This window comes from Lichenostomus cassidix, chromosome 4A (genome assembly GCF_008360975.1).
Source record: "Lichenostomus cassidix isolate B80296 chromosome 4A, HeHo_3.0, whole genome shotgun sequence".
NCBI lineage: Eukaryota > Metazoa > Chordata > Aves > Passeriformes > Meliphagidae > Lichenostomus > Lichenostomus cassidix.
The window spans coordinates 13,761,230-13,830,081 of record NC_139485.1 but is presented as its reverse complement, the minus strand read 5'-3'; the positions used below and the strand labels follow the sequence as shown (position 1 = coordinate 13,830,081).

The 68,852-nt window shown below is 55.0% G+C and overlaps 1 protein-coding gene and 1 long non-coding RNA gene across 3 annotated transcripts; one reads left to right on the top strand and one right to left on the bottom strand.

Moving 5' to 3' along the window:
* Nucleotides 1-15,552: 15,552 nt before the first annotated feature.
* Nucleotides 15,553-60,063, top strand: EFNB1 (ephrin B1). The gene is made up of 5 exons (XM_085060621.1): nt 15,553-15,787; nt 44,119-44,396; nt 56,986-57,078; nt 58,003-58,131; nt 59,096-60,063. Exons 1-5 carry the CDS (start codon nt 15,672-15,674, stop codon nt 59,482-59,484), a joined length of 1,005 nt encoding a protein of 334 aa, XP_084916747.1. The 5' UTR covers nt 15,553-15,671; the 3' UTR covers nt 59,485-60,063.
* Nucleotides 35,534-37,932, bottom strand: LOC146437530 (uncharacterized). 2 transcript variants are annotated; one of them, XR_014852272.1, is made up of 4 exons: nt 37,729-37,932; nt 37,064-37,122; nt 35,991-36,688; nt 35,534-35,733 (listed from the first exon to the last, which is right to left on the bottom strand). It is a non-coding gene; the product is annotated as an uncharacterized LOC146437530 (long non-coding RNA). The 2 variants fall into 2 exon arrangements; XR_014852271.1 differs by having other exon boundaries at nt 35,991-37,122.
* Nucleotides 60,064-68,852: the final 8,789 nt, after the last annotated feature.

Sequence of the window (68,852 nt, the reverse complement as noted above, 5' to 3'; positions counted from 1 at the left end):
GGGATTTATCCTGCCTTGCTCCCAACTTTACCTTTTCCTTCTCTCCTCACATCTGGCCACATGTGGCTGTGTCAGCTGCCACACCCTGAGACTGCAGACCACGAGAATTTAGTATTCCATAGGCAGGCAACAAAAATCAAAGCACTTGGGAAAATTCCCACAAAACAGGGGTGAAATCCTAGAAAAAATAATTTGGGAAATTCCTCGAAGTATCATGAAGTGCAAAGGAAAAAGTCCTGCAAAACACAAAGAAAATTTCTTTAAATCACCAGGAAAATTCCTAGAATTCCTCGTCTGAGGAATTTCTAGAAAACAGTGGAGGAGTCTGAGAAAAGTCCTTGGCTGAGGTTTCCTGGATGGAGAAGTTTCTCAAAAGTATTTGGAAAATTTCATACCAACATCCTAGACTGAGGAATTTCTTGAGAGCCCTTGTGGGAGTCTTGGAATTCATTGGGATGCTCCTAGAGAGGTTGCTGATAATGAAATGCCAGGAAACATCCGAAAGAGAGAAAAAACTCATTGGAAAAATGGAAAATTCTGGGGAAGTTCCTAAGTGGAGGAAAGTCAGGGAAGCTCTAGGGCATTCCTTGAAATTTTTCAGATTGGAGAAGTCTTATGAAGCCCTTGAACAATCCTGGAAATGTTCTAGACACAAGTCATGGGAAATTCCTAGGAAGCCTTGGTGTGGCAAGAAAGGCTGAAGGATTTAAGAGGAACACGCCCTCCCCAGATTCATAGGAGAAAACCTTATGGGAACTGTGGTGTTGTGGATCCCTAGAAAGCTCCAGGAATTTCCCAGGACTTTCCAGGTGAAGGACTCAAACGTGGTGCCCACTCTGATCCTCTTTGCTCTCCAGCCTGAGTCCGGCAGGGTTTGCCTGGAGCTGATCCTGTTTTTCTCAGGATGCAGAGCTGACCCTGCAGATCTGATATCAGGGTGGTGAGAAGTCTGCACTGGTGACAATTCCCACAGGTCCATGGAGCTGCTTGGTGGGAGAAGCATAAAATTCATTATTTTATGAATGGATCCAAGGATCAAGGATCAACAGCGTTGCCATTTTCCCATTCCTAACCTCTATAATTTAAAGTTATTTGTCTCTTTATCCCCCTTTTCCTGGTCCATTTTAACTCCCTCCATGCAGGTGTTATCCCAAACCTTGGATCAATGGGATGCTTTCCCCCACCATCTCCTGATTCCACAGCACAGATCCGCCGGAGCCAAGCAGCCGCAGATGAAGGGAAAAAAAGGACATTTTTTTCCTTTTGTTCTCTTTCCTGGCTCCAAAGGTTCTTAATATTCCACTTGCCTTTTTTGACTCTTGCTAATCATTGAAAGGAGGCCTTCAAAGGGGCTCGGCAGCGTCTCCAAGATCTCGTTAAATCCCAGTAATTGCTGATATGGAGCCGCCGCGCGTGTCCGGATGGGGGTAAAAGCTTTTCATGTTCATTACTCTGCAATTATGAGCAGGAAAGTTCATCTGCCATTTTATTGCTCTGTTCCATAAGATCATTCCATTCCCCTGCAATTCCTCAGTGCCAGGAGTAATTTGGAGCTGCTCTGAAGTGCTTGGCTGTGCTCTTCCCTCTCCTGGATCGTTTTGGGGGCACCAGAGGAGGTTTCTGGCCAAACTCCTGTGGGACCTTGTTGAAAGTCCTCTCTCCTGCACAAACAGTCTGTTCCCCAAATCCTGCCATTCTTAACCAGGGATTAGCGTTCCCATTTAACCCGGGGCTGCTCTTGCCTCACCAGCCTCGGCTGAGTGACCTTGCAGAGACCTTCTAGAAACCCCAAATATTGCAACTTCTCTGCTCCAAGCCTCAATTACTCTAATTAAGGTCATGTTACAGCACGGCCAGTGTGGACAGACCGGCCCCAGGACTGCCAGGGTGCTCATCCCACTTTTCTCCTGGAGCACCTGAAGCTGAGTCCCCTCCTGTCAGGGAGCTGTGCAGAGCCACAAGATTCCCCCTGAGCCTCTTTTTCTCCAGGCTGAGCCCTCTCAGCTGCTCCTGGTGCTCCAGCCCCTTCCCCAGCTCAGTTTCCTTCTCTGGACATGCTCCAGCCCCTCAATACAGCAGCACAAGGTGGAAAAAGGTAGAGAGGGATTTGGGAAAATCTCCTTGGGCTTGACAAAAGCTCTTGAGGTGCTGTGGATTGTCCTGGCTCCTTCGGCCAACACCCACCGAGGTCAGACAGCTGGGAGGAAGGGAACAGCCAAAGGGCTTCATTTGATCCAATTTTTCTCCATTTTTGAGTGAGGAGTTTGATGGGAATTGGTTTAAAGTAAACAGAGGAGTCCTTGGGGCAGCTCTGCAGGGCTGGCAGCATCCGCCGGGGTTGGCGCTGCCCTGGTCAGGGAGGATGAGGCGTGGGATAATTCCCAGCATCCATAGGATGTTAGTTTTCAGACTTCATCAATAAGACCCTTCTCCTGCGGCTCCCCAAAATGTTTATGGAAGAGATACAGGAAGGGAGGAAGATCAAACCTGCTCTGGCGAGGCCTTGCTGGCTTTATCTGTGGTTTATGAGGTGACCAGACCTTGGCGGCTCCGTTTTAACTTGTTTTGATCTGGCTGTGCTTTATGACGATTATTCTGAAATGTTTTGACAGGCACGAGCCTCACCCGTCTGGGCTGCCTTGCTGCTGTCCCAGGGCAGCACTCCCACAGCCTGGCTTTGCCATAAAATCCCAAAAATTGAGAGGGGGAGATGATGCCCTTCCTGAGGATGCTGCACTCAAGTCCACTTGGGAAGACCTGATTTGCTCATGGCCCTTTCCTCTGCTTGCAGCCTCTGTGGTGTTTGCTGGTAGTGCCTTTCAGAACTTTGGGAATGGTTTTCCAGCAGATGTTTGGGCTCTCAAGTTGCATTTTTTGATTTTTCTCCCTAAACTCTCTCTCGTTTGCACACATTTTGTACTTTTAGTTAAAAAATTCCCAGCTGCAAACCACATTTCTGGGAGGATCATTCCTTTGTTTCCAGTGAAAATGGGAGTGTTTCAATAAATCATTCTTGGGTTCTTTTAAAGTTTTTTCTCTTTATGGACAATACTTGGAGCTGCTGGCTGGATTTGAGGACAAGTCTGGAGGGGTGGTGGAGTGAGCTGGGCTCCCAAGGCCGAGGGAGATGTGGGAAGATGCCGGTGATTCCCCGGGATCAGCAAGATTACATCAGAGGCTGCACCTTTCCCACCTCCTGTTTACAGTCCTTCCAACCAGGTCTCCATCTCGGAGCCACACGGGAAATAATCATGGAATCACTGAATGGCCTGTGTTGGAAGGGACCTTAAATTCCATCTTGTCCCACCCCCTGCCATGGGCGGGGACACCTTCCACAGTCCCAGGTTGCTCCTCTTGCTGGAAGCCTGGCGCTGGTTTATCCCGGTCAGTTCTCTGGGAATTAGGGATGTGTTGCCCACAGCGCGATCTCTCTCCCCTCTTCTCACCTCTGATGGACTCAACCCGCCCCTCTTTGCCATTTGGCGATTAGCAGACGAGGGTAAAATTGCCTCCTGCTAATTTATGCAGATTCCCTGCCCTCCTCCCGGGCTCTGCTGCCCGTTCCCCTCCGGGCTGTGCCACCCTTGGCAGTGCCCTGTTCCCTGAGCATCCCGTGCCGCGGGATTTGGGATGCCTTTTCCGGGCAACCCACCTCAGGATGCTGCGACGGAGGCAGTTTGGTTCACCGCATCCCTGCCCGATCCCTGACGGAAGGAGGATGAGCAGGCAGCGAGCTGTGGCTGCGTTTGCATCTCCGTGGGTGTTTGCTTCATTAAAATGCTGTGGGAAGAGGTTACATTGCCTGCCTCCGTGTTTGTTGCTCCTGAGCTGGAGGCTGCAGCTCTTTGTCAGGGAGGATGGGAAGGAGTTTTGGCTGGAAGGGCTTTCCGTGGGCTGCCGAGGGCGGGTGGGCACTGGCCGTGGCTGTGGCCGCTGCCCACGGAGGTACCGAGGCTTTGGCAGGGGGAGGATGCGGCAGGGGACTTTTGGACAGCTTTGGGCCACCCAGACAGCACAGCTCGATGTCCCTTCTAATGACCAAAGCCCTCTCTGTGTCTGCCACCTGCATTTCTGAGCTCATCTCTCGGAGGAACCCCTCCATCCCCCCTGTCTCCTGTGGGTGGTTACTGCCAGGAATTATCAACTGCCTCAGAATTGCTTTGATCTGTTGCTCCTGGAAAAGGAAAACACGCGTTTTTCTCTCTATTTTAAGCATCATTTATCAGCAGAGCAGCGCCTTCAGGTGAAGGGGCGTGCGGGCAGGGGCTCCAAACCATCCACCCTCTGAGGAAAAGGTTTGGGAGCACCTGGAAGGATGGGAGGGCTGGGGATGGGGGCGGCAGGGACCCTCTTTGCCCCCACGGCGGGAGGTTTCACACAGCTGGGCATCCATCGAGCTCCCGATGCTTTCCCGATGCTCTCCCAATGCTCTCCCAATGCTCCCCGTGCCTCCAGGCAGGGCTTATCGGGGCTGGACATGCCTTGGAGGCAGCGCTGAAATGGATGCTGCTCACTGAGCTCCTTAATTGCTTTTAGTTGTAGACTTATTAAAGAACAAGATTTAAATAACGTCAGGGGGAGGAAGAGAAAAACACCTCAATAAAAACAAGCCGAAGGAGGGAGCTGAGAAGCTTCCCGTGGTGCCGAGCGGAGTTACTGCGAGGAGTCGTCAGCAAAGGCTTCCAGCTTTCCTATTTTTCCTCCAAATCTGCTTTGAGTTTAAGCAAATCCCCGAAGATTGCCCATGAATAGTCATGCGGGAGCTGCCCGTGCCTGTGCTCCAGCCGCTACCCCAAAAAACCAGATTCCTGGCAAAAAGGAGATGAGAAAAAGCACCGAGTTTTCCTTGAATATTCCTTATTATTCGGGGAAGGCTTGTAGGCACTTGCGCTGAGATCTGATAGGAAAAGGTTTGCCCAATTATGGAATGGAAACGGTCCCGGGGGTCGCAGCCAAGGGAGGGAGCGGCTGCCGAGGCTCAGCCCGGGCACGACCCCCCTGCCAGGCAGGGAGAGCTGCCCCTGCCCCTCCTGGCACAGCCCCGCCCGTGTGGGTGTCGAACTCGGAGCAAAAAAATAATCTCGAGCACCTTGGGGGAAATCCAACAGCTAAAAGGAGCCAAAGCACTGCGGGAAAACTTCCCTTGATCGCCCCTTGTTGTGCTCGGGGGTCGGGGAATGGGAGATGAAGCCCGGGTTCGCCCTGAGTGATGGAGGGAGATCATAGGATTCATCCCAAGAAAATACCCTGGAAAGGGCGATAGGGGAAGGACTCGTTGTGTCTCCATGGAGCTAGTTTGGATCACGGCGGGAGGTGGGAAGAGGGTGCTGAGGAACCCAGAACGAGCCAGTTGCTCTTGGGGGCTCTAGGTGGGATGAAGGATTCACCCAGAGATTGGAATTATCCCCACATTGCCTCTTTTCTGGGTAGAAAAGACCTTTCCCCCAACGAGGTTTCTAGAAGTTGCTCTGGGCTTGGATGTTGGGATTTCAAATATCAAAGGAACAAAAAGCCCTGAGTCACGTGTTTCTTTCCACTGTATCTGATAATCCTACCAGGCATCCCCTTTCCCTGGAACTCAGGCTTTTCGGTGGAAATGCAGGAGGAAAATGGCAAAATAATTGTGAGAAGAATGGCTTGGTGGATGAGAAGGAAATGGGAGAATGGGATGCTGGTAGGGCAGGAGCTCCTGAGCCTCTGGAACCAAATGCTTTGGGTTTGGGATCTCTTTCCTCTGTGCTGAACCCAAAACTGCCTGGTCTGACCCCAGAAATGCTGAAGCTGGGAAAAAAACGACAGCAGGGATGTCCCTCGGCTCTCAGGGGTGTCCCTTGGCCAGAGAGGGGTCCCTGGGCTCTCGGAGGTGTCCCTGCGGAGCCGGGAATGGCTGTGGAGTTGGGAATGACTGCGGGAGCGGGCGGGGAAGGGGCTCGGCCGCACGGGGCCGGTCCCTGCCGTAGCTGCAGCTCGTTAAAGTCTGGCTGGAGGCGAGAGAGATCCCTCGATAAAGATGTGAAGCGAAATCGAGGGTAAGTACAGTAATCTCCCAACTTCCCACCGGGGTGTGAGCGCCCAGGTTGTAAATAGGCTGGAATCAAAGACTCATAAACCATGCAAATTGCTCCGTGTGTGTTTGTCTGTCTCCTTCCCATGTCTTTGCCCCTCACCTCCTTCCTCTGAGTCTCTATCTCTCTATCTCTCCCCTTTCCATGAGCTCTGCTCTGCTCCCGACGAGCCTGTTCGGGCGAGGGAGGGAGGCTTTAAAAGGCATTTTTGTGGTTCTGGGCAGCAAGTCAAAAAAAAATTTGCTTTTTTTCCCCTGCCACCCTGCCCCCCTTTCCGTTCCAGACTCAGGGACACGTCACCCCAAACCTACACAGCCATCAAAATAAACATTAATTAAGATATTTCCAGTGATCTTCACTGTCACAAATTACCAGCCCCACAAAAGCAACGCTGCAACTGCTCAGGATGTTCAGTTTATCCCTTTTTGCGATTGCTGAGATAAAGCTGAATTTCTCCACTTTCCTCTTCTGCCTTTCAGCCCATCCTGCTCCGCACAGGGAGCCAGTGGGGCTGGAAAAGCAATGGCACAGGGGCTGCATCCCCAAAACCTTCAGTGGGGCACGGAGCAGGGTCCAAGCGGGAATCATAGAGCCATGACCCACCTAAATTAGAGGATTATGGAGCCTTGTGCTCTGTGGGAAACTGGGATCCCTCCTGGGTCCTGGAGGGAGTTGAGAATGGGGTGTGGGGTGCAGGGATTCAGGGATGCAGTGGGATTGGGATGCGGGGATGGCAGGGAATGTGGAGGTGTAGGATGAGGGGATGCAGGGGATTACAGGATTCTGGGAGGCAGGAATGCAAGGGCACAGGGATGATGGGAAGTACGAGTGCAGGGGTGCAGATGTGTGAGGATGCAGGGGATTAGAGGGGAGACAGGATTCAGGGATGCAAGGATGCAGGGATGCAGGGGCACAGAAATGTAGCGATTCAGGGACATGTGGACACAGGGATGCAGTGGCACAGCCCTACAGGATTGCAGGGGTGCAGGAGTACAGTTGTGAGGGGTGCAGGACTGTGAGGATGCAGAAATGTAGGGATGCAGGGCCATGCGGATTCAGGGCCACAGTGCCACAGGAGTGCAGGGCCACAGGATTGCAGGGTACGGGGGCACAGGGGAGCAGCAGTGAGGGGTCCAAGGGGGCTGGATGTCCCTGTCCCGGCTCCCGCAGCCGCCCGGGAAGCAGCGTGGGCAGCCCGGAGCAGGCCGGCTGCCAGGAGCAGGAGCTGGCAGGGCAGGGTGGGGAAGCAGGAAAGGGAGCCCCGCTCCTCCTCCCCTCGGGGAGAGCTGTGGCTCTCGGCGGGAGGCTTGTGAGTACACACAGACTCTCTGGAGCCTCCCATGTAAATCCTGGCAGGACGCAGCCAGCTCTGAGCTCATTCACGTGAGATCACCGGCTGGTTCGGGGCACACGGGTGGGGACGTGCTGGGAGCTCCGCGGGACCCTGCCCCGGGGGGCTGCCCGCCGCTTGGGAGCTGCCAGAAGTGCTCAGCCCATCCAACCCCTCTCCCTCCAGGTGCCTCTTGCAGCAGCACCGTGCCCATGTGGCTACACGCAGCATGCCCCAGGATGGAGCCTGTTGTCGTGCCAGGATACGGGCTCTGATCCTGGGGATGGCACGGATGGCAGGAGGGACACTGGGGATCAGCTCTGGCAGTGGGGATGGAAGGTCTGACCATGGGGACTGCAGGTGTGACACTGGGGATGGAAGGTGTGACACTGGGAATAGAAGGTCTGACACTGGGGATCAGGTGTGACCCTTGGGATGGAAGATGGGACACAGGACGTGGCAGGTGGGACACTGCGAATGACAGGTTTGGCGTTGGAGATGGAAAGTTTGATCCTGGAGATGGAAGGTTTGGTACTGGGGATCAGGTTGGGCATTTGGGATGGAAGTTGTGACCCTTGGAATGGCCGGTTGAATCCTGGGGATGATGGGTTTGACCCCGGGGATGAAGTTGTGACACTGAAGATGGAAGTTGTGACGCTGGAAGTGGAAGGTCTCATGTTAAAGATGGGAGGTCTGGTCCTGGGGAATGGTAGGTCTAGCCCTGGGAATGGAAGATGCGGCAGTGGGAATGGCGGGTCTGACCCTGGGGACAGCAGATCTGACCCTGGGGACAGCAGATCTGACCCTGGGGACAGCAGATCTGACCCTGGGGACAGCAACACTTGGATTTTCCACCCCGGCCATGGAGCAGAGCCCGCGGCATGTGGAGGAACAGCCCTGGGAGAGGCTATGCCTTGGGCGCATCCATCGGCAGCCGCATTTCCTGGCACAGCCTGGGGCTCCCGGCACTTCCCTCGGGATAGGACACAGCCCCAGGTCACCTCCTGCTCCTCTGCCACCCGCCACCACTTTGCCTTTGGTGTTCAAAGCCTGCGGGAGCTTTGTCTGCAGTGGTGACTTCCCCCGGCCGCTGCCGCTCCAAAGAAAACAGATCCATGTGTTTGAAAATCTCGGCTTACACAGCATTCCTGCAGCTTCTGCTCCTTTTTGGGGCTTCTCCTTCTTTCTCTGGCTCGGTGACCTGAAAATGCACTTTGTGTTTTCCCCGGGAGAGGTGGATGAGGAGAGCTCCGGCATAGCTGCATATTAAACCCCTCGGATTTTCCCGAGGTGCCGCCGCCGCTCTCCCGCTCCAACAACTTTTTAATCACTCGCCCCAGATAGACCCGATTAGATTTATTTTTTTTTCCCCCGCTAACAAAATCATGGAGTTTCCTGTGCTCCTTTCTAGCTGTTGAGGCCCCTTTCATGTCTCCCTGCCTGTGGAAGGACGGCCGGCCCCGCGCACCGGGATAGCGGTGGGAATTTCAGCGGGAATTCCAGCGACAAGCTGCTTATCTTCCCTGCCAGGTCATTAACGAGCTGGTGGTGCCTTTTGCAGGTCATTAAGGGAGATGTTAAAGGATGACCTCGGCAGTGTCCCCTTGGATAGTCCTGCCTCCTCCAGCAAGTTCTGCACAAGAGGGTACATTGTCACCTTATATATATATATTTATATATATTTATATATTTATATATTTTTTATATATATATAAATACGTGCATAAATGTATATAAAAAGTACACATATAAAATATACATAATATGTAAATATTCAAAAATTCACATAGACCCACATATAAATATATAAAATACATATGTATCCATATATCTGTCTATAAATATATACATATATGTTTTTCTTTTGCCACCATCTTCTCTTGGAATCTCCCACTGTGCCATTCAGGGCTGCTCCTTCCCCAGCCGATTTGGAGGCATTTTCCCGACATTTTCAATAATAATGGTCAAAGAGATCAAACCAACTCTGCAGCACGTCTCACCCCTCACTTTTGTTCTTGCACGAGTGAGCTGATTCACTTCTGGTGGGGTTTTTAGGATGCGTAGCTTGGGTTTTTTGGGAATCTCTGGATGCTCAGAACCCCTGTGTTGCCCTCACTCCATGTTTAGGGTAGCACCAGCTGCCTGCCAGGGATTTTTTCTGCTGTTTTCAGCGTCCCTTCCCTCTCCCTTTGTCAGCCCCCAGTCCCACTCTCTTTTTTCTCCAGCCGAAGTCATGGATTTGCTGGGGAATGGGAATGGGAATGATGCGTCCTGCCCTGGAGAGCAGCAGGAAGGCAGAGCCAGGAGGGAATTCAGCCTCTCTCGCCCGTTTCCGTGGCCTCATTCATTGAAGCCAATATTCCTGCCTTCCCAGAGGTCGGGAGGAAAGGGAGCAGCTCCAGTGAGGATGTTTAGGATTAAAGCTCTACTCCAGTTCCATTAAAGCTGGACTCCAGACAATGCTTCCCTGACTTCCCAGCTGCTCCCCCAGCTCCCACTTTCCATCTCCATTCCAACCCCTTTTCAGCCACCTTTGAATTTTCCCCTTTCTTACAGGGTTTTATTATTTTTCTTTATTTTTTTTTAAACCCCAAATCCATGAGTGGCCACTTCTGCAAGCGATAAAAATCTTATTCCCTGCCTTTGGATTTTTTTTTTTTTTTTCCAGGCAGTTGTAGCTTGCAACACCTTAATTATCGCGGCTCTGAAAACCGGTTGAAGATTTTAATACTTCCTTCCCCAGCCCATTATGCAGCGACTTCTCAGCCCCATAAAATGTTCCTCTGGAGCCCCATGGCCTCGTGCTGCTGCATTTCCCTGCTCTGTCCTTTCCCGATGGATTAAACACCCCCAGCTCCCCCTTTCCCTCTCCCCTCGGGGCAGGTGGGAAGCGCCCGGATTTCCAGGCGGAATGTGGGGTTTTTTTTTAATTGAAATCCTATGACACAGCCAGCAAAAATGTTGCATCACGTTAATCAGGCAGCACATCTGCAGAAGGTGCAAGATTCCCGGAGCCTGAGCGCGGGAATGATGGGATAAATCACGGGAAAGGCGAATCCCTGACATCACCTTCATCATGGCTGGGTTTGATGCTCTGATTTCGCTGCTTCCCTGGCACCCGTCCTGCCTGGCTGGCTCTTATTCCATGGGTACAAGGCTCTTTGGATGTCTCCATGCATCCCATGTCTTAAAAAAAAAAAAAAAAAAAAAAAATTCCTGAGCTTTTTTTCCTTTCTCTGTTTTATAGAGAATTGAGTTCATCAGGAATTTTGGCCCCATCTTAGCAGGGCTCCTTGGAAAAGCACTTTCCAGGGAGAGGGGCTGAGCCTCTGCCAGGGTGTTGGGGATACACGTGCCAGCCCGGTGGGATCTCACGCCTTTCATCCTAGGAAACACTTAGGGGGAATATCTCCTTCGTCCCACGGTGCCTTTGGGATGAGAGGAGTTTATTCCCCACCGATGTTTTATTTAGGTGAGTTTTAAATAACTCCAGCGCTTTCCTGGGGGAACCATCCCCCGGATTTCTGCACTAAGCACTTTTTCCTGGTGTTCAGCCGAATTTTTCTTTTTCTTTTCCTTTTTTTTTTTTTTTCCTTGCTCTGTTTTATCCCATTTCTATTTTTTTTCCGCTCAGAATTTTCTCAGGTAATTTAAATGTGAAGTGGCTGTGGAATACATTGGGCTGCAGCTCATCACTTGATGAGGGTCTGATTGGGCTCGGAGAGACTCTGCCAGCGGGGGGGACAGACGGGAGAGCCGGGAATTTTGGGAATAATGCCGCTTGTCACCAGTCCAGTCCCTTTAGAATGGAGCAGGTGGGGGAAAATCTCCCTGATCGTTCCCCAAAATATTATTTTAATGAGGTTTCAAGGGAAGGGAAGAGGGAGGAGAGGGAAGCCAAGAGTCTGGAACCCACATGGATGTGGCATGAGGCAGCATCCCAAAAGGTTGAAGAATCTGGGAATTCAGTGATGCCCTTTCTTGTCCCTCACCAGCTGTAGGTGAGGACTTTGGGGAGCACCAGGTCTGGATCCCTCATGGAATTGGAGCCTGGAGCAGCATCCCAGGATGGAGCTGTGTGGGATTTGAGTCCCCAAAACTCATGACACCCACAGGGGATGTCCATGCCAGCCCCAGGACTGCTGGGGAGGGAACAGGGCAGGAAAAGGGAAGGGAGATGGAAATCCCAGTGACTCCTGGTGGAAACACAAGGATCATCCACCATGCCTGGGATTTCGGACATGGATGGGAGGTTTTTGCCCCCTGGAGTTGCTCAGAGCCCCCCAAAATATGGATGAATCCTTTCCTGCTCCTGCCTGGAGCTCAGCACAGATCCCTGTGTCACCAGTGCAGCTGAGGCTGGGAACCATTTACCATATAATTGTTGTTTGTTTGTTTGTTTGTTTTTTCCCAGAACCATCCAAGGAATCACCCTGGTTGGGCAGCACCGATTCCTTCCCATGGCTGGCTGGGAAAAACAGGTTCTCCTCTTTCCTGGGCAGGTGTTTCCTGCTGTGGGACAACACCTGGAGGGCTGGGAAGGGGTTTTCCCATTCCCCCAGACCGACTCCCACCTCTCCAAGGTGTCCCACCGCCCTGGATGAGAGCTGTTCCCGTTCTTCAGGGCCTCTCCCACATTTTGAGTGTTTGCTTTGGTGTGGCTGATGTGTTCCATGGTGGGCAGGGGCCACAATCCGGGTTTTTCCTGGCGTGCCAGGTGTGGCTGTGCTGTGGAACTCTCCATAAAGTGGTGACCTTTGGAAAGTCATTCCTGGCTCACCTGTGCCTCTCTCACCTGCTCTTTCCCCTCATCCCAAGGATCCACAGCACCAAACTGATCCCGCCGGGTCCAGGCCATGGGGTTTGATCCCAAAGTGTTCCCAAAGGGATCCCAAAGGGATCCTGTGCCCTCCCCGCCGGGGGAAGCTGGGCACAGGGGAGCTGTGGGGACATCATCCTCCTTTCCAAAGGATTCCCGGGCTCTGGATCACCACCTGAGCCTGTGCCGGGAGAGCGACATCGCCATGGCAACGGGCCTGATGTCATCGGCGGGGATGGAGGGGCAGGAGAGCGGGAATGGGCAGGGAATGGGCAGGGAAAGAAGGAATGGGCAGGGAGAGCCAGGAATGGTCAGGGAAAGAAGGAATGGGAAGGAAATGGGCAGGGAAAGGGCAGAGAGAGCCAGAAATGGGCAGGGAAAGAAGGAATGGCAAGGGAAAGAAGGAATGGGCAGGGAATGGGTAAGGAAAGAAGGAATGGGCAGGGAGAGCCAGGAACGGGTAGGGAGTGGGCAGGGAAAGAAGGAACTGGCAGGAAAGGCCAGGGAAAGAAGGAATGGGCAGGGAGAGATAGGGAGAGGGCATGGAATAAGTGGGGAAAGGCAGGAGTAGGCAGGAAGAGCCAGGAATGGGCAGGGAAAGAAGGAATGGAGAGGGAAATATCAGGGAAAGAAGGAACGGGCAGGGGATGGGCAGGGAAAGAAGGAATAGGTAGGGAATGGGCAGGAAGAGAAGGAATGGGCAAGGAATGGGCAGGGAAATAAGGAACAGACAGGAAAAAGTCAGGGAAAGAAGGGATGGGCAGGGAATGGGCAGGAAGAGCCAGGAATGGTCAGGTAAAGAAGGAATGGAGAGGGAAATATCAGGGAAAGAAGGAATGGGCAGGGAAAAAAGGAACGGGCAGGGAGAGGGCAGGGAATGGGCAAGGAGAGCCAGGAAAAGCTAGGGAAAGAAGGAATGGACAGGGAGAGAGTAGAGAAAGAAGAAATGGGCAGGGGAATGGGCAGAGAAAGAAGGAACAGACAGAGAAAAGTCAGGAAAAGAAGGGATGGGCAGGGAATGGGCAGAGAAAGAGGGAATGGGCAAGGAATGGGCAGGAAGAGCCAGGAATGGGCAGGGAAAGAAGGAATGGAGAGGGAAATATCGGGGAAAGAAGGAACTGGCAGGGAATGGGCAAGGAAAGAAGGAGTGGGCAGGGAGAGGGTAGGAAGAGCCAGGGACAGTCAGCAGCAGGCAGGGATCCCAGGAATGGGCAGAGAATTGGCCAGGAGCAGGCAGGGATCCCAGGCTGCTCTCCCAGGATCCAGCCGGGTGCTCAAGTATATAAAAAAAATCACAATTTTGGATTTTTCCTCTCCTTTCTCAGGTATTTTTGACATCCTTTGGGTCAGGATGGTTCTGAAGAACCCAAATCCCACTGCTCCCTGTGCCCGTAGAACTCTCAGACCACATGTGCTGCTTCCAGCTCGGGGTTTGCATGGAAAAGGCTGAAAAATCCCATCTAAACCCTTGGATTTTTAATAAATTTTATGAATATGGAGCCAATTTGACCTTGGTTTTATATTTTTTATAATTTTCTCAACTGAAACTGAACGGACTGCGCCATTTTTGGGGATTTTTTGAGCTTTAATTTGAGCTTTAATTTGATTTTTTAAATAAAAACTGAAGAGACTCGGGGGGTTTTGGTTTATTTTTGTACTCGAAAGTGACTTTTTTGTTTGTTTTTCAATTTTCTCAACACAAATGAAAGTGATGGCGAAATTTGTTGGTTTATTTTTTTTAGTAGAAAGGAACTGACTTGAGGGTTTTTTTAAAAATTTCCTTAATAAAAAGTGAACAGACTCGGGAGGGGGGTTAATTTTATTTTATTTTTTATTTTATTAATAGAAATTAAACCAACTCCAAAGGGGTTTATTACTGTTCTTGTAGGAGAAAGTGAAATTACTGCAAAGATTTTCTTAATAGAAAGGAAATTAATTCTGGATTTTGACTCCTCCCTCCCCATGGCCCAACTCAAAAACCATTAAAAAATTACAAAAACTCCAAAAAGACCAGAAGATGTAAAAACAATCTCCACAGAAATAAAATCCCCACTTTAAATAAAATTTTAAAGGAGCCTAAAAACCCTTCAAAAAAGAAAAGAAACTTTTAAAAGTTAAAAAAAAATAATTAAGGAAAACTTGATTATCAAAAACAACAACAAAAAACCTGAAAAAAACCCAAACTAAAAAAAAAAAATTAAAAAGCAAAAAGCTTCTAGAGGTTTAAAAAAAATGTAAAGACATTGAAAAAATTAAAAGCCTTGAAACAATTAAAACCAAAATAAAATCCAGGGAAAAAATCAAAATAAAAAACCCCCAAAAACTGAAAAAAGAAATAAAACCCAGCAAAAAACCTCAAAATAATAATAAAATAATAAAATAATTTAAAAAATCAGAATCAGAAAAAAATACATAAAACCGGAAAACTTCAAAACAGTTAAAAAAAAGAAAAAATCTCGAAAAAAATTAAAAATCTTTTTAAAACCATCTAAATATTTTAAAAAACCCCAAACCGAAATCTTAAAAAAAACTGGTAAAAGGAAAAATATTTTTTTAATCCTTGCACAACTAAAAAACAAACTTTTAAAAAAGTAAATAAATTTAGAAAGCACTTGCAAAAATCCTCAAAAAAAAAGTAAAAAGAATTAAAAAATCTTTTAAAAACCCTTGGAAAAAGTAAAAATATTTTAAAATCCTAAAAAAACCCTCCAAAACGTCCAAGAAGTGAAAAATCTCTTTTAAAAATGGGGGGAAATTATGAAAAAAAATGAACAAAATCTTTGAAAAAACCCTCGAAAAAATTTTAAAAAATTAGAAAAACTTAAATAAAATTTTTTTAAAATTTAAACACCCTCCAATCCGCTGGCAGAAAGTCCCAAAGCGGTCTCAGCCCTTCAAACGCCTCCCAAGGCAGGGATTTGATGGAATATTTTGGAATATATCTGTTCCATTCAGCCTTGCCGCCGCTCGGGGCGCTGTCCGCTGGGGGGCGCTGTAGGATCGCGGCTGAACGCCGGGCGAGGCCAAGCGCGGCGCGCGGCGCGGGGGGTGCTGTGCTCGACGGGGATGGGGACAGGCCGGCTGAGCGCCCACATTGCCCCTCTGCCGGCTCGTCCCCGTCGCTGTCGCCTCTTCACCCGCCCCACCCGGTAACCCGGTGGCCACGGCCGGCAAGCGGGGGGGCATTAAAAAAAGCAAAAATCCCCCGCGCTCCCCTTAAGAACCCACAATGGGCGTGCCCGCCCGCGAGGCCCCCCCCGCTCCGCTCAGCCATTGGCCGCCGGTTCGGGCTGTCCGCGGCGCTGCCTGCGCGGAGGGGTAGAGCGGCTGCCGCGGCGGGCGGCGCCTCAGTCGGTGCGGGGCGGGCGGAGGCGGCGGGTCGGGAGCGGAGCGGGAGGAGGCGGCGGCGGAGCGTGATGGGCGCCTGACGCCCGGCCCGTCCCGCCGCCGAGGGACGATGGCGCGGCCCCGCGGCGGGCGGTGGCTGCTGGGTGTCCTGCTGGCCCTGTGCCGCCTCGCCGCGCCGCTCGCCAAGAGCCTGGAGCCGGTGTCGTGGAGCTCCGCGAACCCCAAGTACGTGCGGCGAGAGAAGGGGGGGGGTCGGGAGGGACGCGCCTCGCACCCCCCGCGGGGAAAAAGGCACCGCAGCCGCGTTCTAAATGCGAATTTAACGGAAAACAGCGAGGTTTTTAAGGAAAAATCGCGCCTGGAGGCTGCGGGCGGCGGACGGAGCGACCCCCGGCTGAGGACGGACCCGCGGCGCCGCGCTGCTTTTCGTACCAAAAAAAAAAAAACCAAAAAACTCCTTTGCTTTTTTCCCCCCCGTTTTAAACGATGCTTTTACTTCTCGCAGCTTTTCCTCTCTCGAAATCCGTTTTTATTTTTGAAAACCACGTTTTGTTTCTTGGTTTTTAAATTTTTTTTTGGGTAATTTTTCACGCCTAATTTTTTTTTTTTTTTGTCTTTTCCCGGGATCGCCTCTTCCCTCCATCGTTTGGATTTATTACCTTTTTTTTAATTGCTTTTTTTTTTTTTATTCCTGGGTTTTCTGCTCCGAAATGAGCCGCGGAGGAAGGCGAGGGGAGTCGTTCCGCCCCCACCTCGGGCTGGGTCCGAACAAAGCGGGCGGTGGGGCTGCTCCGCCTGTGCAGACACCTAAATTCGATAAATGTATCTATTTTTATATCAATCTCTGGATGTGGACGCGGCTGCCGTGCAGGAGCGATATGAAGGGCGAGGAGGAGGAGGAGTGGGGGGTGTTTGGTCGCCCCTGCCGCGGGGCTGGTGGTCAAGATGGGACGGTGGCTCTTGCTCAGCTTTATCTTGTAAATCACGGAATGTTTATTTATCCTACCCCCTTCTCCCTTCAAAAAATTCTTGCTTTTAGCCTGTTTTTTTTTTTTCCCCACCACACTTCTCAAAGCAAAAAACAAAAAATCCCCAAAAATAATTCAAAGAGTTTTTGAGGGTTGGAAAGAACCGAAACGATTTGGATCACCTTCCTGCCTGGACACGTATTCCAACCAAATGTTTATTTCCTTGGTTTCTTGGGGGGTGGAAAAGGAACTTTGCATGCACACTTTGCGTATCCCCAGCTCTGGAAGCGCTGGGACGGCGGCTCCGTCACTCCGTTCTCCTCAGTGGATTTTTCCTTTCCTTTCTTTGGGAGTTGTGTCAGTTGGCTGGGAGCAGAGAGAGCCTTTTCCCTCAGGAATTGCCCCGCTGGATTCGTGAGCTTGGCGAGGGGCAGGCAAATTGCTTCCAGAAAATACAGTTTTTATTTGGGAAAAGGCAGCTGGAGGTGGAGGTGGCTCCGGCTCAGTGGTGGGGGATGCCATGTCACCCCCATTCCCTTCCTTATCCTGAGTTTTCCTTAAGCTGCCGAGGCCTGGGAAGTTGGGAGGAGGCCATGGCCATCGACTGGCTCAGGGGTGACACACCAGAACTTCCCACTGAGCCCTGGAGTGGTGGGCTTGGAGATGGCCCTCCCTGGTGGGGTGTCCAGGGAGAGCTCAAGGGGTTCCTTGGTTTTCCTGAGCTGGGAGCCTGGTGGTTGTCTGCTCCCAGTTTTTGCAGCTCGCTGGTTTCTGCCTTTGGTTCACCCCTAGTTCGGAGCTCAGAGGTTGTCCGGCCTCAGTTTTCCCCCAGTTTGGATCTTGGTGGTTGCCCACTCTCAGTTGCCCACTCAGTTCTTCCTGAGTTTGGTGATTGAGGTTGTCCACCCTTGGTTTCCCCCAGTTCAGAGCCCAGAGCTTCTCTGCTTCCAGTTTTCTCCCAGTGTGGAGCTCAGTGGTTGCCGACTCTCTGTTCTCCCTAAATTTAGATCTTAGTGTTTGTCTGCCCTCGTTTCTCCCCCAGTTTGGAGCTTGGTGCTTTCCCACCCTCATTTCTCCTCCAGTTTGGACCTTGGTGCTTTCCCACCCTCATTTCTCCTCCAGTTTGGAGCTCGGTGGTTGCCCATTCTCCATTCTCCGGGAATTTGGAGCTTGGGGCTTGGCTGCTCTCGGTTGTCCCCGGATTTGGAACTCGGAGGTTGTCCGCGCTGGGCACAGCTTTCTGGGAAGGTGCCATCGTGCATGGGGCTGTTCCCGTGGGTCCTTCCCCATCCCTGTATCCCCACAGGGTCGGGAGAGAGTGGCAAGCGCCCGAAACGTCAGCGTTTCCACCCAGGAATGGCTCTGCCGGGACGTGCACGGGCAAAACCCATGGAAGTGTTTTGCCTCAGTGGGGACTGTTGGGGCCCAGCCACGATCCCACTCAGATTCCTCCAGTCTGTGCTCCTGTGGAGTGACCCCGGATCCTCATGTCCGGGATCCGTCTTGGGGATCCGTCACTTTCTTTCCCAGCTCCGAGCTTTGCCAGCTGTGTGGCATCGGGCAGAGCCTCCACATGGCCGCTCCCGGCAAACCCAGCAGAGGAAACCAGTCTGGGGGTTGGTGTGCTGGGCGAAGTCCGGCTCCAGCTGGAGGAAGAGTTATGCTCTTGGCTGGACTGGGATTATCTTCCGGATAGATCCATAAAAACCCTTCGCCGCTGTACCTTGGGCTTCCAAGGTCCTTCCTGGGGCGATGCCGTGGCTGTGCCAGCCCCCATCCCGTTCTGCCGAGCTTTAACTCTTGTTTTTAGAGTAAAGAGAGCTAAAGCCTTTAAAAATAACACAGCTAAGTGGAATTTTCCAACGGATCCGAGGAGCAAGCGTGGCACTCTGGGCCCAGCCGGCCTCGGCACTATTGCTGTAAATAAGGAAAATATTTTCCTGCCCTTTCTGGGCTCCCAGCTCCACCAGCGGGTCTGGGGCTCCTGGTGTTATCAGAGGGATGCTGATAACACATCCGATAGATGGAATGATTTCCTAATCGAGTTAAGTCAGGCTTAAGCTGTGTGCTGGGTTGGGAAGCGTTTCCCGTCGGCTCCTGGGTGTGTGTCCCAAAGCCAGCGGTGAAATCATCACCCACTTCCCACTCTGAGGATGCTGGGTCTTGAAACAGAAAAAAAAAATAGGCCTAGGAATGGTTTTGTTGGAAAAAGTGATAATTGTCTCAAACCTGTGCTTGGGATGAGCTCACCCTCTGAGTGAGCTTTCCCTGGGATGCCTGTGGAGCCATTTGGAAGGGGGCTTGGAGAGGCAATATGGCTTTAATTTATTCCATCGTGTCCAAGGGGGGCTTTGGGGAAAGTGCTTTTGGGATTTACTCGTCCCCTTTGCTGCGCAGCTGGGGGGCGGTGGGAGCGTGCTCTCCTTGGACAGCCAGGAATTGCCGGAGGAATTCTGGCTAAATCCTTTCTCAACTCCCTTGGCTGTAATTTGGGAGAAATATTGACCCTGGTGGGCTCCTGTACCGACCGTCAAAGGGAAGCATTCCTAATAAAATATGGTTTGGAAAATTCATTTCAGGCTGGAATTTGCCTCCCCAGAAAGTATTTTAATAAGGAGGTGGGGGAAATGGGACACATCATCCACACAGCTCCGGAGAGCGGCTGCTTTCGCCTCTGCTTTTCCTTCTTCCCCTTCCAGAAAGTTTGCTGAGCTCCAAACTTGTTAAAAACAAAATAAATGCATTTATTTAAGAAGAAAAAAAAAAAAGGTGAGGGAAAGAGGGGGGGAAAAACCCCAGACAAAAGTCTAATCCTTCGTGGTATTTTTATTCTGCCTTTAATGACATGATGGTGTCCCGTGGAATTCCGTCAGCGCCGGGGTTGAAGCCTGGCGGATCTTTGCCTCTTTTAATGCCGTTTTACGAGGGACAAAGTGCTTGCGGGAAGGCTGTTTCCGAGGGGAAAGCTGGCCTGGAGCTCCGGAGTGGGGGGCTCGCACTTGTCAGAACAGATGGAATGGAATTACGGGAGCCGTGGGCGCAGGAGGCGTTTCGCAGTGTCAGGATTAGGGAAATAGGGAAAACTCGCTGCTTATTTTTAATTAGAAGACGTTTCTAGCTTGGGGAGACTCCCCCTTCCTGAGGCTGAGAGGTGGGTAATTGCTTTAAACTGAAAAGATGGGAAGTTTAGATTGGATATTGGGGAGAAATTCTTCCCTGTGAGGGTGGTGAGGCCCTGGCACAGGGTGCTCAGAGAAGCTGCCCCATCCCTAAAAGCATCCAAGGCCAGGTTGGATGGGGCTTGGAGCACCCTGGGCTAGCAGGAGGTGTCCTGCCCATAGTAGGGAGTGGAACTAGATGGGCTGTAAGGTCCCTTCCCAACCTAAACCATTACCGGATTTATGATTCTGTGTTCCCATCGACAATCCCATGGCCCTCGTGTGCACCTTGGCTTTTCCAGGGCTTTGCTTCATCTCCTAAGGCTGGGTTGGGCAAAGCAAACCTGGACAGCCTGCTTTGCAGCTGGAGTTTCCCTCTGGAATGGGGGGGACCCTTTTGGGCTTTTGGGAGCCCTCCCAGCTCCTGCTCCCCGTGCCCTGCCCTCTCGTCACTGGAGGCCTTCCCCCTCTCCCTGTGCCAGGGGGGAAAGGAGCACCCAGGGCTCCTTGTGGGTCGTTTGGGAATGACTTCATTAACTTAAATTAAAAAAAAGGGAAGGCAGGGCTGCGGCTCTTGCAGTAGCCGGGTAAATACCGCTGGATTCCATAAAATGGATTTAACTGCTTCCTTTAAAAGAAAAAAAGAGCCGTGATGGGGTGGCTGATTGATTGTAAAAGGAGCCGGAGCTTTCTCCGGAGCAAAACAGCTGCTGCAGCTCCTTGGATCCGCCTGGCAGCAGGGCTGGACGGGGCTTCCATGCCATTTCTGACCAGGAACGGCTGGCAGGGGCTGCTTCCCTCTGCTGCACCTGAGCTCCTGCATCGCTTTGGGGGTCTGAGCTGTTCCCTTGAATCCTTATCCCAAACGGGCTGGATGTGGCAGGGCAGGATGTGCCCTTGCCTTTGGTGGTGCAGCTGGGTGGGTTGGGGGTTCCTCTGAGCAGCTTCACTGGGTGCTCAGGGTTCCCCCACAAACAGCTTCACTGGGGGATCAGGGCTCCCCCCAAACCTTATTCATGTTTTTAGGGATCACAGATGTCCCAAAGAGTCAGAGTGCATAAGCAGCACCTCGCATGACGTCCATCAGGAGCTGTTTGGATTGTCCCCTGTAAACCGGGGGCTTAGCAGTGGGGATGATCCCTTGTTTCCATGTAGGATTTGCGTGTCCCAGCTTCCCCCTGGCTTTCCCAAAGCTTTGTGCTCCCCTCCCTGCCCCTGTGACAGGGCACCCTGTCCCCGGCACAGCGGTGGCTGTACTGCTGGAAAGCCTTTTATTCTGCCCGAGGAGCGCTGGACTCCGGTGGGAAAACATCTTGGAGCGATCAGTAGCACATGCTACTTGGAGTCTGGCAGCTGGAATAGGGTGGGGAGAAACAAAGCTGATTCCGTTCTGTCTCTAATTAATGATTGCTGGGATCGGGGAGAAGGAGCAAGACTCGCTCGGCGCTATCGCGGCGTCACATCTGGGCAGGAATGCACGGCCCGGCTGCGGAGCTTTTGTTGTGCTGGGCTGAGGGAGAGCCCGGCTTCTTGCTTTTCCCCTTCCCATCCTTTGCTCTGGGTTGAATGGTGTGGCAAAGAATCCTGCTCTGGAGAGATGGTGGTGGTTCTCTTGCTTGCTTGCTCGTAGAGAGGTTTGGTGCACTGCTGACATGCTTTGGGAAGGGTTTTCTTGCCCCTTGTGTGTTGTCTCTTCATGGATCACCAGCTCATGGCTGTGCTGGAGCCTCGGGATCACATCTGTGGTTGGAACCCTGCTGATCTGTGCTGGAACCTCTGGATTCCATCTCCAGTTGGAGCCTCAGAGCTCAGCTCATGGCTGTGCCGGAGCTTTGGGATCCTGTCTGGTTGGAGCAGCAGCGCTCAGTTCATGGCTTTGTTGGAGTCTCAGGATCCCATCTCTGGTTGGAGCCCCCGTGCTCTGCTCGTGGCTGAGCCTTGGGATCCTGGCACTCCCGGCTCCACCTGTCCAGGCTTGGTCCCAGAGGAGTCGGACAAGCCAGGGCTAAATGTCCCGCTCGGTTAGACTGGATTTGTGCACACAGTGGGGTTTTCCTGGCCCCTGCCCTTCCACGGAGCAGGTTTTGCTGGAGCTGGAGCAGAGGCTGCGGGCAATCCTCGGAGCGCGGCTCGAGGGCCTCCAGTCCCTCCTCCCTGGAGGATGAGGGGACAGGTTTGGGGGGTTCCTCGTGGTGTTACAGTGAGCATTGGCTTCTCTGTGAGCTCTCCCTGCCGGAGCCCCCGGGCGGGATCCGAGCCGGCTCAGGTGCCGGCGTGGCAGTGCCGCCCCGGCCGAGCTGAGCCGAGCAGCTGCACTTCAAAAATGCCAGCTATTTATAACCCTGGCTCGGCTGCTCGGGAATAACCTTTTCCTACCCGCGGCCGGCCCTTCCCAGGTGGGCTGCTCACCCTTTCCGAGTCCATGGGACTGGACTTTTCCAGGGGGGCTGCGTGGAGGCAGAGCGGGGGGGTCGCTTGGTATCCAGCCATGAGCTCCCCTCAGTGTTTTCCAGAGACTCCATCTCACTGTGGTGCTGTGACTGTGTGGAGATCCACATGTGCCATGTCTGCTGGGGCTGGAGTCACCTGGTTTGACGTGGATTGGCCCTTGCTGGTGCCAACACAGAGGTGTGGTGGGAGACGCCACACCAGCTGTTCCAGCTCTTTCTGTCCCAGCACCTTCAGGCTGGAGTTTGGGAAGTACAAAGCCCTGGGGTGGGTACCCTCCCTAGCTGGGGATCCTGGCTGGTTTTGGTGGCACCCAGGCCTGCCTTGTTGCTGGTGATGGGACAGGAATGTCCCACTTCCCAGCAATTCCTTTCCTTGCCCCAGCATCCTGCCAGGATGAGCCCAGCCCTGTGCACCAGCTGCCCTGCCTGGCTTTTGCCATCCAACCTCTTCCAAGTAGGTACTTTGGGAAAAGCAAAGTGCCTTTTCATGGCTTATGAGCTATAAACCTTACACCGTTCCCATTGATCCCAGAGTGTGTCCGTGTTTTCTTTCTCATTAGGCTGGGAAACGTCTGCGGTTGCTCGCGCAGGGCTGAGGCTCGGCGCTGTCTCCTCTTTGACACCGATTTTTCCCTTTTAATGGATTTCTGAAACGTGGGAGCACAGCCTGGTGTGCGGGTTGGCAGGCAGGGCTGGCAGCCTCGGGATGCGGTGGGATGCAGGGATGCTCAGGGATGTGCTGGTGCTGGGCTCCGCGCTCTTTGTCTGGGCTCGCTGTAGTATCACAGCCAAACGCGAGAGGGAGGGACACAGCCCCCTGCTCCCACCGGGATTTCGGGGGGCAAATCCTCAGTGGGGGTCGGAAGGGGCATGGGCACAAAGGCAGTCTGCCACTAAGGCAGGGTGGCCGGTGTTCCCGTGCGGGGGGTCGGGCGGCTCCCGGTGCCTGCAGGGATGCCGGCGTGCCCTGCCTGCGGCCGGCCGGGAGCATATGGAAAGGATCTGGGTGTAATATCCCGGGCTGCTCCGCGGCTTTGCTGAAGAGGCCACTTCAGCAGGGGACGCGGCGTGGTTAGTCCTCCCGGCTGACACATCCCAGGCCTTCCTCCGACTTGAAAGAGCTTGAGTTCGCCTTTGAATCTGAGGATTTATAGCCCTTTTAGGCCTCTCCAATAAAAGCACGGCTCCCTCCTTAGACAGAGCCCACCGTCTCCCTCCTCCAGGCTCATTATCCCGGGGATTTGTGTTGCTTGCTCTCGCTCTGTTGTTCGCTACCGCCGCTTTCTTCAGATGTGTGGCCGAGAACTTCAGAGCAGAAAAGCCGAGCTGGAGCAGCCGCGGGGTCCGGCCTCGCTCCAGGTTGGAGCAAGAATGGATCCACATCCAGTGGCATTCCCAGAGAGGACCCTCAGCTGCTGCTGATCCCCTGTAGATGGAGAACACTGAGGAGCAGCAGTTCCTCTTGTCCTATGTGTTCCCCCAAGGACTGTGAGCAAACCAGGATGGGCTCCCATTGCATGGAGAGCTCCAAGTGAGCGTCTGTTCTATGTGTCCATCCTGTCTTCCTCATCCCAGCACATGTGGATGCTGAAGCACCCTCAGCCCCACAGATTTCTGCTTCCTAGAGGCCCCTCAAGCCTCAAACTGTTTAAAGGGAGGCTTAGGAAAGAGGCCAGAGAAACGACATAATAATTATTGTATTACAAATTGTTTCCTTTAATGGGCCCTGTCGGATCGCTCAGTCTGCTAAACACATTGTGCCCTCCCCCAGCCCCTTCCCAGTGCTCCAACCTCCCCTCGCAGCCCCAGCCTGCCAGAAAATTCCTCCTGGTGAGGAACTGGGGCAGTGGGCAGAGGGATGGGGCTGCATGGGCATCCACCTGCTCCCTTGGTTCTCCACTTGGTGAGGGGAGGTGGGGTGGTTCTGCTTCTGAGTGGGGATTCTCTCTCTGCAGGTCCCTGCACATTCCCCATGCTCCTGAGTTTTGTATTGCCCTGGATGTTGCATATTCCGAGGGCTTTTGGCTGGTGGCACCCCCAGCTGATTCTCGGGGCTCAAGGACTTTAACTCGAAAACCTCTTGCTGTGCAAGGGCTCCCTCCCTGCCATTCCTTCCTGGCGTTCTGGTGCATGCTGGCGGAGGCTCCCAGGCAGCTTTTTGGCAGCTCCCAGCCCCGAGGGCTGCGGGGTGTAAGGAGAGGAGCCACCAGCGGCTCTGTGAATTTTTTCGTTGCCCCCTAAAGAATAAACGTGTCGGAATTAGGCAGCAGGTTACGTTTCTTCAAGGCCAGGCAGCAAATATGTTTTAAATTTGGCAGCCGACAGCAGAGAGCGGGTGGGAGAAATTTTCCAGGTATTGCGTTACACTTTCCCCTAAAAGGGCTCTGCTTTGGGGCTGGGGATTAAAGGGAGGAGAAGAGGAGGACCCCCTCCCTTTCACATACTCACAGCCCTGCTTCGAGGGTGCTGGGACCGGGGTGCCCTCCCTGGGTGCTGCCTATCCTGGGTGATGCCCGCCCCGGGTGATGCCCATCCCGGCTGAGTCAGGCCCTGCTCGGGGCAGAGCTGCGCTGCGGGGGATGATTGGGATTAATTTTTGGGCTTCCTCCCTCTGGGTGCGATGGGAAATTTCCAGCGTGCTCTGGGCACCGCCCTGGCCTGCCGGGCTCTGCCTGGCCCCCCTTCCCTCCCCTGCTCTCCTCTCCTGTCCTCCTGTGATGTCTTTAATAAACGCTTTATGCAAGAGCAGACCTGGGATCCACTCCCAGCACGGACCTGGGGCTCGGCCAATTAGTCAATTATTTCAAAAGAAGAAATTAAAAAAAAAAAAAAAAAAAGATGAAATGTTATTTTTGTAAGGGAAGGTCTGGCCAATGGCTCAGCTAGCAGCCCCTCTCCTCTCCTCTGGGAAGAGCTGTGGTGGGGGAAAATGGGGGAGCTCTGTACAGCCCCTGGCCATAGCCTGCAGTCGCTGAATCCCCGTGTCCCTCCTGTGTCCATCTTGTGTCACCAGGACAGGGAGCTGCCCTCACACCAAGCAAGGGGGGCGGTCTTGGCAGCTGCCTGTGCCCCCTGCACCCGGCTGTCCCTCCCAGCCTGTCCCTTGTCCCTGGGCAGCCAGGCGGGTGGTCCGTGAGTGTCCATCTCTGCTGGAGCTGGCACTGGTACATCCCATTGTTCCCGGCTTCCTTCGCATCGTGTGAAGAGGAGGAGGAGGAGATGCTTCCCCAGGAGGTAGGAAGGGCTGTCCCAGTGCCACTGGGGATGCACAGCCCCCTTCCTTCTCACTGGGCCAAAGAGGCATGGCTGGATTGGGGTTTCAGGAAGGCGCTTGGAGGTGTGAAGGGCTGGAGGCAGCTGGAATTTCCCCTTCAGCTGTGTTTGGGTTTAAGATTTGTATTATTCTTCTTTCATGGAAATTTTGCGAGGCCGAGGTCTGGTTGAGCATCCCAGCCAGTTTGTGCCCCCCTTTTCCTGCGGCCCCCTTTCCCTGTGCCCTCCTTCCCCTAGCCCCCATTAGCAGTGCCTCAGCTCAACTAATTACTGAAATAATTGAGGCAGCAACATCCTGGCAAAGCAGTGGAGGGAGGGGAGAGGAGAGGAGGATCCCTTGTGCCTCCTGGACCCCCAGCCCTCTTCCACCTCTCCGTCCTTTGCAGCTTCGTGCCTGCTGCTCATTTAATGGCCGTAGAAGAATTTTTTCCTATTTTCCTTTTTTCCCCTGCCTGAGCTACACAAAGACTTGCTGGTAGTAAGGGATGGAGGAAAGCCTGTTCATGTTGCCTTGGCTTGGCATTCCTTCCCTGCAGCGAGCGGTTCTGGGATGCAGGGATGGGGTGGGGGGGTTCCACACGAGTCCATTCCCAGGAGCAGCTCCCAATCCTGATGAGGTTTAATGCTCAATGCTGCTTTTGATCTCTGCCCTGACTTGGTGAGCGCTGGGTGCTGTTCCCTAATTACCCCCTTCATGTGGGGCTGTGCTGGGTGTTTGTGCTCACCTGGTCTCTCCAGAAGAAAAACCCACCCTGCGAGGGCGTGTGCGGGGCGGGGGAGCCCGCGTGCTTTCCCAGACCACGGAGGAATCCTCCAGGCTCTCCATATAGCCCTGGGTGCTCCCACCCACGGCAGGCAGTTTCATGCTCCCTGCCTGGTTTCATAACATCCAGGAGAGGCACGAAAGGCTTTGTGAGCCACCTCCCTCTGCTGTGTGTGGGGCTTGTGGGCTCGGGAAGGTGGGTGGGGGTGCCTGTTTTAGGTGCTGGAGGATTGCTGGATGTGCCAGCCAGCTGGAAAAATCCTGGTGCCCATCGACTAGCCCTTCTTGGCTTCGTTTTCCTTTTGGGATGCAAATTGCATGTTGTACCTGATCACACTGTGGGGTGAGGGCAATGCCAGGGAGAAGGCAGGGACTCCTCAGTCTGGGGAGGGGTTGTTCAGGGTGGTGGGGAAGGGCTTTGGGATCCTCCTGGCTCCTGCTCTCCTAGACAAGGCCCGTTCCTCCTTGTTTTTCCTCTTTGAGGATGGAGGCACGTGGGTTGAGGATGGAAACACATGGTTGAGGCTGGAGGCGTGTTGGTTTAGGATGGAGCACATGGTTTGAGGATAGAGTTGGATGGGGTGCGTTGGAGGCATGGGGACCATCCCACAGAGCTCCCAGTAGTTCATCCATGCCTGTAAAACAGTTGGAGGTTTTTGGGACGTCAGACTTGGAAGTAAAGTGTTGGAAATGCTGCAGCATCGTACCAGGGCACAGGCAGAGGAGACAAATTGTTGTATTCCTTATCTGAGAGGGCTTCCTCCTTAAGGTGCTTACAGGTGCCCATCCCTGGTGTTCCCAGTTCTCAGGTTTGACTTGGCAGGAGAGACCTTGCCCACCCTGCCCTTTGTCAGGAAAGTCTGTACTGCCTTGTTGGGATGAGAGGGAAGAATCCCTTTCCTGGTTTATGACAGAGAGATTGCTGATACTGGGAATGGTTCCTTACAGAAGGAGTGGGTGACAGATACAAGAGCGCTGGGATAATTGCTTCCAGATGCTGCCTCCCCTTGTCTCCGGGGCTGTGTGTGTTCCAGCGTCCTGCCAGCTCCGGTGAGCGAAACCAGGGAGTCATCCCAAAAACAGGGCTGGCTGGAGCAGGGTCAGACAGCTCGGAATGCAACAGCTCCTGATGTCACCCCAGCTCCCGGTGGCCAGTGTGATCCTGTGTGGCTGTGGGAGCAGCCTGGCTCCCAGGGACTGTCCCAGTTCTGCCAGCCCCCGAGCTGGGGCTTCAGCAGGAATGCCGAGTGCTGCAGGACTGGGATACGCTCTGGAATTGGCAGCGCCGGCTGCATTGTGCGCGGCAGGCGGCTCTCCCGGATCCTGCCTCCCCTTGTGCCATAAACACAGCGTTTTTGGCATCTGGGCTTTCTTGCAGAGAGCTTGGTTGCTGCAGCAGCATTAATGATTATTTATTGGCTCTTAATGCCAAATAATGTCAACATCTGGCTGACGCAGCACACGCGTCCCTCATTCCGTGAGACATCTCCGAGTGCTCTGCGTTGGGTTGGCGTTGGGTTGGCGTTGGGCTTGTGCGCTTTAGGAATTAGAAGGTGGCAAATGGTGGGGTTGTTTGGATACTCCCCTGAAGGGACAGATTCTTGAAGGGCTTCGCTGCTGACCTTCTCCTTAATTGCTGCTCAGCGGCGCCGGCAGGACCAGCTCAAAGGGAGCAATGAAGCGTCGGCACCAGCGCTCGGCCCAGGGCCCCGCAAGGGGAATGCTGCTCCCTCCCTTCCGCCGGGATGGTGCCTCTCTCCCTGTGCCTAACAACTTGGAGCTGCACTCATAACACCTGTTTTAAGGTTACCATTCTGACCTTCATTTACATGAGCAGTTGATGCAGGATTTTTCCCGAGGTAGCTGCCACAGTGGTAAATCCAGCTGATTATAAAGGTGCCAGGGAAGAAAAGGGAGGAAAATGGCTTTGCCTCATGTTCTTGCTGATGGACACAGGCCTTAACTCCCCGCAGCTTTCCCTGCTTTCAGCCCCAGAGAAAGCTTGGAGAGAAGGAGAAAGGAAAATGTGAATGGAGGAAAATTTACTTCTCCTGTGATTCCTGTGTGGCTTCTGAAGGTGAGAGTTGAGTCACTTTGCCTGGAACCAGCTCAGCAATTCCACCTCGTCCCCAGAGAGTGTCTGAAGTCACGCAGGGAGAAATAATGCTGGGGGTTAAAAATAGATGCTGACAATAGGAAGGGAGGACTGGAAAAGCTCCGTGTCAGGCAAGGTGGACAGAGCCTGGTGAATGGCATCTGGATTGTGCACTGCTAGAGCTGGGCTTTGCTGGGTTAAACTGGAGTTAAACCTCGTTTGCACTTGCAATCTGGAGTGAATTTCAATCTTGGGCTTGTGTGTCCATCCGGCAGCCTGGGGAAAGCTGTTTTTAAGGGACTTGGAAAAGTGAGGGAGAATGCAGCACTGCTGGGGCCAGGGTTGGGGGAGAAAACAGCTCAGTAAATCCGAATTGCTGGAGGAGGACAGGTGGGACAGGGCTGGGGCGGGGCAGAGCAGCGTCTGGCACTGGCACCTGTGGAAGTGTTCCAGCTCCCCTGGCATTTTTAAGACTCATCTGCAGAGTGAAGCACTTACACTCGACCCACGTAGTTGCCAGCAGGGGTGTGCAATCATGACCAAACCCAGAGTGCTTTGTCGGGGTCTCCCAGTGCCACCAGTAGCCTCCGTGCTGAGAGCGCGGTGTGCAGGGTGCTGCTTGGCTGGGGACAGCGCAGCAGGATGGTGGCTCCTGCAGCCCTTGCCCGAGGCTTTTGTTAAAACTCATTGAAACCATCTGTGGCCACCGCAGCCTGCCCAGAGCCCCGGGCAGCAGCGGAGGCTGGGGCAGCGTGTCCCTGTCCCCGCGGAGGGGACACAGCCAGCGCCGTCCCCCGGGGCGGCCGCCAAGCAGCAGGCGGGAGGAGATGGGGTCACAGCTCCCGCTGGAACGGGACCAGGAGCGATTCCGGCTTCTCTCTTAGTTTCCAGCTCTTTTCTTTCTCTCCTGTTCCTTTCCCGCTGGCAGCGCGCTCGGCCCTCTCCTGGTGCTTCGAGGACAATGGGGCTGCGAGGTGGGGCGGGAGGGGGACGGAGATGAAAGGGGAAAAGTAAAATCGAAGCATGTCTGGGAGGGCATTTTGATGTAAATGGGACTTTTTGATAGACTTTGAGAGACACCGGCCGAAAGGGCACCGGCCCCCTTCGGCGCGCTGAGCTCCGGGCTAGCTCTTTCATTTCCTCAGGAAAAGGGCATTTTTTCACCTCCTGTTGGGTGCAGCCACGGTTCCTCCTGGTCCTCTCTGTCCCCATCCCTGCCTGTGTCCTGGTGTGGAATGTGCACTGTGTGTGTGTCTTAATGAACTCCAGCAACCGGAGCTCCTGTTCAGATGGTGAAAGCAGTGGCTGAAGCTCAGGAAAAGGAGATGGCTGCTTGCAGCCCATGGGCGCCCAGGAGGGGCCCGGCTCCATCCCACCTTCCTCCCCCCAGGCAGCTCCCTGAAACCTTCCCCCTCCCCAGGGAGGGTGCGTGTTTGATCCTCTCCCGTGCTTTTGATCCCAGCGTTTGCCCTTGGCACCGTCTCGCAGCTCTCGCGTGTCGGTGGAGATGTGGCCTCACCGTGAGTCATCCTCCTTCCTTTCTGCTGCTGTTTTATTTTTCCCTTTTCCTTCTCCTAAGAGAGCACTTAGTAAAAGGAAGCAGCGCATTCATCCAGGAAACAGGAGCACAACAAACGCCTGCCGTTTATCCTTTCAAAGGCATCTCCCTTGAGCTGTTGCTGCTTCTGTGACAGGCTGGGGAGAGAGGCAGCTGATGGTGGGGGGCCCGTGGATGCTCCCCTGTGCATGGTGCCCGGGGTCCCTGGTCCTGCCTGGCCACGGGGAGCCCTCGGGGGGTCACCTTGCCATGTGCTGGCAGCTCCTGACCCTGCCAAGGCGAGAGGAGGAGAAACGAGGACAGAGCTGCTCCCTGGAGAGAAGTCTGACAGGTCGGGGGGCTGGGAGGGGGGGCCGGGTCGGTCGGAGCCGGTGTCCATGTCCCAGTGCCGGCGCTGGGGAGCCCGGGAGGAGCCCTGTCACTTCTCATCTCGGCGCTGTCGGCTGAGCCCGGGGCTGGGCTCGTGTCCTCCCCGCACCTCCGCCGCTGCCTTCAGTTGTCTCGCACACCGCGCTGTCAGCAGCCCAAAATTTACTGCTGGCATAAACCCATCAAAAAGCCAAACTGTTGGTCGGTAAAAATGGCAAAGCAATTGCAGGGAAACTTGTTTCTTCCTCTGACAACTTCTGAGTCAGTCCTTTAATCTCTAATCTAGGTTTATGGTCATTTTATTGAAATGCTGGGCTCTGCGGAAAGCTGACATGTATGACCATCATAAACCAGGAGTTATGGGAGCCCAGAATTGCCTTGATGGTCCAAGTGTCTGCAGGAAGCATTTTTAAAATCCGTAATTGGGATTTATTGGCCATTGTGGCTCGAACTGTCAGGAGAAAATAAAATAATCAGCCTGGGATTTTTTTTTTCTTCTTTGGCTTTTGACTCTTTCCATGTATTCTTAAATCTTTTGGCGCTTTGCTTCTGTGCTTAATTCCTTTTTAATGGGGGGATGTGGGTGAGAGGAGGGGGCGCAGTCCTGTGGATGCCCTGGCTCCCATCCTGAGGGTGCAGGCTCCCTGTGCCCTCCTGCTTCCCTGTCCTCCACCCTCAAATGGCTGGGATCTCATCAGTGTCCCATGGGCTGTGGTAGTCAGGGACAAGTGGGGGATGTGGATGTGGGGCCATGGAGCAACAGGCGAGCCTGGAGGAGCTGTCTTAGCTGGTTCATCATCTGGGGTGGCTGGTTCGATGGAGGATGTGATTTGTGGGTTGGTGAGGTGTTGTTAGAGATGGATGCAGCAGGAAGTGTGTGGTGGGCTGGGATAGGGAGAAGAGACACTCCTGTGTCCTGTCAGAACCTGTGTCAATCAAAGCATCCATTTCCATGGAGTTAAAATGTGCTGCCGCCAAAGCTTGAGGCCAAGGGCACATTTTGTACCAACAGCCCATCTAAGGCAGTGCATGGAGCGTGGAGTGGGCAATGCTGGGACGAGCTGAGCCCTGGTTGATGTTTCAGCAAACCTCAGGAAGGACCTTGGTGTTCCATCTCACGTTCTTTCTTTTTTGGATGTGTTGAACCAACTCAGCTTTTGGGGTTTTTCTTCCCAATCTGTGAGTGACTCCTGTGCTTTGCCTTATGTCCAGTGGGGCTGTCCAGGACTCATCCAGGCTATGGATGCACCGTATGGCTCTTGTTGGTGCTGCCATTCCTGGCTTACTGGTGCAGGGTGCATATGGCAAAACTCCTGCCCCTTCCCCGTTATCTGCCATTCCCAGTTTTCTCTCCATTAACCTGTGACTGCAAGCAACACCCGGCAGTGCCAGGTCCAGAGTTATCCTGGAATAATCTGCTGGGGTTGATAAATATCTCTCCTTCCGTTTTGTTTAACAAATATCTCCTTTAATGGCACAGCTTTTTGTTAAGCTCCCTCGCATTATCATCCCGCTTAATCATGCAGGGTGACTTCTAAAAGTACTTTTTTTAAAAATGCCACTTTTTATCCAGGTTTTAAAATTGAAACTCATTTTTTATCCAGAGGCAGGATATAAATGAGTCTACTAAAATTAGATTAATCCTAATAAGAATGTCAGTTATCATTTCTGAATACATTAATTTTTTTTTTTTTAATTTTACATGCCTCTTTAGCTATAATTGCTGGTGTAATTTCTTACACAGACATGGTGTGTCCTCATGGTTGACAGAAATACTTAATGCAATGTCGACACCGCACTAAGTTCCAAATTAGAGTGTCGCAGACACTGCCAGTGGTTTGAACTTTCTCCTTAATAAGTTAAAAAAAGAGAAAGGCAAAGGAAAAAAACACCTTAAATGTGAAGAAAGACTGAAATGGATTGAGGGAGTTGAAGTGGAGTGGGGTAGTTGGAGGCTAGGGCCCTATGAAGGGCTTTTCTGGGAGAGGGAAGCAGGAAGGGACAGGGAAGCTGGGGGTCCTGGGGGTCAGGGATGAGATTTGGGGTCCAGCAAAGGATTTGTGGGGTGAGTCCTGCTGTGGGATGGGGGCTGCAGGGCAGGACAGGGTGGTGCCACAGCAGCACCAGTGCTGCTCACCTGGAGTTTTCCCAAGCAAGGATAAAGAACCCCCTTTCCTGGGGCACCCCAATACCATCACTCCAAGGTGGGGTTTGGTCTCTGCTCTCGCAGCTCCAGTGGGTTTGAGGATTGTGCTCTGTGTTGGGGACTGGCTCTGCCTGGGGGGTCAGCGGGACAGACGGACACCAGCCTTGGAATAAACTGTTGGGTTGGTGGCATCAGCCCTCCCAGGCTTGTGGGACATGGCCCCAGCCTGGTGGCACACACGCGGTGGGGCGAGGATTGCCGCTGGGAATGCCGGAGCTAGCGGGATTTTGGGACAAGGCTCTAGGGAATCGCATCTGGCAGCAAAGCAGGGGGGCAGGATGTGGTTGGGGGAGACTTTGGTCTCTGCTGTGGCTCTTGCCAGTTTTCTTCCATGAGTGTGGGTGGCAAGGCGGAGGATTTCGTCTCGGGGGGAGGATTGGGAACACTCCCCATCCGCAGGCAATTGGAAACTGCTGGCGCTGGAGCAGGACAGGCTGGGTGCTCTGCCCTCCTCCTTCTCCTCCTCCCCAGGCCCAAGGGCTGGGTTATTTTTAGGTTTAAACACGAGCTTTGCTTAGTGCCTTGTGAAAGCTCCCTCTGGGAGTGGGAGCCATGTGTCCCAGCGGGGTCTGGTGACATTCTTGGGGATGGAAAGGAGCACCAGTCTTGAGATCTCCAACTCTGGCAGCGCCTGTGACACCAGAGCCAGTGCTGGGTTCTGGTTCCTCTCCTCTCCCCTTCCCAGCTGGATGTTGTATGTTGGATTAAGGTTCAGCTGTACGTGTAAATCTGGCCTAAAAATAAAAGCAAGTACAAGCCAGATCTCTGGACTGGAGGAGAGGTATAAACATGACACTCCTCTGCTGTGCTGGCCTCTCTCCCGGCCCCTCTCTCAGCTGCTGCTCTTCCAATCAGCCCTTAACCGGGTAAACTGGGGGCAGTGGAAGGGCTGCTGAGAGGGAGCACAAGAGTGCCCCAACTTCTTCCAGTGGTGAAACCTGTAGGAGGGTCTTTTAGTGTAGATATGGAGAAAATTTGGGCTGTTATGCTGGAACATGACCTCACAGTAAAGAGGGGATGTGGGCAGCACTGGAAAGAGGTTCTGGGGAGAAAGGGGAAGTTTCTTCACTGCTGAGTGACATCCAGAGCAGGGCTGGAGGAGGAGGCTGGATCCAGCTTTCCTGCAGAGCTGGCTCTCCAGGATTTGGTGGTGGCTCTGTTCTGTGCAGGAGGACAAGGGGGGAGAAAACAAATAAACTTTTGAGATCCTGTGACTCATCTTTAGCTTTTTCTTGAAGACCTAACCCAGCCCCATCCACCCCCAAGGAGCAGGGCCAAAGGTCCTGGGCGGCTGAGCGCAGCAAGCTGACAATGGGACTGGTGTGGGAGTGAGGAACATGGGATGACCTGGTTCAGCCTGGAGAAGGGAAGGCTCCAGGGAGACCTTGGAACCCTTTCCAATGCCTGAAGGGGCTCTATGGTGGCTGGAGAGGGACTTTGGATGAGGGGCAGGACAAGGGGGAGTGACTTCCCACTGCCAGAGGGCAGGGTTAGATTGGATACTGGGAAGAAATTCTTCCACTGTGAGAATTGTAAGGCACTGGCACAGGGTGCCTGGAGAAGCTGTGGCTGCCCCATCCCTGGAAGTGTCCAAGGCCGGGTTGGACAGGGCTTGGAGTAACCTGGGCTAGGAAAAGGTGTCCCTGCCCATGGCAGGGTGTGGAACTGGATGGTCGTCAAGGTCCCCTCCAGCTGGCCTGGGCAGCTGTGGGCAGCTGTGGGCAGATGTGCACATGCCCAGTGTTGGGATGGGGGGTTGGGAAGCTCTTAATAACCCCCAAGGCCAGTGGCAGCAGAACGAGTTCCCAGTAATGATGGCAGGGCTGAGGGCTGGTGATTTGCAGCTGCCTGGGAAGATGGTGCTTCCAGACGGGAGCCAGAGCCGGAATGCCAGAACTCGTTTGGCCACTCCGGTAGCCGGGGGATCAAAGGGCCCGGTGTGAGTCAGGGCGGCGCGGTGGGGGTGACGCTGCTCCCCTGGGACCAGGGGCTGGCAGGGCTGGCGAAACCCGGGAGACCTGTCGGGGCAGGGCAGGGCATCCCACAGCTGGGATGGGGAACCCTCCGCAGGGTTTGCTCCTCCCTGCCCAGTTCCTAACGTTGGGATTAATCCTTCAAACCGCAGCATTGCATCCCCAGAGCCCCAAGGACCTGGGTGGGTGCTCTGGGGCTGTCACCCAGCCCTCAGTGGGATCTCCAGGCATGGAAACACGAGCCCTGGGACACCGTGAGGGGCTCCTGGGAGCCAGGGGAAATCCAGGAGGACCTGTGGTTTCTGCTGCTCCCCAGGGCATGTGTGGGCTTTATTTCTATAGTATTTCTCAGAAAAATGGGGGAGACTGGTGGCTCCTCTCCCTTGCTTTGGAGGTGGCCAGTGAAGTGGGAAGTTGAGAAATCTGGGGAGTCCTCTTGTACCGTTTGGAATGCAGTGGCAGGAGCACCCAGTCACTGTCCCGTGGGGAGAGACTCCTGGCTGCAAACTGTGTTTGTGGGATCCAGGGTTAGTGGGGTGCAGGGTGAGTAGGGTGTCAGGTCCTGGGGTTCAGAAAGGAAGGGGTTCCCTCTCTTCTAAAGCCCAACCACCAGCTGTAACTTCAGCTCTTGGCTCTTAGCTTTCGTTTCTTCTTTTTTTCCAACTGAGCTGGAAAAGTGAGAGGTGGGAAGAGGGGTGATCTTGGAAAACACTGGGGTTTGTGTCAGGTCTGGTGTGCTGAGCCCCCCACCCGCCCTTCCCTGTGCCCCCAGCCCTGCTCTGGGGAGGGGGGGCTGCAATTTGCCTCTGTTCCGTCCCGACTGGGGTTGATCTGCATGAGAATGAGCAGGGCTTGGCGGGGAGGGCTTGTCTTGGGTTCCTTGGGCATATTCCTGCCGCTTTCCCTTCCAAGTGGGCGCCTGGCCGCCGCCGCAGCCCCTGCCAAAGTAATTCTTTGCTTTGGAACCGGGAGACGAAATCTCCTCCGTTTTATTTCGGAGGGGTCAGGGAAGGAGTGGGAACCCCGCTGATCCAACCGTGTTCCCTTTTAACCTGCCTCTCCCTCTCTCCCCCTCCCGGCCCCCCGTCCTCTGGATGAGCGAGGCTGTAGCCAGGGCACGAGTGGCCAAACCGAAGCCGGAAAACACAGAGAGCCGAGCGGGAACATGAGCTGTTTCCGATGGATCATTTAATATCTGCAGCATCCCAGGGCTGGGATTGTACCGCTCCTGGTGCCGTCAGGGTTTTGTGATGCCTGATGTGTGCTGGGCTCTGTCGTTCTGCCTCCCTGTTTTCCCTGTGGGTTTTAGGTGATGTTTTTGGGATGGGGGTCATGGAGCAACATCCAGCTGCCAGCCTCTGTTGGGGTAAGGATTGGGGTGCGGGCAGGAGAAGGTGAGTGCCCACTGCCCACACCTCGGCCGCGCCGCCACCGCCCAGCCTCATTGTCTCACTTCTCTCTCCATTCCTACGCCAATTAAAGCGCCGTGTTGCCATTCATGGCCCTTATGGTTTTGTTCAGTTGTCTGTCAGCTCTTGTCAAGCCCTGTCCCCTTCCCCTCCCCCGTTTCCAAAAACAAAACCCCTGACAAACCCCCCTTTGAATCCCCTCTTACCTCACTCCCAGCGTGGGGCCCCATTGCCGGGGGATGCCGGCGGCGGCGGCGGGGAGACCGCTCCCCATGCTGCCTTTGTGGGCCGCCGCCGCCCCCCGGCCCTCGGCCTCCCGCTTCTGCCAGCATTAATTAGATAACTCGGCCCCTCTTGATTCCTCCGAGGGGAGATCGGGACGATCCGACTCCAGGGAGAAAATATGGCTTTTCTTCCTCTCTATTTTTTGGCCAAGCCCTTGGTTCCGTCGCTGCTGGAGGTGCTTATTGTGCTGGGAAATAACGGGTTGGCAGGGGTGGGTGTGGGGCGGGGGTGAGCCCGGGGGACTCCCGGTGTTCCTCATTCCCTGTCAGTACCCCAGGCGGGCGTGAGCAGGAGCCTGGGGTCCCCCGAGCCCACGCCAGCGGCTGCAGAGAGTGCTGCAGGTGGCAGCAGCAGCCTGTGCCAGTGCTCTGGCCCTAATTAAATCTGCTCCAAAATCCCTCAATTAGCAGCAGGTTTTGTTTCCCCCACTCGCAGGGTTTGCATTGAGGTTGTTCGGGTGCAGCGTCCGAGCGCACGGAGTGTGCGCGGATCTGGGAGGATGGAAAAGCACATGGCTGCTCCCGGCAGGCCTGGCTCCTGCGAGGGCTGGGAGCCTTCCCTCTCCTCCCCTTTCTCCTCTTCCTCCTCCTTGGGCCATGAGGGTGGTCAGCAGCTTTCCCTGGAAGTGATGGATTGGCATTAGGATACATCCTGGCTGAGCCCACAATGGGACAAAGGAGAACGTTCTCCTTTTGTGGGCACTGCCTTTGGTGGTGCTGATCCATATGTCCTCCTTGGGACTGGTGGGGAGTCTGGCACTTGTACACTCTCCCTGACCATGCTCTAATTATAGGGATAGCTCAGGGAGAAAGCCCTTCCTGCAGCCCTGCCGTGGCACAGGAGGGCTGAGTCACCAGGGCCGGGGACGTCACTGACTGTGGTGGCAGCTGCTGGCCGTGGGTTCCAAGGTGTGGCTGGCATCCCACAGCACCCCTGGCAGCTTTCCTGAAGTCTTCTGATGTGTTCTCCCAGCATCCTGATGGCTGGAACCCACCTCTGCTCTTGGCTGGTGGTAACCTTGGTGTGACTCCTCCCTAGGAGAAGGGATCTGGACTGGAAGGGAAAACCAGACCTGTCTGCAAGCTGTGAGTTTGCAGTTGAAACTAGGATTCTGCTTCTGACTTCCTGCTCTAGAAACCCAGCATTGGTGGGTGTTCTCAGGGAAAAGTGGTCTCTCTGATCTGTCCCCCAGATGCTGGGTAAGGGCTTGGTCTTTAGAGCTACGACAGTGACCGCAACATGTGAACAGAGCTCGAGGAGCTGTAGTGGGACCTTCCTTGCATCTCACCTTCCCTGCTTCCAGTGGTGTGCAGGATAAGCAAGGTGCTCTCTTGGCCTTCAGTGTTTGAGGCTGCTTGGGGAGAGTTACAGTCCAAAGTGTTGAACGTGAGGCTCATGTTTGCCAAACCTCTGTTTGAAGCATTGGCATGGCCTCTTGGCCATTGCCAAAGCCATGGGAATCCCCAGAGCCACCGGTTTCCCTGTGGAGAGTTGCTGGGAGCCAGGCTGTGACTAGGGCTGGTGTTGGAGCGTGGACACACTGCACTGCCTTGGCCATCAGCCCCCTTTCTGGGCAGAGCTGGCAGTTTGGGTTCATTTCCCTCTGCACTTGGTGTTTCCATCCCTTCCTCTCAATCCCAACCCTGGCTTGACTGTGACCCGGAGTCAGTCACAGTGTGGAGCTTGCTGGGGTGTCTGTGCCAGGAGGACAGTGGTTCGGACATGCTGTAACTTCACCTAAAAAAATGTCACCCCTGGCAGCCGGGCTTGTGGGGTGGGAGGGTTACCAGTCTGCGAGGAGCCTCCCAGCTGGCAGGAAAGCAACAAAGGGGTTTTGGGGAGCAGCAGAGTTGGAAAATGGCATCCTGGTGCTGGGGGGGGGGGGGTCGGTGAGCGTTGCCATGGAGACCCGTTTATGCCTCACTGATGCGTCGTGTAAATCCGTTTGGAAACGAGAAGGGCCTTTTGTCTTTGGGAGGGTTGAATGGGCCTCATTAAACCCGAGATGAGGAAAAAAAGGGCCTTAGAGTGTATCTGGGAGGGGGACGGATGGGACGGCCCCGGGGGGCTCAGCAGAGGCTGTTCCCTCTCCCAGGGATGGTGAGGACCCAGGAGGGGCTGGCAGGTGAAAATTATCTCTCTGAACAGCGGAGACCAAAGGAGTGGAGGAGATAGGAGCTGCCTTCAGATACCTGGAATCGCTGGCTCTGTGTGGCCACCTCGGCTCCAAAGGATGGAGCAGAAATAGAAGAGGGCTGCCGAAGGGCAAGGAAAATAATTATCCATAGATTAGCAGGGGGAAAAAAGATGGCAGGCTCTTCTAAAGGAGACTAATAATAGAGGAGCACATGAAAGGAATGGGATCTGAGAGCGTGGGGGTTCGTGTGCTCCTATTTACCCTCTTGTGGTGATGAGCGGCGCGATGGACGAGCGAGAAGGCGACAGATACAGAGGGAGGAACCTTTTCATTCCACTTGTAATTAACTTCCTTCCATGGAGTATCTTTGTTCCCAAGAGCTGAATGGGAGTCAAAAAGGAGAAAGGGGCTGTGCCTCTGTGTGCTGGCACCACTCTGGGAAAGGGCTATGGTTGCTGGTGGTATGCTGGGATCAGGTGGGCCTTTGGGATTAGGGTGTAATTCATCTGGTTCAATTGTCCTCAGCTCTGGAGAGGTGAAATGAGGTGGGTGGGGGCAGCAGTGTCTCACTGGTAGCTCCTGGTGTCACCAGGAGAACCTGTCCCTGTGACATGGGTTATCCGATGCTGTTGGCTCAAACTCCCTTGGGACCAAATAGTTGTCCTTGTCTGGTGATGCTGTTTGACTTCAGCTGTGATGGTACCACCCCAGTGAGGTCCCACTTTTTACTGCCAACCCCCTGATATCTCTTTGTTGTTGAAAATACAGATTTTGGCAAAGGCAGAGGTGGCTGGGTGTCACCAAGGAAACTTTGGAATGATAGTGGGAGCATGAGCTGTGCGGGGACTCTGATGGCTGGAGTGTGATGTGGCTCTGTGACATTGGGGTACAGAAAACATATCTAGGGACAGGACTGTTTCTTCTGGCTGGTGGCAGAGAGTCCCCAGTGCCTGGGCATGACCACTGTGTCCCAGGGAAGCTTGGAAGAGTGAGGCATAGAGAGAGGGCAGGGTTGGATTTGTATGTGGCTGGACACTGGCAAATCACAGGGCTCAGGAGTGTTTTTCAGGATCTCACACCCAGTTAGAACATGGAGCTTTGGCTTTTTTACTGGATCTCACCCTTTCCCATCCCTTTGTAGAGGTGATTCCCAGTAGGTGGGAGCTGTGATCTGTGTGAAAGGACCCACATGCTCTGTTGGTGAGGAGAGCTAGGCCCACAGGGGCTTTAGCTGCCCAGACACCAGGAAAACCACCCAGCTCCTGCAGGTCTCGCTCTGCCGGGCATTGTCAGCCTTCCCTGCCACAAATACACGTCCTCCATGTAAGATCCAGTTATTTTTGGATTTCTTTGAAGCAAACAGCATTTAGCATATGTCATCTTATATGTATGTCAGCATCAGCTTTAGAGCATCTTCTCCAAGGAGAAGGTTCTTGGGAAATGTTGTTCTGTTCCTGCCAAGCCTGAAATCAGGTGAGGGGCATCATGTACCGTGGATGTGGGGAAAGGTGATGCTGCACTGGAGATTTTGTGGTTGACATGGTGCAAGGAATGCCTGACTCCAGGGGGAGAGCAGTTGGAAAATGTGTCAACCCATTCTTTTAAAAGATTGTATTTTTAAGCTATTTATTGGTCTTCCCTAAGGAAGAGCTGTAGGATTGCTGGATTTTAAGGTTCTGGATGACTTATCTGCAGGACACGTGTGTCTGCAGGATTGCTGGGAGTGTGTTGGCTCATCTGTGTCTATCTGTGTGTGCCCTCATGGAGGAGAGGAGCCTGCATGGGAGGGGGTTTCGGAGGTGGAAGGTATCATTCCTAATACGACTCCTGAGCTTGCTCCAGCCAAACTTGCTCAGTTTTCCTCCTTAGCCCATGTTCTTCCTCCTCTCCCAGCAAACCCTCTCTGGCATGCCTCTGGCACTGGGCACTGGCTGAGTCCATGGCTCAATTCCAGCAGGTCCCACCTGTAGCCCCCCGGTCACTCCATCAGATCCTATATTTTGGACCCCCAAGGAGAGTGTGGAGGTGAGAGGGGGCTCTGCAAGGGGTTGGGGGCCCCACCAGCAGCCCCCCAACTCAGGGCAAAGGAGAGGCTGCACTTTAATCCCATCTCCCTGCTCCGGCATCCCAGCATCCTGCTGCCAACAGAGCTCCCGTTGTTTACCCAACTCGGAGGAATCGGTTTACAAGGCTCACAAATCCCCTTTTCACCTTTCCCATCAGAAAACACCTCCCGAAACAATGAAGAAATTGGACGCTGCCACCTGATCGCTCCCAAGGAACCTGCGGGGCCGGGAGCTGGGGGCTGGGAGAGGCACTGGGGATGGGGATGCCTGGCTGGGATGGCCTGGATGCTCCCCCAGCTCTGTAGGTGTGCAGCTGTGGGTGCCACCCAAAAAACACCTCAGGGGCTTTAAAGGGATGAAGCTGCCAGCACTCTCCACCTGCTCAGCTGGCAAAAAAACCCCCAAATTTTTTTAAGCTTTAATGGCTGTAGTTAATCATTCCCACCCCTTTGGACACTAGGAGAAAGGATGCTGGGATGTTACCTGTGAACTGGTGATGGTGTCAATCACAGGATCTCAGAATGGTTTGGATTGGAAGGGACCTTAAAGCTTATCTAGTTCCACCTCCTGCCATGGACAGGGGCACCTTCCACTATCACAGGTTGCTCCAAGCCCTGTCCAACCTGGCCTTAAACACTTCAGGATGGGGCAGGAATAAGGATGGAGCCACCATCCTCCTCCTGAGTGGTGGGTGTACTCATGGTAGAGGAGAGTGATCCTTAATGGTGTGAGTTGTTTCAGCATTAAGGTTGAGCTAAGTTTTCGTTTTTCTCTTTTTTTTTTCCCTTGCCTGTTCCCTGTTTTTAAAACAGGGAAATCAAGCTGTATTTTCTGGAGGAACAGCAGATTCCCCCTTCCTTCCCTGAAATTACAGCGGGTGCTCTGAGGGCACAGTGAATTTCCCTATTAATTTAAGAGTTGCTGTGTTCATTCCTCCGGGTTAAGATAAATCTGAAGATGTGTCCTTGTGAAGACAAGTCAAGAGTGTAATTCCTTTTTGTCTTCAACCATCCCTCGGAACTAAAATTCCTCGTCTCCAGAACTGGCTGAAATCCTGCATTCAGGCAACATGTGACAATTTTTGGACCTTTTTTTCCTCTCCTTTTCTTGTGATGAATGTTGCTTTTCACTGTGTACTTTAAAGGAGAATTTCCTGGAGAACCAGCCTCTGGCATGGTGGGAGCTGTTGTTGGTCTTCCCTAAGACCATCATCACAAGATGTTCTTGTGACAAAGCAGAATTTTTTTGGGAAATAAAGGTCTCTGTGTGTGGTGAAGAGCTGGAAGAGCTGTATGAGGGGTTTGAGGTATATGCCTCAGGTTTATTTCCTCCTCCTGTGCTGCCCAGGCTGTCATCTGGGAGCAGCCCTGCTGTTGGAGAAGAGGGGAAATGGAGGAGAAAAAAATCAGGAAAATTGGAGGACAAAGGGAAAACCGTATGTGTGCGAGTGGGAAACAGCGGTTGGAGGGAGCAGCACAGGGAAGTGGCTCTGTCTTGCTCCATGTTTGCGTGAATCTGGAAGATGTTCCTGGGCTAATTCCCAGACAGCAGCTGTGTGCTTCTGGACCTGAGACTGAGTGTTCATGGAAGGGATTTGCCTCCTTGTTTTATCCTTAAATAAACCAAAGGTAGGCCCTGGTCCTGAAGTTCCTGAGATGAAGAGGTGCCAGCAGGATGTGGTGCTGGAAGGTTCTCAGCTGCCTCGGTTGCTTCATGGCCCCTCCCCTGCTTACAAATCTGTTTGGCCTGATCCCAACAGGCTGGTGGCCCAGGGACCGGTTGGTTTGCAGGTGTTGGCCAAGGTTTTGGCCACAGAGGTGTGATAGGTCCTCCTGGTATGGAGATGAGGGTGGATAGGGCCTTCTCCTCCTGCTCCGGCGGTGCAAGACATCTGCTTGACTTGTTTGTGGCTTCCTGTTTGGCATCTTCTGGGCAGGAGGGAGCTGGCAGGGGCTGGAGGAGGGAGCTTGAGTCACTCTGGAGTCCTCTGCCAGGAAGCCTCTGACTCAGCCCAACCGTGGAGAAAGGAGTGTGGGATCCAGCTGCTTCTCGGGGTGGGAACCCGTGCAAGTGTTCACTTGCGCTGCGTGTCTGCGGCCGGGCGGGGAGGGAGGGCCAGGGGCTGCTCCCGGCTCCTGCTCCCGCTCCGGCCTTGCGTCAGGGCTCCGGCCGTGGGTGGGGAAGCCTTTATCGCTCCCAAGCCTTTGGAAGTGCGTGCTGGCCACTGGCCAGGTGACCTACTTGGTAGTGTGAAGCAAAGCATGGCTCACCTGCTGGCAGTGCTGGGATGGAGCCGGGCTCTGCATCCCACCTGCATCCCTAAAGACCCTTCAGGGGTCAAGTTTCCCACTCTCTCCTGGTCACCTTTAGCTAGAATCATGACTTGTACGAAACTCCCTGCAACCTCATCTGGCCAAGGTGCTTCCGTGCCAGTGGTGCTGGGATTGGGATGATCCCAACTGTCCCCTTGATGCACCAGGCTGATGTGGTGGAGGCAGAGCTGCAGCTGGGCAGGGAGGATGGACCCATAACCCCCCAAAATCCAGCTCCATGATGGGACTGTGCCTGCAATCCCTGTGTCATGACCTGGGTGCCAGTGATGCTCCTCCAACCCTGCAAGCTGCCAGCAAGTTGCAAATGATGTCTGTGTGTCTGCCCTGCTCCTGCAGCTGGCACTGAGCTCCAGAGCCTGTGCCAGGGACACTGGGGGTGTGTGGGCTGCGGCTCCGCCTGCCTGCTCCCAGCTCGGCCTGTGGATCTGCTGGGCTCCCGCATCCAAAGGCCGGGTGCTGGTTCCAGCTCTGTGGCTTCTTGCTAAGACTTGCATGGAGCCACGGAGCAGGTTGGTGTTGTGTGTTTGATATTCCTTCTGTGGAGCCTGCAGCTCCAGCCGGAGCAGCTGGCTGGGGGAGAAGGTATCCCGGCCCCCATCCGCTCTCCAGAGTGGGCTCGGGCAGGGATGAGCTGTGTCCGACAACGGAAGGGGAAGTGTGGCTGTGCAGCCTTGGCAAAGCGCTCGCTTCGGGTTTTGCCGTGCCCAGATTACGTGAGGTAGTTGCAGCAGAGATAACTCTGCAGGAACATCCATTCCCACCTTATCTCCCATCAGGAACGCGTTTAGTTGCCTACATCAAAGCAGATGATCTGCTGCTTCCCTCCTTGCTGCCCTAATCCTCTCCTTCACACTGAAAAAACCTAATCAGAGCCTTGCCCCACCATAACGAGATCCGAATGTTAATTATCAGCATCTTGCCTTCCTTCCCTTCCCAATGCCCTGCCTTCCAGCCCCGAATAGCTTTCCTCCCTCCTTGCTCCTCTCCATCCGGTCCTCCCACGCTCCTGGGCACACTGTTGAGCCTGGCTCAGTAGAAGTTGTCCTGCAGGATGCTTCCCTCCCTTCCATTTAAGGACAGGAATTCCTCAGGGAGCCGGGGCGTGGACGGGATCCCTCCCTGCGCCCCATTGTCAGGACTTCTCCCCATGCCTAATTATTGCCTGTCCCTGCAGGAAGCTCCTTGCCTGGCCGTCGGGCAGAGCCGTGGCGTCTCCCAGCCCTTTGTGGAAAGACTCATTCTCTGTTGGATGCCAGGCTTGGGGAAGGGTGCCCGCCCTTGTCGTGGCTGGCAAGCGGGACTGACCTGAGCCAGCCCTGGTTTTGTCAGCAGGAACCCGTGGTGGCTCCATGCAGCACAGTGGGATGGTGAGGGAAGTGTGCAACTTAATTTTGGTGTCAAAACCCATCTTGCAGAGTTGAATCACAAAAGAAATGGTGTCAGAGCAGGGTGGGCTGGGCTGGCGTGGCCTCTGCTCCAGCACATGGTAACCTCTTACCCTCCTCTCTTCCAGGTTCATGACTGGGAAGGGGCTGGTCATCTACCCAGAGATTGGGGATAAACTGGACATTATCTGCCCCAAAGCGGAGCCGTCCAAGCCTTACGAGTACTACAAGCTGTACCTGGTGAGGAAGGAGCAGGCGGATGCCTGCAGCACTGTCATGGACCCCAATGTGCTGGTGACGTGCAACCGGCCCGAGCAGGAGATCCGCTTCACCATCAAGTTCCAGGAGTTCAGCCCCAACTACATGGGCCTGGAATTCAAGCGGCAGCAGGATTACTTCATCACATGTGAGTCGCCCTCCTCTGCCTTGCCTCCAGCCCTGGCTCGGGAGGGCTCGGGCGCCTGGAGAGTGTCACCAGGCGCTTGTGTGTGACTTGGCCAGTGCAGAGAGCTGACATGGATGGAAAATATGTCCCGCTGGATGGGAGCAGGGGGAGGAATGTGTCACTGGCTGAGTGGGTCACCAGTCCCTATGTGGTGGCTGTGCTGTGTCCCCTGACCCGCTCATGGCCGAGAGCGGGAGCATGGCCCAAGCTGGGGTCGGCCTGGGAGTGTTATTGTGCCTGGAGCCTATTTTTTGCTGCCATCTTTCCTAGAGGTATTGCAGGGCTTTGCTTTGGGGCTGGGGAGAAAGCAGAACGGTGTCCAAGGAGATGCTTGTCCTTATTCCTGGGTGTTGCTTCCAAGAGCAGCCCCAGCAGTGGGAAGTGCTGGTGGTGTCCAGTGTGTGATGTGATCAAAGTGGCTGAAAAATCCTCCACACTGGCATTTTCTGTTTCTGTCCTGGTGCACCATGGCATTTTCTGGAGGGGAAAGAGAAGGAAGCTGGAATTTTCTTGGAGCCTGTGGTCTGTGCATGCAGGGGATCACTGCACAGGGATGTATCCGCTTGTGCCTGCTCCAGTGTGGATGGAGGGGGACCTGGGGAGCTCGGCCGTGTCTGGGCAGTGCTGCCAGCTCGCTCTTTGTCCCCTCCCCTCCTCCTCAGCCTGGCTGTCCCCGCCTGGCTCGGTGCAATGCAAAGGGCACGGTGGCTGTGGTTCAGCTCCCCTCGCCGTGTGCCGCGGGCTCTGCGGTGAGCGGCCGGTGCAGAGGTCACTGCCTGCATGGGAGCGAGTGCCAGGCCTTGGTGTGTTCCCAGCTGGAAACAGGGTATTTTTAGCCTGGAATCTTTGGGAGGGGGCAGCGAGGCTGTGGCAGGCAGTGGGGGTGGTGGTGGGGCTGTGCTGTAGTGCAGTGCCATGGAGAGGCTGCTGGTCTGGATGTCCCCAGCAAGCCTGACTGGGGCTGTTGGAATCTTGCTGCAGAATAATTTGGAATAAACCTGATGCAGAGAAAGCAGCCGGGCCTGTCTCTGGCAGGTCAGCCTTGAGCCCTCATCACTTCTGTCATGGCAAATTTTGCCAAGTGCTTCCTGACACGTGTCTGAGCCAGGTGGTGACAGGAGCTTACAAGGGGCTCTGTTCCCTGTGTGGCCATGGAGATGCCAGAATGGCTCCTGGATGGTCAGCCAGCGGTGTTTCCCTAACAGGAGGGGTGACAGCAGGGACGACCTGGCGCCACAACCTGCGGAGCCAGCTCGGCTCGGCGCGGTGCTGGCAGTGGCCGTGGGTTCTGCAGGGCTGAGTCACTGTGGCAGGGCTGGGCTCTTCCAGAGCAATGATCACTGTTACTATCCAGATCTGGGGATGTCTGTTCCATGTCACTTGAGGGGCCTCAGCTTTGCAGCTGTCATGGGGCAGGACACCCTAGTTCGAGTCCAGATGCCCCAGATGGGCTGGGAATGCCAAAAGAAAGCTCTGACACAGCTCCCATATAGACTCCTAGGTCCCTTACCACAGCTGGCACCAGCCTGGTGGCACTTGGAAAATTCAGCCCTTCTGCTGTTCCTTAGCTGATGCAAAGCTTGATTTAATACAAGCTTTGCCTGCAGTGGGCAAAAATTGGGAAGAGAGGCCAAAGTGCCAGGTTTGGGTCAGGCAAACATCTTGACTTCTCGGTCAGTGGCTCCTGTGTGTTTGGAGGTCAAGTTCAAGCACTGACATGGTCATCAAGCTAATGAGGGCTGAAATTGGGGTCCTCAGAGCTACATCCCATGGTACCCTCAGGCTGCAAAGAGCCCTCAAAGACAAATAGGTTCCCCAAAATGACCTCAGGAGGCGAACAAAGCACTGAGAAGAAATATGGGATCCCTCTTATGGTAACCAGGTCCAGCAGGAAGAAGAATTTACCAGCCTCCGAATTACCCAAATTTTAAGGAGCTGTTTTGCATTTCACACAAAAACTTAAGTGAAAATCAGCCTCCCGGAGCTTTGGGAGGCACTTTCACAAGCAGCCACCAGTGCGTTGCCGACTCCAAACGCGGCTCCCGCGGGGCCCCAGTGGCTTTGAGCTGGTGCCAGCTCCCCTCCAAGGCTGCCAGCACACCTGGGTCACTGCAGGTGACCAGCTTCAGCTCGCTGCAGATCCGACGGAACACGCAGCTGGGAGTTTGCAAAGCTGGCACAGTCCAGCTTGGGAAATCCCGTCTGTGCATCCCATTGGATGTTGGGCTGAGCCTTTCAAGCTCATTTTTTAATATAAAATCCTATTTAGCCTCTTGTTTCCACTTTCAGGCTGTATAGGGATGCAGCGAGCGGGGTGCTTGGAGCATCCCTGTGGGATGCCCCTCCTCTCCTCAGGGGGCCGGCAGTGCCCTCTGCCCCTGCCTTGGACCGTTTCTGACTTTAATTTCTCTTGACTCCTCCGTGCTTTGATGAGAAACCCCTTGGAGCCGGGAGCTGCCAGCTGAACTTTGGCCCCTGGGTGGGCTGAGGATGCTCCTGTGATCTGGCCATACCCTCTGCCGAGCAGCCCCAGGAGTTCTTTCTGCCAAGAAATAAAATAGCCAAAAAAACAAAGTCAAAAGTCTCCCGAGCAGACCACCCACATGTTGTCTTTTTTTCCCCCCCCAGTTTTTCCCCCCTCCCTCTCCTCAAGCTTTGCCTGGACACACAAAAGGGTTTTTTTTCTCCCTTTTCATTTCTAAGCCGGGGAAGCGACGCTGGAGCCGAGGGGAGCAGGGCGTGTGCCGCTCATCCCCCACCTTCCCCAGCGGCTGGAAAACCTCCCCACCGGAGCTGGGGGGCTTCCCAGGGTCCCTCCTATTCAGGACTGCTCCTTGCCATCCCTTTGGATATGCCAAGCCTTGTTTAGGGACACTTTTATCATGGAGGGACACGGCCCCGGCCCTCGGCTTAGCAATGAAAAGGCTTTTGAAAGCCGTCGTTCCCTGTCCCCATCCTCACACCGACCCCCTCCACACCAGCTCCAGGCTTTCCTTAAAAGTGTCTTTGCTGCTGGGGCTGAGTAGGGAAAGGTGATGCTTATTGCTAAGGCTTTCCATAAAGAACAAGATGCAGCAGCTCCTGCTTGCAGATCACTGGAGACAGAGGCTTGGGGGGGACATGAAACTCCAGCAGGAGTTGGGCACCAGGATAGAGTGCTGAGAGGGTGAAGGAGCTGGGAATTTGGGAATTGTATGTTTTATTTCATGATGCTTTGTGTTTTCTTCTATTCTTGGTCTCGTGGGTGTTTCCCTGCCTGCCTTTGGTGCCTTGGTGGGATTCCCTGTCCCCAGTGTCCTGGCCCCTCCTTGCAAAATACCTCCCACTGGAATAGCCTCCCTGCTGCCTGGTGCCTGCACTCCCGGGATGTCGTGGGCAGCTCCGGCCCTGCCACAGCTTATCCAGCCCTGCAGGTTCGGCTCCCTCCACCTCCCTTCCTAATTCACTCCAGCTCCTAATTGCGTTTGCTGCTCCTCTTTGAACTTGCTCCAGTTTTACTATCTCTGGTAATGAGGTGCCTGGATAGAGATCCATTAATCCCCGTGTCCTGGCAGCAGGGTGACGTGAGGAGGAGCTCCTGGAGTGCCTCCCTGCTATCCCAGAGCTCTGGATCAGAGAATCAAAGAATGCTTTGGGTTGGAAGGAATTGTTAAATGTCACCTAGTCTATCCCTGGAATGTCCCATCCCTGGAATGCCTCATCCCTGGAAGTGTCCAAGGCCAAGTTGGATGTGGCTTGGAGCAAACTGGTCTAGTGGAAGGTGTCTCTGCCTATGGCAGGGGATGAAACTGGATGGATTCCCATAGTTCCCAGTTAATATTCAGTTTGGTTTTGAGGCTGGTGGTGGTCCCAACAGCTCCTTCTGTGTTCAGTGGGGTGTGGAGACCCCAGGCAACCCTCGCTCAGCCTTGGGGTGCACTCCTGGCAGCTGTTTGCAGATGTGGTGGTGGTGCTGAGGTGTTCTTCCAGGTGGGGTCTCTCACCTGTCCCTCAGCCAAGCCCCTGGGCATGGCCTCAGTGTCCCACCTGTCCCGTGAGCCTCTTTAAAGCACCGAGCCCTTGTTTGATGACAATGCTGAAGGAAAAGCAAGGTCCCAGTAGATGATTCCCCATAAATCCGAGGCGTTTGCTGTTTATTGTGAGTCCTTAAGCCCTTCAATCCATTTTTGATGTAATAACGTCCGTAATCCAATCCAACGCTTTTTGGCAGCGGGATGCAGCGAGAGCGGATCTATTACCCTGAGTGTTGTGTTAAAGCCCTTGTCTTGCATTTCTGTTTTTAGATGCAATTAGTCTTAACCTGGCAAGAGTTATTTGTTGTAAACCATCGCTGCCGCTGCGACGCGGCTTCGTCCCTGGGCCATGCTCCGTCAGCATTTTCCTGCAGCTCAGCGTGGGGAAGGGGGTCACCTATACCCTGCCAGCTGCCAGGATCATCCTTCCTCCTTGTGAGCTTTTTTGGGACACATTGCCATACTCGCTTTTCTGGCTGTGCTCCTCCAGCTTCCGTTGGTTTGGGAAGCCTTCAGCCCGTGCCAGCGCGTGTGTGCAGAGCCGCTCGCGCTCCTTCCTGCATTCCTTGGGATTTGATAATTCCCTCCCTGGTTCCTTGGGCTGGGGGCTGTGCCGAGGGGGGCTTTGTCAGCCCGCCAGCTCTTTGCTGATGACATTTGAATGTGGCCACTTTCATGTGCTCCTCATCCTCCTTCCCACAACTTGTTTGGTGGAGGGGAGTTGAAAGGCCAAGGGCCGTTTGATGCTGTGATGGGAGCTGTGAACTTCTGCTGATAAAACCCCAATTAAATGGCTTCCTCATTCTTCACCCAAGCAGGCCCAGTTTGCGATACGCCCAGGCCAAGCAGAGCCAGCCTGGTGGCATCCATCTGGTTTTGGGGCTCTGCTGCTCCATCCCCATCCCGCTGGGAGCCGCTGGCAGAGGGTGGTGATGCCGCGTGGGAGCTGGCGGCCGGACACAAACGGCTCTAACGGTGTCCTGCTCCCGACTTCAAAGCCCGGGCCCTGGCCATGTCAAACCCAAATAATGGCCCTTAGACAACACGCGGTTCCTTGTCTTGCAGGCTTGTCTGAAGTGCGTGACCACAGTAAATGTGATTTTGTTGAGCCCTGTCCCTTAAGCCTCTGCCTCTTTTCTCTTCTCCTCCTCCCTCCTGACCTTTTCGGCTCAGCGCTGTCCCCGGACAGCCCCTGGCAGCTGATCTCATGGCTCAGCCTTTCACGGCCCTAATAGGGATGAAAAGCCCCCTCAGAAAGGGCCGGTGTCCCGCGCCCGGCCGGGAGGTAAATACCCCGTGCTTTGATCTGCTCCGGAGCCAAGGGGGCCCTGCCTGCCACAAACCCCCGCCCAGGGGTCCCTGCCTGCCATAGCCACCCACCCAGGGGTCCCCGTGTGTGCTTAACTCCCTGGCTGCTGGGCAGCCCCACCCTGTCCATAGCCCTGGCGCAGCTGAGGGCTCTGGAGCCGGGCGGTGGGTGCTGTCTGCCTGGGAAATAGGGCTGGCTGCATCCCAGGATGCTCTTCCCCAGCAGAAATTATTTCCATGAGCATCTCTAGCATTGTCACGACCCCTTTAGCATTGTCACGACCCATTAGGAGAAAATAAAATGTGTTTAACTCCTCAGTGCTCCTGAACACCGAGGTGACAGCAGAGATGATGGGCAGGAGTGATGGCAGTAAAGAGGTGACATTGATGGACTGTGACATGCCACCCTTTTCCATCCCTAATTTCTAGGGATCTGTGTCTGTCCACCCCTCTGCCAGGCTGGCCCAGGTGGTGTGTGGCGTCTTTAGCAGGTCATCTTTCCAGGGAGGATTGGTGTCACCCTCCATATGGAGTCTCTTTGTCCTGGGAGTGATGGTTTTGCTGCTGCTGTGTAATTCCTGAGCTCTTTGATCCCACCTGGCAGTGTGGAGTGGGAGTTACACAGCTCGTGGAGAGGGGGCTGTAGGAGCAATGGGATCTGGGGGCAGCTGCTCCCACCTCTGCAGTGGGATCAGCTCTAATTTGGGGGCAGAGTGGCCTCTTCCTCATCCATAACTCAGTGAGGAGGCAAATCCTTTGTCTGGATAGTCAGGAATTTATTTGGCATCTATTGGAAATTTCCAAGTCCTGTAACTCAGGATGTTTCTGGGGACTATTTGGTCCGTTCACTGGTGTCCACTTGGAGCAGAGAACAGCTCCTGAGGTCTTGCCATGCAATTCCCGGGTACAATGGATCAGCTCCTGCTCCAGTTGTTGTGGGGTGCAGCACTGGGAGCCACCGGTGATTGTGCTCTGAGCCAGGCTGTTGAGTGCACAGGCACAGTGGGAGCAGTGCCTGGGCTGGCTCCTCTCACAGCTGTGGGATTATTTGCAATTCTGGGCCAGGAGTTGCACCGATGTCACCTCCCCACTTCCAGAAGTTCCTGGTGCTTATGCAAAGTTTGCCTGTAATTGCAGTAGGGTTTCCTCCCAGCTGTCCCACAGCACCTGGAGCTCCTGTCCCTTCCCACTGCCTGGCACCTCCTGGGCTCCCCAAGCTCTCCCAGGCAGCTGGAGCTTCCAGAAGATCTGCACATGAGTCAGCCTCTCTGTCCCTGATAACCTGGAGTTTTCTCTGAGCCTCTGGGAGTGAGGATGGAACCTGAGCTCAGGTGGGCAGCTGGCCTTGGCATCAGCCTTGCCGCTGGGGGATGGCGCTGTCTGTCTCCATCCCCTTCCCAAAGGAGTTCTCAGTCATCTCCCAGATGTTTTGCGACCTAACAGGAGAGATTTACACCCTGTTAAAAGGCAATAAGTGCTTTCCTCCCCTCCTGCTCCCAGCGGGGCCCACAAATGACTCTGGCAGAGCATCAGGTGGGGAATTACGTGGCACTTTCATCCCGACCTGTATCCAGTTGCTTGCGGCGACCACAGAGACTGCACAAATCACCTTCCTCTCCCCATGACACACGCTTTCCTTGGAAGGGATGGATAGACCTGAAGACAAAGGATTTATTTAGGGCCATGGTCCCCCTGAGCTGGGCAGGGAGCAGGATGGGGACACTGGGAGTTTCCACAGCTCATCCACAGGGCATCTCACAGTGTTGGTGCTACAGGGCTTGAGTGAGTCACCAGGCTGTGGTCCTGCAGCCAAGATGTGATTTCCAGCCTGGATGAGGTTCCCTGCAATCCAGCAGTGACTCTTAATTATGATACTAATTAGCGTTGGTTATAATTTTCCATCAGAAAGCTGTTTTAATGGGAAATTAGCTTTTCACTTAAGCATTACTTGGGTTAAAGTGTCTTTTTCCAGTGGATACTTCAGTGTTTGCCTGTTGTTCTTGCTTTGCCCCAGGAAAGAGTGGGAGAGAGTGGAGCTGTAGGTGGTGAGGGTGAGTGTGGTGGGTGGTGTCCTCCCTTCTTCCTGCTGTAACTCTGTGAGTATCCCTCTGCTGTCTATAAGGAAGGGGGCTAATTTAACTGCTTAATTTGATTTTAGGGGTGCTGACCCTTGCCAGAGGAAGCTGAACCCCATCCCAGCCAGACCCCATGCAATGATTTTCATTTGCATTTCCAGCAGTGCATCTGAACTGGGGATTTTCCCACTATTTGCCGGGAGCGTGGAGTGGGATGGGCAGAATCCCAGTGCTCCATGGGCTGGCAGCAGCGAGGGGCTCCTCACCTGCCCAGTACAGGTGTGGGGAGGGACAGAGCGATCCCAGTTGGCTTCATGGCAGTGCCCTCATGCCAGGGAGGATAGCTGAGGGAGCACTCCTGGGGTCAGCGGTGCTGGCGGAGCAGCCTCCATGGGTCTTCTCTTTCCATGCTGGACCATGCGGCTGGAGCAGCCCTGGAGCAGCCCTGGAGCTGGCAGGAGTGGCTGTGAAACCCAAGCCTTGCACCTCCTGCCCCGTGCAGGGACGGGACAGGGCCGGGCTGGCTCACACAGGCGTTTTGGGGGCTGCAGGGCCCCTTCCCGGCGCAGCTGCCTCAGGAAGGCTGGGAGAAGGCTGGAAGAAGGCTGGAAAAAGGCTGGAAGGTGGCTGCCGGCCCCGCTGGCAGTGTGACAGCGTGGGGTGGGCTCCCCCCGCACAGCCCCTGCCCCGGCGCTGGCAGCAGCCCCAGCCAATGTGCTGGAGCTCAGGGAAGGGGCTGGGGGATGTGTCCCCACATCAGGGCCGGTGAGGAAGTGACACCGATATTAATAATACCAATAACGGGATGCCGTGAACGGGGCTGTGTGGCCCTACTGCCCGGGAGGAGCAGGAGGAGGAGGAGCAGGGGTTGTAACCAAGCTGTGTTCCCCGGAGGCCCCAGGGAGTTGGTGTGCAGTGGAGCAGGCGGGTGCCTCTGCTCGGTGACCTGGAAGTGGCTTGGTGTCCCCTGGGGTGCCAGCCCTGGTTGGGATGGGGGAAGGAGCTCAGTGCCCGTGGTGGGTTGGGCTCCAGGGCAGCTCCTCCCTGTCGGTACCGAGGGGGTGTAAAACAGCTTGAAAGACCTGGAGGAGGGGGGAGGTGGCAGGAGCTGGGGTTTTATTTGAAGTGCAGCCTGCTTGTGTATTCCTGCAGGGATCTCTGGCAGTGTCCGAGCATGCCGAGATGTGGGAGGCACATCTCCAGGGTGACCTGTAGGGGCTTCACCTGTGCCAGGAGGGGTTTCAGCCCAGGGGATGTGCGGGCTGGGCTGAGGCTGCTCTGCACCAGCTGTCCCTCGCCAGGGTCTGTCCCTCGGTTCCGGCGGGATCGGGGTCGTGCTGTGGGATGCACCAGTGGGATGCTGCCACCTCTCCTAAAGTGACGGAAACACGAACCTTGTGCAGGTCTGGGGACGAGTGGGGTGGTGGGGAAGGCGGCCGGGCTGTGGCCACGCCGTGCCTGGCTGGGGCTGGAGCAGGGCTGTGCTGCACAGATGGAAGAGTGATTAAGAGCAATAAAAGGAAAGAGACTTGGATTCGCTACAGTCTCAGCACATTAATTGTGCTTTGGGGCCCAAATCATAACGCAGTCCTGCTAGAGGGAATCCAGCAGAGAAACCAAACATCTCGCTCTGGCCAAGGCTGACCATTTAAGAGACCCTTGCCTTCATCTCCTGCCAGGTATTACTTCCAGCGTCTCCCATCTGCCAAAACCCGAGTTCTGCTTTGAAATATTTTTAGGGGGGGGGGAGAAAAGCTCTGGTGACACAGAGTGCTGCTGGTGGGGTGGCAGCAGGAACAGCACATGGCATTGCTGGCTTGGAGATAGGACCATGGGCTTGTTGGGGGTCTCTGCCATCTGTCCTGGCTCCCTCGTGTGTGTCACTGGGCTGGATGGGCATGTGGGATTCCAGGAGTGGAGGTCCTGCCTCTGCTTCCATGGTGGCTGAGCATCTCCTCTAAATTGACAAGCAATTACATGGTTAATAGTATCACTGTTAAATCCTCATCACTCAGCAGCCCGGGGCTTAATGCTCCATTAGGGCAGAGGCATCTGATGGCTCTCTGGGCTGGGAGTGGCCTTTGGAAGTCAGCCTTTGGAAGTAGCTGGCCAGAGGTTATTTTTGCTTTCCCAGTTCTTCAGCCAACCTGTGAATACACCCAAAATGGAATAGGGCAGGAAAATGCTGCTGTATGCTCAGTGTCACCAGGGCTGGCTGGATCGAGCCTCACTGCTGTGGTGTGGGGAGTTTGAGACCTGCCAATTTCCTATTCCATGGGTATTCCCAGCTCCCTGCCTGGCTTCCTTCGTTGTGTCACAGCTCTGCCTCCTGCTGCTGCCCTGCAGCTGCCGCTCTCCAGCTCGGGGCTCTCCCAGCTCTCCTGCACCCTCTGCCATGCCTGTGGATTTAACCTTTTCCTCCGTGGGTTGCTGAATCTGGATTCCATCGGCAGTTATGGATTGGTGGTGTCACCACAGTTCACCCTAAACCTGGCAGTGAGTGGCACAGGCACCTGGGAAATCCATCAAGTGCCACCCAGATCCCAGTCTGGATCCACTGGAGCTGGGCTGGGCTGAGCTGAGCCTGGAGCCTTCTGCTGGGGCTTCTTCCACTGGGAGAGTGGGAAACAGAACGGGAGGAGTACCTCTCCATCACAGAGCTTCATGGGGAATTGCACTGGAGGAGCCTTCCGTGATGGATCAGGGACCTGCTGCTCTCACATCACCCTGTCCTACGTGTTCACATCAAACTCTCTGGACTCTCACCATTTGGATGGATTTGGGAATTTGGGATTTTGGTTTTTGAAAGCCCAACCAGCCGTGTGGAACATCCAGCTTCGCCCATTGTGGATTTATAGGGAACATGGCAACTCATGTCCTTGTTTCAAGAGGCCATTCCAAGACATCACTGTGGGTTTTACAAGTGTTTTCCCCTTTGTTTGTTCCCTCGAGCAACTGCTTCATTTTTCCTCATGGTTCCTTCTCAAAGCTACTTTCTCCCTCATCATTTCCACAAGCAGAACAAGAAGAAACTTCGTGTCCAAGTTTGAGGTGGGAAGAAGGATGCTCAGCTGTGTCCCTTTTTCCATCCCTGTGGCTCCAGCTGCCACCCCTGTGGCTGCAGCTTTCATCCATGTGGCTCCAGCTGCTCCTTCTGTCCTTTTTAGACCTTGAATATTTTTGTTATATGTGGATGGAACACCTCCATAGTTATTTGGAGGAACTGCTGCCTTTGTCTCTCCTGGTTCCCCCCCACTCAAGCTACGCTTGCTTGGTACCTCATTTTGATATAATTAGTTAATTATTTATAAATCAGACCTCGTGAGACTTCACAGGGACTGTTTTTTATGGACTGCTCCCTTTTCTCTCAATGGATGAGTCACTTCAAGATGTAACAACCCATGACATGGAGCTGGGAAGCTGGGAAACTGTTCGAGGAGCTGCTTCAGGGCTGTGAGCTGGGATATATCCACTGATTTAACCCCCAAACTGGCGCCTCTGGCCTGGGAGAACTGGGCTGCCGAGCTTTCTGCCGGAGTTCACTCCCGATGTGTTTTTATGCGGAGCTGAGCTCAGGTCTGTCCTGTTTGGATTCCAGAGAACTCGTGCAGGCTGTCGGGGGCGTTTCTCCGCATTCCCAGGCGTTTGCGTGGGGCTTGGTGCTGACAGTGCTGCTGCTGGAACGGCCGCCAGCGGATCCCAGCTGGATGCACGGCTCCATCCCGGGAGCCGCTGGCAGGCGGGACCCTGCTGCGGGAGAGGTGATAACTCAGCAAACGGCCCAAGGCATTTCTGATTGGGAAAACATTTGCTGGGGTTTCAGGCGAGAGCTTTGATTGCACCGAAGTGTTTGGAAAGAGCTGTTGGATTTGGAGCATGCTTTCTGGAGGGATCTGGGCGTGCTTTCCAGAGTATCCCAGCGTGGAGGCTCGTGGAGGCACCTGAGCTCCTGCTGTGGGAAAGGGAATGTGGAAAGATAACCTTGCTCCATACTCCAGCCTCTTCCTGTCCTCTCTCCAACACCCAGCGGGGTCCAATGGATTCATCCCAAATTGCCATCAGTCACCTGCCCTCCCAGACCCGTGTTTTTGTGGGATGGAGGCAGGAATTGGGCTGCACAGGGAACCTGAAACCCCAGGGCTGAGCTTTGGCCTACAGGCTTGGGGAGGTGTTGGCTATGCTGTGCTGGCCAAGTCCTGCCTTGCGTCTGGAAAATTATCCCTGGACTCCGTGACTCTCCATTACATTGCCTTCCCCAAACTGTTGCCGAGCTCCTCCCGTGTTTCCCTACTTCCCTGGGTGAATAGATCCCCATGGCTGGATTTGGTGGAGCACTGGGATGGTTTGTGTTTGCCGTGATGGATGGAGATGATGGGGTGGGAACCATCCTGGTCCCTGGGCAGTTCCAGCACCACTCTTGGCTGCATCCAGGCCCTTCTGGGATCAGAAACCAGGTTTTCAAGTCTATTTAGCAGAGTCTGCCATTTAGGTGCTTAATCCTGCAATCCTCTCGTTTGGCTTTTGTCTCTTGTGTCCCCCCTGCCCTAAGCCCCGCAGAGGGCCGGAGGGTGGGGGTCCTTCCCTGTGCTCCCGCGGGATCCAAGGGCTGAAAACTCCGTGCTGGCTCCAGTGAAAAGTTAATGTGAATTTAAGTGACTTCTGCCCTGCAATTAGAGCCCCCGGAGCCCACTGGGGCTCTGAGTTTACATTCTTCACCGAGGCACAGGGTGTAATTAGAGATGTATAATTTAAACTGTGCATATGCAAGTGTTCCCATTCTGCACTAGGAGCAAAGGAAATTATCCAGGAATTAAAGGGGGAGGAGGGTGCAGGCGTGGAGAATGGCTCACTTGTGTGGATGTGGCAGTGAGAAGAAGCTGGAGGGATCACGTCCTCACTGCTGCAGGCAGCTTTGGAAGGGGCAGGAGCCGGGAATTCGGTGGGCTCCAGATTGGGGCACGAGGATGTGGCTGTAATGGGGAGTCAGGAGTGAATCCCTGCAGTGAGAGGTGCCAGAGGAGAGCTGGGACCTGCCTGGCAGTGCCAAGGGACAGTGAAGATGGCACAATAATGCCAGGGAACAGCAAGAAGCTGCCCAGCAGTGCCTTTCCAGGTCCTAGGCAGTTGTCTAACATTCCCTCTGTTTTTTTGCAGCCACTTCCAATGGCACGCTGGATGGCCTGGAGAACAGGGAAGGAGGGGTCTGCCAGACACGCTCCATGAAGATTGTCATGAAAGTTGGGCAGGGTGAGTCCTGGGGTCTCCTGCTGCCCCCTGAACTGGGGTTCCTGTCCCTCTGTGCGGTGTGGGTGCTCGATTCCAGGGAAACTGAGGCCAGACCTCAGGAGCACTCCTGGGTTAGTTCAGCAGAATTCAGTTTTTAGGATCTTTCTTCCTGCCTTTTTTGTCTTAACAACATGGCACATGTGTGGAGCACTGGGATTGAAAGGGAGCGATTGTTCCCAGTTACCTTGTGGGCCATATCCCAGTGGGAAGCGAGCTCAACACAGAACCCATGAGCCCTGCGAGTGCCTTGGGGATGCTGGCACAGGCAGTGCCCCCCTGACTTCCCAGACATCCAAGATGGTATTGGAGCTGGTCAGGAATCAGGGATTGGGCTCGGTGGCTCTCAGCTCTCACCAGGCTGTGGGGACTCCAGTAGTAGTGGGACCCCAGGGACATCACCAATGAGCTTTTCTCCTGGAGCCCATTTCTCCTCCTCCTCACCACCTCCATCCTGAGCTGCTTCCCAGCCCCGGCAATGCCCCGGGCTTGTTTCAGCCCCGACTCGGATGCACAGCTCCCAGTTCTGCTTCTCATTATTGTGTTTGCACGTCGGGGCCAATATTTATAATAAACAGGCAAAGCTGTGCTGCAGCCTTGGCCTCCTGCCTGCCCTTCCCTTCCCTTCCTCCTGCTGCCCGAGCAAGAAACCTGTCCCAGCCCACGCACGGGAGCTCTGAAAACAGAAAACCAGGGAATTAGGGTGGGGATCTGCTTCCCGCAAGCCCTGGAGCAGCTCAGCCTTGCTCTGTTGCTCTCGGCATCTCTCAGCACTCCTGTGCCCCGTGGGAGTGGCTGGCATTTGGGGGCACTTCTTTAGGGGAGAAACAAGCTGCTGCCTTCTAGGTTGGATCAAGGCTTCTCATCCATCCCTCTCCCATTTTCCAGATCCAAACGCAGTGATCCCAGAGCAGCTGACAACAAGTCGGCCGAGCAAGGAGTCCGATGACACCGTGAAGGTTGTCACACAGAGCCCACGCAGCAAGGTCCCGGCAGTGGAGGAGCCTGGCAAGCCAGGTGGGTATTCCAGGGATCCCCAGGAGAGGGATGGGGCTCTGCCTGCCGTGGGGCTGATGAAGCTGCTTCAAGCTGAGCTTGTTGCATGGATCCGAGGGTTACCAGACTCTGGATCAGGGGTCTCGATGGGTTTGTCATAAGTGTGTCTGCCATCCTGCTGCTGTCCCGAGCCCAGGGTGCAGAGCAGCTCGGGTTTGTTTTCCTAGTTCCTGGCAGAGCTTTGCAGGGAAGTGCTGTTTCAGCACTCTTCCTCCTCCTCCTCCTCCTCCCCCTCCCATGTGTTCCTCACAGTACATCTGAGAGGGCTTGGAGGAGGTGAGGTCCTCGGGTGTGAGAGCCCTTTGAAGGTGGTTTCCTGAGTTTCTGACCCCTCTGAGAGCAAAGTGGAATCAGATGAAGCCGGGAAGAGTTGCTCTTTTCTTCCTGCCCGGACTGGCCTCTGAGCGCTTGCCCCTCGGGGGCTGCCGCTGCCCCGGGCTGGGGGTCAGTAATCAGAGACTGGGGGGCTCTGCATGTCAGAGCTCACATCCACCAGGGCATCCAGGTCTGCTGTGGGGAGCAAAGGCTCCCTGGGTCTGGAATGGTGGTCACTTGGACATGAGCAGCACTCTGCTCCATAGGCTGAGAGATGGAAAGGGGAGCAGGAGGATGCAGGGTCGGGGACAGGGCATGTGGTCCTCTCTCTGTGGATGCCTGGGGCTCCTGCCTGCCCTGCCCCGTCCTTCTCAGGGATGTGTGGGTCTGACTGGGGTGGGAAGGTGGGGAGCAAGTGCCATCCCTTTGCTCACTTGGAAGTGAGGGGCTCCCCTCCTTGGGAGCACAGCAGGAGAATATTGATTTTGGGGGGCAGAGAGGGGCTCCAATGGGCGACTCATTCTCCTGCTCCACAGGTGTGATCCATGCGTGGACAGAACATGGATCTGGCTGCCTGCCTGTCTGACTCCCTTCTCTCCTTGCCTTGCAGGCTCTGTCAACCAGGACGGCCAAGAGACCCAAGGTCCCAGCGACGGCTTCCTGAGCTCCAAGGTGGCCGTGTTCGCAGCCATCGGCGCCGGCTGCGTCATCTTCATCCTCATCATCATCTTCCTCGTCGTGCTCCTGATCAAGATCCGCAAGCGGCACCGGAAGCACACGCAGCAGAGAGCCGCAGCCTTGTCCCTCAGCACCTTGGCCAGCCCCAAATGCAGCGGGAACGCGGGCTCGGAGCCCAGCGACATCATCATCCCCTTACGGACTACAGAGAACAACTACTGCCCGCACTACGAGAAGGTGAGCGGGGACTACGGGCACCCCGTCTACATCGTGCAGGAGATGCCCCCGCAGAGCCCAGCCAACATTTACTACAAGGTGTGAGGAGCAGCCTGGGAACGGCCGATGCAGCAGCGCGGGAGCGCCGGGCGCGGGGCTGGCGCCGCAGGGAGGAAGCGAAACGCCCCCCACCCCACCCCGGCACGGTGCGGGCAGCGCCGGGAGCGGCGCCGGGGAGCGGAGGGCTCAACGCTCACGTGCTGATTCTCCCCTTTGTATTTAGTTTTGTAGTTCTCAGCTTTTGTAATCCCGAGACTCTGAGGGTGAGCCTTCAGCCTCCTCCTCTTCTTCTCCAGACTGTGGCCGGCCGTGGGGGCGGGCGCCGTGCCTTTTCGTGCTCGGGACACCGCTGGCAAACCCGGAGACTCCACCTCCCCTTTGTGATTTGGGATTTCCCCGCGTCACCCCTCTGGCCCTGCGGGAAGTGCCCGCCAGTGCCGCAGGGTCCCGGAGCCTGGAGCGACGCCGGGGCCTCGGTCCCAGGAGCAGCGAGCGCACAGGGGGATGAGGAGGAGGAGGATGCTTTGCCAAGGTGCCGACATGCAGACAACTGTGCAGGGAGGAAGCTGGCAAACCCGATTTACTACTACTACTATTATTATAATTATTTTAATTTTTTTGTAACATTTTTATTTTTGTGAATTCCGGGCGGGACTCAGGCCCGCCGCCTCCGGGCACACGCCATCACCTCCTTCCAGCACATCATCCCGCCGGCCACGGGGCAGATCCCGCTCCCCTTGCTGCCCCGGGAAACTTTTGTGTTCGTAGCTGTTGACTCTTGTTTTAGTCTCTTTATAAAAAGAAAGAAAGAAAAAAAAATTCTATCTCCACCCTGTCTCAAGCATTCAGTGCGCAAGGGGCCGGACACTGCTCCTGCCCCACGCAGAGCAGCCATGGCCTGGCAGCTCTTCCCGACCCCTCTGGAGCATCCCACTGTGGAGAAAAGCCTTTGGCTTTCCATCAGGCTGAGGCTGAGCCTGCTGGAAGCGAAGTAGGAGGTGGCAGGGGGAAGCTGCAGCCCCCTCCCAAGCTGGGCATGCTGCAGGTGGCTGTTCTTGGAAAGGAAAACTGGAAAACAAAGGTTCCTGACCTGCAGCTCATGCCAGGGGTGTCAGGAGGAGGCTGGTGCTCGGGGCTGGAAGCCCCCCAAGAGGCTGGAGCACCAGGCTTGGCTTGGTTGGGAGCTGAGCTGAAGGCTTTTCCACCCTCCTGGTTTACCTGGAGAATCCAGTGCCCCTCGGTGGGACCTGCTTTGGGGACCAGCCCCCACTGTGCCTGTTCCCTGCCCTGCTCCTGGCACAGGAGCATTCCCTGTCCTGCCACCTCCTGGGGGTCCCACAGCCCGGGCTCCCTTGCCCTTGCCTTGCCCACCTCCCACCCAAAACTGGAAGGGGTTGAGCCTGTCTGGCAGGATCATTCCCAGCTTCCTCTTCCCGGGAGGAGCTGCCGGCACCGTGGCTGATGCCAGTGAGCCCAGCGAGGCAGGCAGTGCCCTGTCACTGCCTGTTCTTGGGCTGTCCCCCCTTCCTCACTTTCTTTTCCTTCCAGCAGTAGCTGCTTTTGCTCAGGGAGCAGGAGTGGGGCCGGCAGGGCTGTTCCTGCCTGGGCTGTTCCCGCCTGTCCCCAGGGCCCCGAATCCCGCGTTAGGAAGTGCCCAAAGAGCGAGGGAGCTGCTCTGCTAAAGTGCCTTGACGAGGAGCGGGCGGGGGCGGGGGCAGAGCAGGGATGGGGGGCCCGTGGCCTGGGAGGATTCGGTGACTTGGGGGGTCTGGTGGCCGCGGGGGATCCAGTGGCCCGGCTGCTGCGCTGGGCTTTGGCCCTGAGTGGGATGGGAGCGTCCCGTGGTGTCCCATTGGTGGGTTTGTGGTGTTTTAGGGCAGGAATTTGGGCTGGAGCGGAGCATGGTGTCCCAGCTCCCCTCCCACCCTCGGCATCCCGAGGTGGTTCTGCTTCCAGGGCCCCAAACCCGCTGCTTCCCTCGGGAGAGATGTGCCCCAGCGGGTGCTCCCCCGGTGTCCCCAGTCCAGCACTGCTTCCCCCGTGTAGCACCTTCCATCCCTCTCTCCTCTGTGGGATCCACTGCCCATCCTGGCCTGGGAGCCACCTCCACTGGGACCCCCTTCTCCGATGGGGAAATCCCGGAAAATTGTGTCTTAAAAAAATCCCCCTTTCCCTCTTTCCTCTGCCAAACCTTGGCCTGTGTTTCATGAGGTGGGGAGAGCCCTGGCTGGGCGGCAGTGGCAGTGGTGATAGTGGCAGTGACAGTGACAGTGGAATCCCTTGGGAGCAGTGGCTGGAGCGGAGGGGGAAGTGGGGGGATGATGTAGTTTTGGTTTGGTTTTGGAGGAGAAGGGACAGAGTCTGGCCACAGGTTGTACCAAAAGTGATGTGACAGCGCCAGTGGCTGTTCCCAGCTGAGGTCTCAATCAGTCCCACTCCTGCTGCTGGGAACAGTTGGAAAACCTTGTAAATATGTGAAGAAAGGGTGAAATCAGAACTCTTGGTTTTTGCTGAGCACCTCGGGCTGCTGGGTCCTGGATCAGAGTGTGTCCCTCGGGTTCTTTTTGTGGAAAGCATTGAAGTTTGGTTGATTTTTCCTTTTTTTTTTTTTAAATTTTTTGTTCCCCCCCTCCCCCCCGTTTTGTTTGTGTAAATACTAGTCTTTTTTGGAAGAAATAATGTAAAGATGTTTTGTATAAACTCCGAATTATTTTCTGGTTGCTTTTTCTTAGAAAAACAAATGAGAACTTAAAAAAAAAGATGAAAAAAAAAGAAATTTTAACCACAAGAACGGGTGTAAAACATTGTCATAGAGCTCAGCCCGGAGCCTGTGGGCTGTGCTGGAGTGTGGGAACTGCCAGGATTGGGGACCTTCCCTCGATATAATGCAGGATCAGATGGGCTCCAAGCAGAGAGTGAGGCAGGAGTATGGGATTCTATTCCATCCTGGAATCTGTGGCTCATTCCCTGTGAGTCCCAGAGCTCTGAGCCCTGCTCTGGCCACAGGCAGAGACTTTGGGACACACGGTGACCTAAAGGAGTATCAAATTTTTCTATTTTCTTATCTTTAACCAAAAAATCCCTGACCTGGGGATGCAGAACTCAATGCAACATCTTGAGATCCTGCTCCACTTTTCCAGACCTGTGGAGCTGCTCCTAGTGCAGATCCCTTTCCCATCTCTCTCTGTTCTCTGGTTGCCAGCTGCCAGCTCACTGTGGCCCCATCTCTGCTTGGTGCCTGGGCTGGGGTGGCTCCTCCTCAGCCATGCCCACCTCGGTGAGTGGTCCCTGCCCAGGGGTGGTGGCCGTGCCTGGAGCCATCTCCAGTGTCACCTGGCACTTCCCGAGGGCAGCCTGAAGGCATCGGGGAGCTCCCAGTTCTCCTGGGAGCTGGGCTGTGAATCTGCATTACATCGACAGAGGTTTCTCGGAGGTTCCGGAGGTGCTGGAGCAGGGATGGACATCCCTCTCTCCATCCCGGCAGAGCTGCACCCCAGCACATCCTCACCGCGCTCCCACATTTCAGAGCTGTGCCACGTCCACATCCCACAGCGTCACATCCGCGCCGTCCCCTGTCCCGAGGGGCTTGGCCCTGCCATCAACCAGCCGGGGCTGCAGCTGCCCCATCCCTGTGCCACGGCACCGCCGGAGCAGCCAGGCTGCCAAATTACCCCTGTCCACCCTCCACTGCCTTTAGCTGAGAGGTGGGTATGGAGCTGGAGCCCGGATGTGTTCCCGCTGTGGGGCACACGGGATGGGGCTTGGGCTGAGCGGGAATGGTTGGGAATGCTGGGCACGGAGGGAACGAGGCCCCTCTGTGCTGGCACCTCCTCGGCTGCAGGGGCACATCCCAGCTCCAGCCTCAGCATCCTTGTGCTGGTTGATCCTCCTCAGCTCATGGTGGGGCTCCGGCGGTGCCGGGATCCCCTCGGCCGCGCTCCCGGCGCCGCAGATTTTCTTTCTTCGTGTCATGTTCCTGGTTTTGATTCCTTTCGCCTTCTCCCAGCTCTCCCGCCCAGTAGCATATCATCGGCATCGGTAACAGCTCTGTGGCAGCTGAACTCCATGGAGCCGTGATGGAACCTGATATATTGTTAAATAAAAGGGTTTTTTTCCTATGGAATCCTGGCTGTCTCCCGTGTGCTTTATTCCTGCCCCAGGTTTGCAACCACAGCCTGGGCTGAAGAGATCTGGAAAGAGTTGGCTGGGATGGATCTGCACCGGCTTGTCCTGGAGGGACCTGGTGGATTTGGTTTGGTCAGGAAAAGTTGGGAGATTTTTGTCCAGTGTTTTCAGCATGGACTCAGGATTGGATGAACTCAGGGTTGGATAGAGATGGATATGGCTGGGCTATCCGTGGATTTGGCTGGACCTGGTGACCTTCAAGGTCTTTTCCAACCCAAATGATTCTGGCTCTGTTTCCATGGCTCTGTCCCTGCAGCTGGAGGCTCCTGGAGGCCACTGGATCCCCCCTGGCTTGAGGGGCTGCTCCTGTGCTCCAGAACAGGCAGAATCTGTTGGGAGCTGCTGGTGGATGGCACAGGACAGTGATGTCCTATTCCTGGCATGAATGAGCCCGCTCCAGGCAGGCACAGGGAAAAGCAGGGAGCAAGGCTGTCTTCTCTTCACTCTGGAGTTCCTTTAGGAGAGGATGGAGTCATGGAAGTTCCTGCCTGGTGCAAACCACACCTGCTCCAGTCCAGGTTGTCCTGTCAGGAATTGTGGGTGCTGGATTCCGGGGTGACCACTGGGATATGTGAGGGAATGGGTGGTTTATGGGATCTCAAGAGTTAAAATGGGATTAAAATGGGCCCGAGGCACCAACCGAGAGAGGCTGGAGAAAACATCCAACGTGGAGGGGTGAGGTGAGCCTCGGAGATGGAGCACAGCAGGATAGTTCGGAGCTGGTTGGGCACAGCTGGAACCACTGGGAATGTGCCAAGAGCCTGCTGGAGTGAGCAGGGAATGCCGGGATGGGGGTCGGGATGGGGGGCCCTGGGGTGCACCAGCCGGGCTCAAATGTGGTTTGCTGGTTTGAAAATCCTCCCTCTCTGCGTGCTTTGATCCCAGTGGGAATGAAATAAGGCTTTTAATTCTAAACAGCTTCGCTGGGCCCTGATGCCCGCAGGGAGAACTGGAAGTGCCAAACGTGCTGGGACCTGCCAGCAGAGGGAAAAGTGCTTTAACAGGTTCCTGGAACCCACCCCTGGCCGGGAGCGGGAGCGCGGGAGGGTCCCTCCGGCTCCGGGGCTCCTCCGGGTGGGATCAGCACGGACTGGGGGATGCAGAGCCTGCCAGCCCCACGGGATCACTCCTGCTGCTCCATGTGTGTCCCGAGGCAGCTGCAGAGGGGGTCCCGTAGGGCAGGGATGTGCTGGAGCTGCTTCATCCCTGTTGCACCGAGTTTGTGGAGGCTCCGTGCTCCTCCTGATCCTACCCCAGTGTGAGATCCTGTGGAAGTCCCCATGCTGGGAAGGGTTTGGTTGGGAGCACCCTTGTCCCCATCTGTGGTGGGAGGGGACATCAAGCCCTGGTGCCAGTGCCCACAGGGACACGGGAGCTGTGGCTGTGTGGTGGCTCTGCTCTGCTCCCAGGGGCCAGCTGGCAGTGAGGGATCGGCAGGATCCTACCCGGGAGCCTCTGGATCTGGAAAGTTCATTAAAGCTGTGGAGCTGCTGATGGTTTTGGATGTCCATCAGGACTGGAGGAGTTATTTTAATTATTTTGCATAAAGGAGCTTTTTGTCGAGTTTATTAACTCGCCCTTGGCCGGATCCCACTCGGGAGTGAGGCAGCTGCCAGGCCGGCAGAGCCAGAGCATTGGGGGATTGGGATGCTGGGGATAACCATGTCCCTTGTGTAGGAGTGTTGGGGGGATCAGGATATTGGGGAGCACTGTGTGCCTGGTGCAGGAGTGTTGGGGGAATCAGGATATTGGGGAACACTGTGTGCCTGGTGCAGGAGTGTCTGGGGGATCGGGATGCCAGGGTCACCCCAGGTGCAGGAGCAGTGCCACCTCTGTGTGCCATGGCCAGGGTGGAACCCCCCTGGAAGAGATGCCCATGTGGGAAGCCACCTGCATGACCTGGATAAGTGATGGGAAACTCAAAGCTCCTTGGAAACAGGTGAGCAGGGAATGACGGATCTGAGCACTTCCAGCTCTGGTTTGAGACCAGGCTCAGCTGGAGATGGGACATCAGGGCTGCTGCGGGGGTTGGGATGAGCTCTGGTGGGGGAAGCACAGGGCAAGGGCACCCCCAGCATTCCCAGAATCAGCTCCACGTGCTGGGGCAGTGCTGGTAGCACTGGTGCTGACAGGGTGCTCTCCCAGCACCACCCATCCTCTTCCTCTTAATCCCAGTGCTGCCAAGGCATTGCCATTGCTGGAGCTTCCCACTTCCCTCAAGGCCCTGAGCATCACTTGCTGCTGCCCATCCATGGATGAGCTGACCCTGGGAGGCACCAGGGATGGAGCTGGAGCACCAGTGCCTCCAGCCCCTGCTCTTCCCAGCCTTGGCTGCATTCCCTGGATCTCAGCTGGGCTGAGGGTGAGCAGGACAATTCATCCCAGGTTTCCTTTCCGATATCACACCCCATTCTTCCATTGCTGCAGTCCATTCCTGGCCTCATCCATCCTTCCCAGCCCACTCAGCCTCCTCCTCTGGCATTTCCACTCCAAGGGGAGCATCTGAACCCCTCAGCCTGGAAGGGGCTGAATAACAGCAATTCCTGTTAATAAACCTTGGCTGGGCCAGCTGCGGCTGCCAGGATTGGGAAGTTTATCCTTGTTTTCCCTACAGTACATCCAAAATAACTAACAGGTTTTCCTGGTCGAGGTGCTGGGCTTTTCCCACAGCCAGGCTTTCTGCTGTATCCACTGGCTCATCTGCACCTGGTTTCCAGGGAGAGGAGCCTGGAAGATCCATTAGGCTGTCGTGGAATGCAACGAGTCCCGCGGGCTCCGTAATAAGAGCAATAACGGGAATGCACCGGGGGGCTGTTTGTCACAGGGATGGGATGGGGTGGGATGGGATGGGGATGGGATGGGATGGGATGGGATGGGATGGGATGGGATGGGATGGGATGGGGATGGGGATGGGATGGGGATGGGATGGGGATGGGATGGGGATGGGATGGGGATGGGAATATGGACAGCGGTCTAAATGTTAGATGCTGAGTGGGATGAGAGGAGGAAAAGGATGAGGAAAAGAGCACGGCTGGTGCTGGCAAGGCAGCGGGTTAGACTCCAGCGCTCTCCCTGTGTTCCTGTGCCACTGCCAGCCCCATCCCTGTGCCAGGGCAGCCATCTGTGCCCGAGGTGGAGCAGATCCGGGCGGAGTGGGCCCGGCGCCGCTCACACAAAGGCCCCGCAGTTGGACCCAGCGGAGCTCAAGTGCTCCGAGAAAAGCGTCACGCGCTGCCAAGGTTTTTCCTCTGCAGGCAGGCCTGGAGCCAGCGGGGATGGTTGCAGCCTTTTTTCCCTGGCAGCGCTTCCAGCATCCTGAAAAGGCTCTTCCCTGGTCATATCCCAGCCAGCCGGGATGTGCAGAGGCTCCCATGAATGACCTCCCTGAATTGCCAGCAACCCGCTGGGATAACCACGAGGAAAAGGCTGGGCTGGAGAGGTCACAGGGCTGGAAAAGGCAAAGGAGAGTGCTGGGAAGCTGTGGAGGGATGAGGAAGCTTTTTCTGAGTGCAACAGGGAGCTTCAGGATAAATCCTGTAGGTTTTGGTTCGTTAAGAAGGAATGAACACGGCTCTACAGCAAACATCAGTTAATTATGTGCAAGGTTTTAATGTTCCTGAAACACAACCCTTGGAGAGGGTCCCCCAGCTGCTGGAAGGGGGGTCTGAAGGAAACACAGAGCTTTTCCTTTTGTTTTGGATGGAGGATGAGAGAAAAATGGGAAATATCAGTGCTGTGGCCACCCTGAGAGCTGCTGCTGAGCCAGCCCAGGATCCTGCTAGGGTTGGGGTGTTCTGCCTCTCTGCAATCCCGGGAGTCTGACAGGGGCTTGTCCTGCTTTTCAGCAATCCTGGGATCCTGACAGAGGCTTGTTCTGCCTCTCAGCCACCCCAGAGCCCTGAAGGAGGGTTCTCCCTGCTCTGAGCCAGCCCAGGATCCCATGGGGAGGTTACCCCATTTCACTGCTCACTCTTGTGCTTCTCCTCTGTTCCCAGGGGCACGGGGAATAAGGATATCAGGACTGCAGGGTGGATGTGTCCTGGGGGATGATCCAGGTTCCCATGGCTTCACCCCACTCCGTGCAGGGATGTGGCTGAGCCTTTGTCAGCTCCCAAGGTCAGCACCCAGAGCCCAGGGATGGGATTTGGGAAGAGCCAGGGAAAAGCTGGGCTCCTGTTCCCATCCTGCAGCTCCCATTCCCATCCCAGCAATCGCCTCCAGCTTGGACCTGCCCTGGCTGGGAAGGGCCAAGCGAGGCTTCAGTTTCAGCTGAGCTCCCCCCTAATTCCTGCAGCCTGGTGTAATCCTCCCCAGTGAGCCCAGCGCCAGGTTCCTGCTGGAAATTGGCTCTGGCTGTGGCTCTGGGGTCTTTGTAGGGAAGCTGAGCCAGAAGGAAAAGCAAGCTGGAGACTCCAAAGGGCTGGTGGGGGCTTTGCTCTCCTCCACATGGGGGCTGGGGGAGCTCAGGTGGGGACATGGCCCAGCTGGTGTCTGGTGTGGGGTGAAACAAGCCCTGAATCCTTGCAAAATTGGGGTGGAGGGCTTCCATGGCCGCGGTCCCCCCTAGACCCCCCAGTGTCCCCCCAGCTGCGGCTGTGCCAACGCCCAGCCCGCCCCAGTGCCGGGGCTGCAGGAACTTGGAAGGATGGGAGCTCCCATCCTCGCATCCATCACTTTGTCCTGGCTGGAAATGAGAGAGCAGCTCGTGAGGAGGATGCAGGATGAGCTGTGGCTTCCCACTGCTTGATGTAATATGGGATTGGCCATTAATTATGGACTTAACAGGGCCAGGCTGGGGGGACCTGCAGGGGCTGGGATCTCAATGAGGGAACCGTGCGACAGAGGAAGAGGTTTCCCAGGGGATGGATGGGAAGGGCTGAGCTGCATCCCAGCGGGAGAAGGCAGCTCTGGCAGGCAGAGGTGGGTCCTGCAGGAGTTCCCATCCCACCTCCCCCGGGAAGGTCCCTTCCCTGAACCCCCGGCCGCAGCCCTGCCAGAGCCTGACGCCTCTCCTCGCCCTCCCTGGGCTTCCAACAATAATCCCGGTGCCGGCTGGGCTTTGCTGCTCTTGGACGCGGGAATGGGGCCGGAGCGCTCGGCTCGTAAGGCGATATCCCGATATCCCGGCAGCCGGAGCAGCCGAACAAAGGCGCAGTGTCTGCAGCCCCCCGGGTCACCCGGAAACCCGTCCCAGCCTGGGGGGAAAGGGTTAAGGAAGGCTGAGCCTC

Bases quoted from the DNA above. Each gene is read 5' to 3' on its own strand.
- EFNB1 (XM_085060621.1), top strand. From the start codon at position 15,672: ATGGCGCGGCCCCGCGGCGGGCGGTGGCTGCTGGGTGTCCTGCTGGCC. The intron at 15,788-44,118 runs GTACGTGCGGCG...CCTCTCTTCCAG, and splicing joins TGGAGCTCCGCGAACCCCAA to GTTCATGACTGGGAAGGGGC. The intron at 44,397-56,985 runs GTGAGTCGCCCT...GTTTTTTTGCAG, and splicing joins GCAGGATTACTTCATCACAT to CCACTTCCAATGGCACGCTG.